At 40.8% G+C, this 72,089-nt stretch overlaps 2 protein-coding genes across 3 annotated transcripts in view; one reads left to right on the top strand and one right to left on the bottom strand.

The window, feature by feature from the left end:
- The window catches only part of PARK7 (Parkinsonism associated deglycase), a 17,074-nt gene extending 9,085 nt beyond the window's left edge, over positions 1–7,989 (bottom strand). Inside the window, exons 1-5 of one of the 2 annotated variants that reach the window (XM_020906048.2) lie at positions 7,854–7,989; positions 6,788–6,950; positions 5,098–5,199; positions 3,223–3,282; positions 2,270–2,339 (exon numbers count right to left, since the gene is read on the bottom strand). In XM_020906048.2, the coding sequence (XP_020761707.2) occupies positions 2,270–2,339; positions 3,223–3,282; positions 5,098–5,199; positions 6,788–6,877 (322 nt within the window). In that variant the 5' untranslated portion in view covers positions 6,878–6,950; positions 7,854–7,989. Of the gene's footprint in view, positions 1–2,269; positions 2,340–3,222; positions 3,283–5,097; positions 5,200–6,787; positions 6,959–7,853 lie in introns of both variants that reach the window. The other variant, XM_020905353.2, reaches the window with a different exon arrangement.
- Positions 7,990–34,996: 27,007 nt separating this feature from the next.
- TNFRSF9 (TNF receptor superfamily member 9) lies at positions 34,997–54,621 on the top strand. The gene is made up of 8 exons (XM_020901493.2): positions 34,997–35,105; positions 35,835–36,009; positions 37,533–37,640; positions 38,250–38,387; positions 38,908–38,974; positions 40,821–40,951; positions 42,121–42,255; positions 53,034–54,621. The coding sequence occupies exons 2-8, from the start codon at positions 35,898–35,900 to the stop codon at positions 53,120–53,122; spliced, it is 780 nt and encodes a 259-aa protein (XP_020757152.1). The 5' UTR covers positions 34,997–35,105; positions 35,835–35,897; the 3' UTR covers positions 53,123–54,621.
- Positions 54,622–72,089: the final 17,468 nt, after the last annotated feature.

Here is a 72,089-nt window from a genome sequence, read left to right as displayed (position 1 = left end):
CATTGCTCATTCGAATCTCTCCTCAACACACGATCATGCTTCTCCGGTCTTCTGTAGCACCCAGCAGAGCAGTGCAGGACATTTAACCAGATGACATGTTACCAGCGCTGTTTACAGCGTGGACGTGAATGATGACAAGGGCTGCACATCTTAACAGCCTGGGAGTCAATCCTGCCTCAGCACAACACTGGGAACTGGAAGCAGCTCATGATTCTGCTACCTCAGTGACACAAATGACAAACTGACATGCGATTTTTTGCTTTCAGCAATCCTAAGGGGGGAAACCCAATACAAACGCTTCCTCTCTTCCTTTGGTCAAAGCACTAAGCACTAAGAATGCGCAGAGGTGAGGGGTCAGCGGGTGGGGTGGGGTGAGGGTGGACTGGACTAAGTCCTTACACAACTAATAGCACCTATGTCCTCCTCCTTCTTAGTATCTTCTGCTTCTGTTAGGTCCATACCATTTTTGTCCTTTATTATGGCCATCTTTGCATGAAATGTTCCCTTGGTATCTCTAATTTTCTTGAAGAGATCTCTAGAAGAAAAGCTATGACCAACCTAGACAGCATATTAAAAAGCACAGACATTACTTTGCTGACAAAGGTCCATCTAGTCAAAGCTATGGTTTTTCCAGTAGTCATATATGGATGTGAGAGTTGGACCATAAAGAAAGCTGAGTGCTGAAGAACTGATGCTTTTGAACTATGATGTTGGAGAAGACTCTTGAGAGTCCCTTGGACAGCAAACCAGTCAATCCTAAAGGAAATCAGTCCTGAATATTCACTGGAATGACTGATGCTGAAGCTGAAGCTTCAATACTTTGTCACCTGATGCAAAGAAGTAACTCACTGGAAAAGACACCGATGCTGGGAAAGATTGAAGGCAGGAGAAGGGAACAACAGAGGATGAGATGGTTGGATGGCATCATCAACTCAATGGACATGTGTGAGTTGGAGCAAGCTCTGGGAGCTGGTGATGACCAGGGAAGACTGGCGTGCTAGAGTCCACGGGTTCGCAAAGAATTGGACACGACTGAGTGACTGAACTAACTGATGTCTTCCTCCTTAAGAAGCAGTGCAGCTACGTGGGCTGCAGTGTCCTCTAGCAGAGAAATCCTTAAGCTGCAAATGCAGGTCAGAGGTCGGTGCTGACTGGAGCCCAAAGACGAGGACTGCCAGGTGGGTGCCCCTCAGTCCTTCCTGGTCTCTTACTCGGGGGTTCTCAAACACTCAAGTCTTAGGGTCCCTTCAGCTATTAGTGTGAGTTACATTTATCAGTAACTGCCATGCCAGAAATTAAAACTTGAAAGGTTTTTGAGCTAAGAACACTTAGCTCGCAAGCCATGCCTGAATGATGTCATTATCATTCTCTGATGTAATTCCTGTGAGAATTAAAGGCAAAAAGGCAAATAATGTGTGAGCAGTATCTGCTCTGCCCTTGCAAACCCTCTGGAAAGACTGTGAGAACTACTGCTCTAAGGCACAGTCCCCAGATCCCCAGCCTATGACTATGATCTCTTTTAAAAAGTCTACCATATTGAACAAAATAGCGTGTCATTTTGTCTAACCATCCATTCATTGACTTATCTGCTCTCTTGATAAAACATTTAATGAAGACCCATGAATAAGGAAGGCACCTGCCAATATTACACTATGAAAAAAATGGAAGATGGTGAAATATCATCTCATATTAAGAGCAAAAAGAATGGACTTTAAAATGGTATCAAAAACCAAAGCACTGATATTACTAGGTTTCAAAGATGTGAGGGCCCCTGCAAAGCACCACCACCTTTCCTCTAAATCATGTGGCAGAGAATATACAGTACCTCAGACATGGAGCTCAACACTGAGGACCAGGTGGGAAGCCCCCGGGGCAAGCTCAGGGCAGATCTGTGATTGTTAACGCTGGCCTGATTCTTGCTAACCTTGTGCTGGCAGAAGTCCTCTCTGGCAATGGGACTGGCTATAACAACTGTTTACTCAATTCCAGAGGGGCCTTGCTTTCCTCCAGGTCCATCAAACACAGAAAACAACAGCTTCCACAGAAGGTACACCAAAGGCAGGGAGAGGCAGAAAACGGAGGAACTGCAGTCACTTCTGACATGATACCAACCTCACACCCCCAGCTAAACACACCGACAGAGAAGCCCTTCATGCTTTAGGAAGTGAAGAAGTACTGGGAACACAATCTCGTACTCAAAGACAACCCTGTCCTGTGTTTTTTGAAGCAAGCTGAAGACACACTTGGACAGGGGCCGGCCTGAGGTTACCTGCACAGATGGCAGCGATGAGGCCCTTCCTCTTCTCTTGTTCCTTCAGTATCTCCTTCACAGCAGCGGACTAGTCAAAGAACCAAAGTACATCAAATTGTCATTAAGCCGCAGTCAATCTCGGCTAGAAACTTCAGTAGAATCTGGTTTTAGCTTAACCACAAGATCTTCCATCTGACTGTTTTTCAACAATATTGCTAAATCATCAATATGAAAACTACCAAATTCAGTGTTTCTACAGGCTTAAACCCAACTACAACATTTATATAGAAAAGGGTACCCTCTCCTTAAAGATGTTTAAAGATAAGATGAGAAAAGCTATTTCCCTTGGGCATGCTAACCTTTGCTATCTTATACTCTGGGGATCCAGAAAAGAGGAAAGGTGCTGTTTGGGTTTCTTTTTTTCAGACAGCAAAGTGAGGAGAGCGCCCCAAGGTCCCAAATGTCTGACTTGACCTGGTTGGTTCATGAGTTTCTGTCTCATGAAGTCCCTGCCCCTCTCACCTCCTTCTCTCTTCCCTCCTGCAGGCTGATGCTTCACGTAACAGAATGAAGAAGCAGTGGCTTCCTTTATACCATTTTTCATTCAAGCTGGCAGCTCTAGGCTCCTGCAATCTCCCTTACTCCAATGGCTGAGTAGAGAGCCAACCTCTTACCTTTCAATACTTAACCCTTCACAAGCACAAAATAATCATTCTATTGCTGTTTGGGGGGGGGCTGGGGGGAGTAATCTTACATTTGGACTCTATTCACAGAATCTATTCACAACTGTTCTACCAATTCTGCTTACTTCTACAGTAAATGTTATTAGAAATGACTTTTTTTTTTAAATTACGCTAGAACACCGTTTTGTTCATCTTTTCTTATTCTAGTCACAGCCTTCTTCCTGAAATATTTTAATAACAAAAACAATAGAATACAAGAGGTTGAAATACTCTCTTTACACACTTTACCTCAGATAAATTCTGTGCACCCAGATTACCTCCTGGCAGAACCACCACATCGTAAGGTCCCTGTAACAGTTTAAAAAATAAGAAAGTGAAAATGTTTTATTTGAAATGTGCATTAAACAGTAACACATTTATATGTTAAATATGGTCACAGCAAAAATATTGTTCATAAAGTTAAATAAATCAAGGTGTTTCTCTATAATGGAATACTGTAACTAGCCAACAATGCAGAAAACCTCCATATACTAGTAACACAAAATGATGTCTGTGCTGCAGAATTGCAGGTGTAGCATGATCTCATTCTTGTAAAAAGAATAAATGCATGTGAATGCATATGTGTGTGTCTACATACACACACACACCCACACCCACATGTACAGTATAGATACTCATGGACAAAGGAAACTGCCAACTGATGAAGGGAGCATGGAAGGGAAGAATGAGAAAGGGACATTAATAATAACACGTGACTTTGTGTTTGTCTACACTGTATGGGATATTTTTCAACAAGAATGTACACAGTAATTAAAAAAAAACTTTAAAAGACACAAAAGAATGTTTTAACCTTAAGTAAAATGGAACTTTGGGTATTAAAAAAATGACACAATATTTTATTATCTCAGATACCAAAACACCCTAGAAATCTAATGATTTCAAACTTGCCTAAATTATGAAATAGAAATTGATTTAATACAGGATCTTCAAATGTTAAAAAAGCTTTAAAAAAATTTAGTCATTAAGCAAATAATAAAATGAAAATCTAGTACATTTTTACTCCAACATATACTAATTACTTTTAAAGACTATGAAATGTCCTATGTTGTTTCAAAGCCAAGCAAAACTTAAAATCTATCAAGTATGAAAATTTCTTTCCCTCCATTTAGAAACTGAACAATAAACAGACACAAAATGTAACCACTATTCTAGAACATTCAGACAGACCCTACAGGACAAAAAAAGAACAGGCAAGAAACACATATTGCTACTCTCTCATTTTTAATCTGCTATTTAGAGATTCAACAACTTCTACAAAATATCAACATTCTTATACTTCACAATCTAGCACTGAGATATGTGAATTTATCAGAGAGGAATACATTTTTCTACGCTTTTGAGGAGAGCCAGGTATGGGGAATTCTACTCCCAGGCTCCTCATAGCACAGAAAAGCTGTCATGGGTGGTGATTTGCCCCATCGCTGCTCTAAGAGGGTGTGCCCCACACTTCTGTCACACTGGCCCCTGAAGCCTGAGCCCTGTGAAAGTGCAGGCTCATGTCTGGTACGTGTGGGCAGGCATGCTTCTGAGGAAAGGGACCACAGCTCTTGACTGATTCCCAAAAGTGTTGGTCCCCCACAAAAGGAAGAACCTCAATTCTGAAGATACTGAAAAAGTGACACAATTTAAGGAGAACTCACTCCTCCTTTAATCCAACCACGATCAAGTATGAGTTGTTCCGTGTAAAATGAATCACACAACCCCACGTCTGTGTCACTGATAAAGAAAAGATAAGAAGCAGCTTTCGAATAAAGGGTAAGAAATGAATGGGAAATGTGCAGGTGACTCTCACACTAAGTTATGTAGTTACAGAAGGAGGCAAAGCTGCCCGTATGAGCCAGAACACTAGTGATAGTGTCCTGCCCATCCACCCACACCAAGCACATGAGCTATCAGGGACCTGCCAGGTTCTGAGGATACAGAGTGAAAAAAGGCAAAGTTCTCCACTCCCCAGGGCTTAATTTAGTGCTGAAGACCTCTAAGCAAAGTAACTTTCTTAAAATAAGTCTGTGCTAATGACAGTTTTAGATGTAGCTAAGAGAGAGCTCAAGAAACTGATAAAGAAGCGGTAGGAAGGAACGATTCCAAGTCTAGAGAACAAACCTCTTTTTTTGCATCTTCCAGACTGGCATCAGGACAAATGACAACATCTCGGCTACACTGTACCGGGTCTTTTCCAGCCAGACCTGCAACGGTGACCTTAATCTAAGAGGAAGACGTCATCATGATATTTAAGAACACTGACACATAAATTTAGAGTAACATTTTCACAGCTGGCCTGTGTTTTAAAATAACCTGGCAGGAAATATTGCAACAAAACCATGCTGACTTTAGGCTATTAAGTTGGCTAAATATACTTAACCACTAGGTCTGTCCCAGTTTGCTTGACAGTATGAATTAGAGATGCTGTCCCAGTACCCCATCTGCTTAGCCTCCTTTCTTCCACAAGTGTTCTTGTCTGTGAGATAAATCATATGATCATCCTATCTATAAAACACCTTGCAAAGCTGCTGTTGCCCTGTAACCCTCCTGGTATTTTCATAAGGTAGAAATGCAAGTTAAGACGATGAAATACTACTCCACTGCCCTGCAAAAATTCACAAAGTTGACAATACTGAGAACAACAGGAATTTTCCTCACTGCTGGTGGGCCCACATATTAGTACTTTGGAGAGTCATTTGGCAAAATCTAGTAACGTCATATATGCAAGCAGCAATTCCTTTTAGGCTCAGAGCCTAGAAAAACTTTCATATCTTTAAACAAGAAAAACCTGCACAAGAATATTACAAATGCTCAACTATAAGATAAATAAGCATTAGAAATTAATGTACAACAGGATAGGAACAATTAATACTGTTGTATGTAATATGCCAAAGTTTTTAAAAATAATTCCTAAGAGTTCTCATCATAGGAAAAAAAATTTTTTTTCTACATCTTTATTTTGTATTGATACGAGATGACAGATATTCACTAACCTTACTGTGGTCATCATTTCATGATATATTTAAGTATGCTGTACACCTTAAACTTACACAATGCTGTTTGTTAATTATATCTCAATAAAACCAGGACCAAAAAAAAAAGAGTATTACAGCACTATAATGCTGTAAAACAATGCAATAGAGGAATGGAGACTGGGCATATTCCCATAGTGCAATACTAAGCAGCAATTTTAAATAAACTGCATCTACATTCTTTACTACAATGTGATTACTTCACTTATTTAAATATCTGATTCACAGGTTGATTGCTTCTCCGCCTGTTTCTTCAACTGTAACATGAGGATGGCAATAACTCTTAAGGTGATTTTAACGTTTTAAAAACTAGTGAAAGTGCTTAGAATGGTATCCACCACTCAGTAAAGGATACTTAAGCATTCATTATGGTTATGTGGGTGTATAAAGGTTTACAATGCAGACATGCAGAGTGAGAACCACAGTCTAATGTTACTTTACACATGCATGGGCTGAATTCACATCACTGTGAGGAGAGCAGCTATTTCTGGGGCCAAAAAGGGAACTGAATTAGGTAAATAAACAAAGAGAGGTTTGCAGTGTTTATTCCTTTTAAGCATTTGTCTTCAAGAAACAGGTCTGAAAGAAATATAGTAAAATGTTAACAATATTAAATGTGGACAGCAGATAAACAGGTAATTATTACATAGCCTCTGTACCACTGCGTATGTTTGAAATATTTCAGAAAGTGCATTCAACACTACTTTATCCAAAATCACTTATAAGAATCCAAAAATGCTTTCAAATGGAGGAGGGCTAAAAAACTTTGAGGGACTTACTCCAGCTCTTCTCATGACATCTACAGGGATCACCGTCTCCATTTCCTCTGCTCCTTTAGCCAGGATGACCAGAGCTCTTTTTGAAGCCATTTTTATGTTGTATTTATTATAGACTCAATCAAAACAAGATTTTCAAGAAACTTTCACTGCAACCGTAGAAGACCTAAAAACCTAAAGATTAAGGAACACTTTTAAGCAGAGTAACCAAGTGCTTCCCAGGGAAAAGATTTTGATAGGCAAAACACAATAAAACAGCATTTTTGGTTAATATTGACTTAAACAGAATTCCAGTTCCTGTTTTTTGAGATGACATCACAGCAAGATTGCCAACATACTGGTTACTGTTCAGATTTCATCACGTTTATAAAAATCTAATTTCTAATATATTGTAAATGAAGCTTTCTAAGACATAAGCACATAGGCCTTTCATTTCACACAATTCCGGGAGAGGGGAATACAAAGCCGCCTTTTTTCAAGTACTATTTCACAGAAAAACGACTAAACTTAATGGATAGAAGAAGAAATACTGTCTTTAGCAATTACCCCCTGAGATTTTTGGAGGGGATTTTATTTTTTAGTTCCAGTAACTGCACTAAATTTTCGGGGGCGGTTAACATTGTTACATATTTGAACACGCTTTACAAAAAAAATAACAGAGAAAAATGGTAATTCCCCCACGCTACACTCAACCCTGATAAGATTCTTTGCACTTAGGCTCTCTCGTTGTAAACGACGGCCGCTATGCCGGGGGTCTGAATCGCTTTTAACCTATTTTTCTGCACTTTGTTTCCCATGCAACACAGATTTTAGTAAACGATGTCAACAAACACAAGATTAACTAGCTCCATGCTGGTGCGATGTTATGCACGCAAATTCTAGAAGCTTCAGCGTTGCTACTACGCTGGCGAGCAAACGGCGCCCTCTGCGAACCCTGGGAGACCGCCCCCTCCTCAGACGCGGCTAAACGCCGGCCGGATGCGCCCCGGTTCGGGGACCCTCTAGGGGTACAGTGGGCGGCCCGCGCCCCCACGACCTAAGCTTGAGCCGCGCTCCCCATGGCCCAGACCTGAACCTCGCCTCTCTTCCCACAGACGGCCAGACTCGGCTCGTTCCGTCAGCACTTCTGCGCCGGTGATCACCGGGCCTGTACCGCACTAAACCCGGACGCACGCAAGTGCGCACGCCAGCACGCACGCGCGCCGTCAGGCTTGGCCTTCAGCCCCGCACTGCGCAGGCGCGCGCCGCCCTGCCTGGCTCCTCAGCCCCGCATTGCGCAGACCCACGTAGCTCGCCTCACGTGATGTCATATCCGCCCGAACTCACCTAGGGGAACCTGCGGTACCTCGTGCCTTTCTGCGTCTAGATTGTACACCTCGGCTTGATTCCACTTGGAACAATAAGCGAAAGCGGAATCCTGTAAACTCACGCAATCTCCCGAAATCTCCTGCATCCGAGGGACGGCCCGGCGTGCCCCCAGCGCGCGCTGAATTTAACCCGTTTTTCATGCTGCAAGCCAGGTGTTTTTCGCTGTGCTCGTCTGGAGAGCCGCTTAGGCTTGCTTTAAACCCGCATTTTCACAAAATAGTTCCTTCATACTTCCTTTGTGCCCTCAGGGCTCTCTTTGCATTGTTCTGTGTTTTGGCGCGCGTTGTCTAGTCACCTCTGCTCTGTTATGGCTCTTTAAGGTCCCCCCAGTTCCTCTGTGACAGATTTGACTAGTGGCTATGTTTTAGCCACGCGGTCTGGGAAACAAACTCACTCAGAAGGACAATGCAGATGGTGGAGTGCAGTGTATTACACCGGTGGGCCCAAGGAAGAGTCTCCTCTTAGCCAAGGACCCTGAGCAGTTTTTTCTGAAAACCTTATATACCCTAAGTTTATGTGCCCAAACCCACCTCCCCAAATTCCCTGAAACTAGTCTGAGCAAAGGAAAAGAAAGATACAAAGTTAACCTGTGATTGATATACCTTAAGCCTAGGTAGTTAACAATGGACAGTTATCAATAAGCCTGTGGTCATACCCCAATAAGCATAATAGAATTTGTGATTCTATTCTGTTACACAGATAATTAGGGTATTCATTTAGGCAACAGAGAGTCTAGGTACGAGCCTTGGGGCTCTTGCATCCAAGGGGCCTGGTTTTCCAGTTGGTTTGTTGTTTCCATAGATACTGGGCATAGAGCTCAAAGTCCACAGTCCGGCCCAAGATGGAGTCCTGCTTTCAAGATGGGGCCTGTCTGTCTCTTTTCCTCCTTTATTCCCCACTCCTGATGCTCTTAACTCATAGTATGAGCATCAGTCATAGGGATATATTGCACCCTGACTCTCCAACCTTCAATTTGGGAGAACGACATCAACCTTTGGGTTACAAAGTTCATAATACTGTAAAATATAGGGTCCACAAAGCAGAACTATTAAGGCAATTATAACAATGGTAAATATAGTTTTCCACCAATCACCCTTCACCCAAGATAGGACCAAAGTCCAAACAGGAAGATTATCATCAGATGTAACTTTTACCAGACCTTTCATATCATCTAGGGTGGCTGATATATAGCCAGATAAATCAGGAATATATACGCACATGCAACTTTGATTATAGCACAGGTCCCTGTTTATACTGAAACTATGGTTAGTCTCAAGATGATACCAGCAAGTCCTTGTAGCAGCAGTTGATTGTAGAGCTTCATCTCTTTTTCTTCTTTAAGATGATCTTGGTTTCACGGGGATCAGTGGGGTCCTTTTGTGTAGTCCACTCGGCGTCCTCCAGGTCTGCATGGTATGCTCTCTTCACCCTCATGTGTGGATCCTGGGAGTGACACCTGCAGCTTTAACTGCAGTTGGGCTGGTTAGAACAACAGTCTATGGACCCTTCCAGACTGGGGCCAAGGAGTCGTGTTTCCAGTCCTTGACCACATCTGATCCCCGGGCACAAATTCGTGGATCTGTTCCCCAAGGGGGAATGGCACCCTTTCTTGTACAAACTTAGTTACCTGATTTAGTACCTCACCCAATTGTTCTATCTGCTGTGAAATCTCATCTCCCCTTACCTGAGGCAAATTTGTTGACACCTGTTTTATTATGGGCGGGGGCCTCCCATACACAATTTTATACGGAGAAGAGTCATGGGACCGTGGGGTCATCCTGGGTCTGAGCAGAGCCGTCGGAAACAAGTCCCCCCAGGAGCAGTCAGTCTCTAGGATCCACTTGGAGAGTGTCTCTTTAAGTGGCGTGTTGGTTCCTTCCACCATCCCAGAACTCTGGGGCCTATATGCTGTATGTAATTTCCACTTGATGTTTAAAGTTTTGCTTACTTGTTATACTAAATCAGCTATGAAAGCCGGGCCATTGTCCGATCCAATGCTGGTAGGAAATCCAAATCTGGGAACTATCTCCCTAAGCAGGCACCAGGCTACTTTTGATGCTCTTTCAGTCCAGGTAGGAAAAGCTTCTACCCATCCTGAGAACATACATACTATGACTAGCAGGTAATAGTAGTGTCGGTGAGGTTTCATTTCTGTGAAGTCCACTTCCAGGTGTTCAAAGGGCAGCGTGCCTTTTACCTGAATCCCTGGAAGTTTCTGTCCGTGCCGAGAGGCAGCATTAACCTGTGAGCAGGCAGTGCAGTTCTGAGATTTTGTCCTGCATAGGGAAAAGAGGTGGGGAACCAAGAAATATTTTCTAATTAGCTCTTCCAGTTTATCATGGCCTAGATGGGTCGCTTGGTGTGTTTGGCTTACCAGAGTGGGTGCCAGCTCCTCCAGTACCAATAATTTGCCACTTGGTGATTCCCACCATCCCTTTTCAGTCTTGATGGCCCCTTTCACTTTGGCTAGTTGGTTTTGGGCTTCAGGGTATTTTGGAGAGTCCAGCGTTAGCTCAGGTAGCTCCGCCAATATGAGAGCTTTAATACAGGCTTCACTTGTCACCCCTAAGCCCTCGGCTGCTTGTTTAGCAGTCTTATCTGCTAGTCTATTCCCTGAGCCTGGGGGTATATCCTCTTTTTGACATCCTCAGCAGTGTATGACTGCAACACTTTCTGGTTTCCAGGCAGCATCTAATAGGGTCTTAATTTCTTCCTTATTTTTATTATCTTTTTCACTAGTTGTCAAAAGGCCTCTCTCCTTATACAGAGCCCTGTAGTGTGGCAGAAGCATACCTGGAGTCTGTGTAAATGTTTGTCTTCTTACCTTTGACAGCTGGAGGGCCTGGATTAGAGCATAGAGTTTGGCCTGTTGAGCGGACCAGTGTGAGGGCAGACAGCAGGCCTCAACGATGGTTTCTCCCATGACTACTGCGTATCCTGACATTCATTGTCCTTGTTTCACCAGGCTGGTGCCACTGGTATACAGGACCAAATCTGGGTCCGGGATTGGCTGGTTTCTCAAGTCAGGTCTGCTGGCATATTTCTTTGCAATCATGTGAGGGCCCACCTCTCCCACAAGAAAGAGAGTGGCCAGATTCAGGGCCTGACAAGGCTCAGTAGTAACATGGAGGTTCCCACATAACAGTCCCTGTTATTGAGTAATCCAGGATGTTGACAGCCATTTATGGGGGCCCCCTCGCAGGAGAGTGTTGACCTCATGTGGGACTTTAACGAACAAATCTTGGCTCAAAGTCAGCTTGGTTGCCTCCTGGACCAGTAAGGCAACTACAGCAACTGCCCGTAAGCATCCCAGCCACCCAGTGGCAACGTTGTCCAGCTGATTAGAGATAAGTCGCCGATCTGTCCCATGTCCCCGGAATCTGGGACAACACTCCCGTAGCCACCTTGTCCTTTTCAGTCATGTAAAGAGTAAACGGCTTAGCAAGTTCTGGCAGGCCCAAGGCGGGTGCCGACATAATTGTACCGGGTTTGAGTTCTATTAACAGTGGGACTTGTTTTGCAAGCCTGGGGGGAGGGGGGTGGTCTTCCGACCAGACCTCAGGAAATTGTTGAGTTAACTCTCTCTCGACTGTTTAGCCCGTCCAGTTTCCTTGCCGGGAGATTGTGCAACCTCCATTCATCTTGAGGGGTTCCTGAGAGGAAGAGTAAATAGGTGGTTAAGCCCACTTGAACAGTGGGTCTTTCATGGGGGGAAAGGTCAATTTAGACAGCAAGTGCCTCCAATTTAGACAGCAAGTCTCTTCCTAACAAAGGTACTGGGCCATTCAGGGATGTATAAAAATTCGTAAGTCACTTGGTGTCCCCCCATCTGACATTTTCAGGGTAGGTTAGAGACAGAAAGGCTGCATTTATCACCATCTGAGACCCAGCAGCCTCTGGCTGGGTCTGTTGCCGTATAAAGTCTATAGGCCTCGCACAGTCTTTTGCAGAACTCAGAGGGTGATTTGCTTTCCCTTTGAATCACTTCAGAGGGTTTTGCGATACTCATAGCTTTTCGGGCCCCCCTCTTGAGACCTTGTAAAATAGTCACCCGATATAACCTTGTCCAAGTAGGAGGGTCTTGAGCTAACCCTAGCCATGAGTCGTTTATGTATATTGACCCAGGTGTCCTGGTTCTCCTGTGACTACTGTATAGACTGCTTCCACTATTTTTAAGTTCATGCTGTTCTCTGGTGGCCATCCTACTCCCACGGGGGGCCATTTGACCTCACAGAGTATGTGGAGGCGGTTAGGCTTCATCTTCAACCCATAGTCTCCTCCAAATCCCTTCTTTAAATTTTTAATCATGCAATCCAATACAGTTGCCTTAGATTCACTTCCCCCCATCTTGCTTACCTTCTCGGACCTTCTTCTACTTTTCCTTTTTGTTCTGTTTATGAAGTTCTCAGTACCCTATGTACTTCTGATATTTCCACTCATTGACACTTAAATTGCCATTCTGCCTCCTTCCTAATTGGGGTGAGAAGAGCCTTACCTGCCAGATCCCAGATGGAGAAGGGGGATTAGCGTGTCTTCACCTGTTGGTCAGCACAACCAAACCAGAACACCACGTGATCCAAGACTGTTTCTCCCTTAACTTTTAAAGTCCATTTTGCCTTGGTGGGCTTGATCAGGTGCGGATGAAAAAACAGATGGGTTAAATATCCCATGTCCAAGGCCGTCTCCGGAAAAGCCAATTTGTACTCACTTATGTATCCCCCTCCTTCTAGCCTGACAATTCCAAGGGGGTCAAGAATTTCATAGCAGATGGGACACCTCCTTGGGGAGGGCAGAATATGAGCACACAAAAACCAAGTTTCTTCTCCTAAAAATCCCCTGGCAATTAATTGCTTGGTAATAATTTTCCCCAAGACGACGTGGACACCACCTCCTAAATGAGCTTCATAAAGTTCCTTCCTAAGCCCTAACATGCTCGTCAACCTGTGTATCAAGCAATCATTGCCACCTGCCCATTCCAGGCTCCTGTGGGTCTGTGCCCCTTCTAATCCCTCCCAGGGGGGTGGTCAGGCCCCCTCTTCCACCCTACCAGGTGGGTTCCTCCTCACCTGAGCGCTCAGTTCCCCTGCTGCCATTCACTACCTGAAAACATGAAAGGTCCGGACATTGAGAAGCAGAATCCTTCCAGAAGGGCGAGGTGCTTTCCCCCCTCTAGAAGATTCGAGCCGCAAGGCCTCAGAGTAGCCCCAAATATGACTTGTCTCCTCAAAGTGAGGAGTTTCCCAGCCAATGCACCAAATGTTGTAGCCACACGTTCTGGGAAACAAACTCACTCAGAAGGACAATGTAGATAGTAGAGTGCAGTTTATAACACTGGTGGGCCCAAGGAAGAGTCTCCTCTTAGCCAAGGACCCTGACCAGTTTTTCTGAAAATCTTATATACCCTGAGTGTATGTGCTGAAACCCACCTCCCCAAATTCCCTGAAACTAGTCTGAACAAAGGAAAAGAAAGATACAATCAAAGTTTACCCGTGATTCATATGCCTTAAGCCTAGGTAGCTAATAGTGGACAATTATCAATAGGTCTGTGGTCATACCCCACTAAGCATAATAGAATTTGTGATTCTATTCGGTTACACGGATAATTAGGGTATTCTTTTAGGCAACAGAGAGTCTAGGTACCAGCCCTGGGGCTCTTCCATCCAAGGGGCCTGGTTTTCTAGTTGGTATGTAGTTTCCGTAGATACTGGGCATATAGCTCAAAGTCCACAGTCCGGCCCAAGATGCAGTCCGCTTTCAAGATGGAGCTTGTTCTGTCTGTTTCCTCCTTCAGCTAATTTCATGTGTATTTTGTTCTCAAAATAGTATTTTTAATAGAGTTTAATGCTTCACCCACAGGATTAGAATAGGGGCTGAACACAGAAATCAGGGACACTAGATTGGCTTTCAGACCACAGGTTTTTTTTGTTTTTGTTTTTCTAGTGCATAATGACGGAGAAGGCAATGGCACCCCACTCCAGTACTCTTACCTGGAAAATCCCATGGACAAGAGGAGCCTGGTAGGCTGCAGTCCACGGGGCTGCGAAGAGTTGGGCGCGACTGAGCGACTTCACTTTCACTTTTCACTTTCATGCATTGGAGAAGGAAATGGCAACCCACTCCAGTCAGTGTTCTTGCCTGGAGAATCCCAGGGACGGGGGAGACTGGTGGGCTGCCCTCTATGGGGTCACACAGAGTCGGACACGACTGAAGTGACTTAGCAGCAGCAGCAGTGCATAATGAAAGTTATATGTAGCCTATTAAGTATGCGATAGGATTGTGTCTTAATAACAGTATATGCTTTATTTAAAAAATATTCCTAAAAAATGCTAGCCGTCAACTGAACTAGTGAGTCCTATCTTTTTCCTGATGAAAAGGTATTGCTGGTGGAACCTGGGATATTGATGACTGCTGACAGTATAGGGCAATGCTTGCTGAACGTTGGGGGTGGCTGTAGCAATTTCTTAATAAAATTCGCTGGGTCAATTGGCTCTTTCCTGAAGTGATAAGGCCCACATTACGGGGGTGGGGGGGGGCAGTGGGGGGAGCCTCATTGTTACCACGGCTCATTATGTAGACCTTTCAAACAAAGAAGAAAATCACAGTGATCCTTGAGACTGACCAAATTGCCCAAATGACATTCTGTTTTCTCACTGGCACCTCTCTTCTCAAAGCTGCAAGACCACCAAATTCCAGACCTCCAGCTATGATCACAGGACTCAACTACAGGCTAAAATTAACCATCCCTTCAGAAAATTTTTCATTGGTGGGGTATAAGAAAGACCCCATCAGAAAGGGAGGGCACTGGTTCTCCTCAAGGGCCAGTCAACCTCTCATTTCCCTGTAATAAATTTCTCTTTTCTTGCCTGAATGCCCGGCTCGCTCTCTTTTTCTCTGCACTCGCCTTACAGAAAGGAGACATTCTGTCACGCAATACTATTTGGTAAAATTTTGCCCACAGCAAAGCTTTTTTTAAATGGGAATTCTCTCAAACCCCGCTACTGCTTTGTCTGCTAAGTTTATGTCATATTATAAATCCTTTGTCTTCATTTCAATTTCACAGTATCTTCACCAGGAGTAGATTCCCACTCAAGAAACCACTTACTTTGTTCATCAGTAAAAAGTTACATCTCATCTCCTGAAGATAAAGTTTTATCATGAGACTGCAGCAACTGAGTCATCTTCAGGCTCCACTTCCAGTTCTGGGAGAATTACCAAAGTGTACCCCAGAGACACAAGGGGAGCAAATGTCGTTGGGAAAATGGCACTGGTAGGCTTGCTTGATGCAGGTTTGCCACAAACGTTCCATTTGTAAAAAATGAAATGTCTGTGAGGCACAATTAAATGCAATAAATTGATGTATGTCCATGCTTGATTAATTAAGTTATTGAAATTCTAATCTTGTGAAAATGCACAAAAGAAACCTAAATCAGAGTGGAGTGCAGAAACCATGAAGGGAGGGTCTAATACACTTATCACTCACTGCACCTCACAGGCTCGGGGAAAGAAAGAAAATTTCCTTTTGACACAGCAACAAGCTGCTCACAATTGCAGCCAATGAAAAAAACCACCACAGCCCTCCCCAATTTCATTCTAAAATCTAATAAATGTTGATTTTCCCTTGAATGTCTTATTTTTTTAAGGTCAACAATCTCAAATTATGTTTTTAGAAGTCTTTGATTAGTGATACGTCTACTAGTTTCAAAATCCAAAATGATAATGATTTCATAGAACTAGCTGGGTCCCCATCCAATTCCATTCCCACCTTCTGGGTAACAACGTTCTTAGTTTCTTGGGCATACGTCCAGTATTTCTTTATGCATGCACAAGCAAATACAAATACTATTGTTTTCCTTTCTCATAGAAATGTAGCAGACTATTTTGTTATATACTTCCCTTCCTGCTGCCACTACCATAGTAAGAATACCTTGAAGATTTTCCATATCAAAAAGAAGTTCCTCATTTTATTTTTCTCCTGAATAAAATAGTATGCCACAGTGGGTGGGCATGTTCCATATCTTACTTACTGCCACGTGCATGCTCATTTGTGGCTGACTCTTTATGACCCCACGGACTGTAGCCTCCCAGGCTGCTGTATCCATTGGATTTCCCAGGCAAGAATATGGGAGTGAGTTGCCATTTCCTTCTCCAGGGGATATTCCCGACCCAGGGATTGAATCCATACCTCTTTAGTCTACTGCATTGGCAGGTGGATTCTTTACCTCTGAGCCACATGGGAAGCCCTTATTTATTGGTGTCCTACTGTCAACACTTAGGTTATTTCCAATTGTTTTCTGTCAAAAGCACTGCATTGAATGATCATATTCTTAGGTGCTACTCGTGCAAGTATAACTGGAGGGTAAATTTCCAGAAGTGGGAAGTACATTTGATTGACTCCATACAAGTTGAATCACTTAGCATTCTCACCAGTAATATGAGGTCAAAAAGGATTTTTAAACATCAGTGTTTTTAGTTTCAATATAAATGGAATATTAGTATTAAAAATTAAATTAATATTAAAAATATGTATCTTCTCAAGAAGCAAGAGGTTGTTTTTCTTTGTTTACAAAACACTTCCATACATTTCATGTGACCCTTACAGTGGTGGTGAGAGTGGTTTCTAGTTTCTTAAAAAATGTGAATAGATTAATGCAATGCTATTAATGCAACACTATTTTTTGCATGCATGAAAAAATTTAAGTGTCTTCAATCATGTTGCATTTTAAGAAGAAAAGATTTGGGGAGTTCTTGAATGACATCACCTTTGGCTATTTGCAAAGGAGGCAGGCAAATATTGCCCCCTTTTAATTTTGAAGTAGTGTGGGAAATAGGAGAGACAGAGAGGGAGAAAAGGCAAGTGATCAGGACATGCTTCAAAAACAAAGGAGGGATTTAGGTAGATGGAAGGAAAATCAAGATAAAACAAGCTGTTTTGTCCCAGTGTCCGTAGCAAACATGTAAGGCGACAACCGTGCTGGTGGCCTGCTGCAGCATGAGACAGCCGTGACAGAATAAAAATGGCAAGATAATGCTTAGTAAAAGAGAGAGAATCTGAGTTACCACTCCTAGCTACATCACCATTAGGATCTGAAATGGACCTTAGTGTGAATTTTCACCAAATGAATACACTGCATACAATTTTCAAAACTCAAGTGTTTCTTAGGGTAGATTGGATTATTTTTCAGAAATATTTTCTCTTTCCTCTTCACCTACAGCCCCTTGACTTTGGGCTTGTCCTTGCTTTGGCCAAAGGAATGGTAACAGACGTGACCTGATCAAAGCCTTGTAAAGCAGTGATGTGATTATGAGGCTTGCTTGCTTGTACTTTTGCCTTGTCATAAGGAAGACCTTTTCCCCAGGGAACAGAATGTAGTACCCAGGTTTTGTTACACAGCACTAATACTGCCTGCAAAGACTCATCATGAAAAAACAGCTTCCTGAATCCATTCTTCATACCCCTCAGCCCTGCTCTCCAGCCCTCCTCTCTTCATTCAACTCTTTAAATGATTTCTTCTGGTGATTATTTTAAAACAATATACTAATACTGTTATTTCTCACATGTTGGTTTTAGACATTGTATATTGACTTCCTGGTGGGTATGAGCATAATTTTCATTTCACAGATGCTGAGGTTGAGGTCCAGAGGGATGAAATGACTGTATAAAGTCCTGCAGAGTCTTGGTCAAATTCAGATTTCTGATGTCAGATTTCACACTCTACTCACCATAGAATCTATCAATATTACTTATTAATAAGTCAGCAACTTGACACCTTTCAACCTTATAGTACATACTTATTTCTCATTACACATTTACAAAACAAAGCCAAAAAATTAAACCATTTCCCCTAAAAACCTTGCTCTAGTATGAGAAATGAAGACGTCCCCTAGTTCAGTCCCTTGTTTCCAGGTAAAACAATGCCATCCTACCCACTACATTTTTTGACATTTGACAAGTCTTTAGGCCTTGGGGCAAGTAGAAACTAAAACACTCTCCCTGTTTTCAAGGAGCTTAAAATTGTCAGCTTCTTGCAGCTGTTGCAACATGTATTTAAGAGATACTGATCTGCTTTGTGGAGCTCACAACCCAACAATTGAGAAATGATGTTGATAATGTGAGTGAAGGACTCTAGGATGTGCCACTTCCAAATATGCCCTTTTAAAATATCAATTATTTTGAGTTAAAGGGACATAAAAACAATAGGTACAGGAAAGCCACACTCTCATTTTTCTTTTTTCCCAAGGCAGATGCTACTCTTCTGTAGTAAGTGCCCCCTCTGCACCAAAAAGAAACATTCTTAATACCAGAGAGGAAGTCGAGTCTACGAATTTGCATAGAGAGACTCTTAAAATAATTGCTGTCTTCCTCTGATTTTTTTTTACTTTCCCACAGTTCCCACTTTCAGCTCAATCCAGTGTATACACACTTAAAGGTTTTCTGCCTCTTCTCAGAGTCTTCAATTCCTTAGGCAGTCTCCCAGGTCATAGTAAAGCTTATAACTAATTTGTATGTTTTTTCTCCTAAGTCTTATGCCAATTTAATTCTCAGGTCCAGTCAGAGATCTTAAGAAGGTAAGGTCCCCTACATCTCAGCAGCCAGCCATGGTCTTTCTGATCCTGGTTCTAAAAAGCAACTTCGTAGAATTAGTCTGATCACAATATATAGAAAAGAAACTGTTGCCAGGTTTATTTTTTTTCATGGGCCACTTATATGTTCATCTCATCTTAATAAAACTAATTTTGTATGAATATATCCTTCTATTTCATTGATAGCACTTATTCCTGCATTTTCTGTCTTTTGTTTACTTATTTATTATCTGTCTCCCCTTAACCCTGTGAATTCCATGATAGGACCTTCCTGTCTTGATCATCACTGAAACCCTAGCATCTCTTGCAGCCCTGGCACATAGCAGTTGTTCAATAAACACCTGCAAATACCATCCTAATTTCACCCTATAAGACACTCTTTCCTTTCTTTGACGATAGCTACAGATTTAAATAATTTCAATTCAGTTCAGTTCAATTGCTCAGTCATGTCAGACTCTTCCCAACCCTATGGACTGCAGCACGCCAGCCTGCCCTGTCCCAAACTCCCGGACTTGCTCAAAAAATGTGATGCCATCCAACCATCTCATCCTCTGTCGTCCCCTCCTCCTGCTTTCAATCTTTCCCAGCATCAGGGTCTTTCCCAGTGAGTCAGTTCTTCGCACCTGGTGGCCAAAGTATTGAAGCTTCAGCTTCAGTATCAGTCCTTGCAATGAATATTCAGGACTGATATACTTTACATGTGTACAATACTGCAGTTTACGATGTGATTTCAACCAATTTCTTACTCCTATTCTAACCTCATTTCCTACGTCAAATTCATTTCACCAGAGGGTGAAAATGGGTAATACTACCCTATACTAACCTAACCTGTTTCCTCTTCACCGAAAGGTGGTGGAGCTTTAGGGACAGGGATGGGGGTGCTAACTGCAGTTACTGGGCATAAAGAGGCCATTTGGGGCACTAAATAATTGTATTTTTCAACATCCAGTAAAGGTTGGGGTCAGGGCACTCCCTAGACAGGTCCAGCAGAAATGGCGAATTTCCCCTGAGAGCCCCCAAAAGGTTAGGCTGGCGAGATCGGAGAAGAGTGGGCGAGCCCTGACATTTGAGGCAGCGCTGGCGAAAGGGGGGAAATTCTGACACCGAGCTCTGCGAGGGGCCCGAGAATGGCTTCGCCTCTACTCCCACCCCGTGTGAAAAGCCCCCCCAAGCGTGGGCCACCTAGCACAACTCCCACGTCCCGCCGGGCGCCGGAAACCGGCCAGCCGACCCGCAGTGACGTCAGACCCACTTCCGTCGACCCGGACGCGCGGCGCTTGGATTGGTCGAACCGCGCCGCCGTGGGTGGGGCGTGAGGGGGCGGGGCGGCGTGCCTTCTCAGCTCGGGCGGGGGTCTCTGTCCCTGTTTCCGGCAGCGTGGAGCGGCTGCAATAGCTGCGCCCTCAGGGCCACTTCCTTGTGGGCGGCGAGAAGTGTCTGAGCGACACGACCGGTCACAACGGGGTTACCGCACCCGTGGGATCGCTGCCCCTTAGCGACCCTGCGGACTTCCGGGGAAAGTTGCGGCCTGCGAGGGGGAGGCAGGAAATCGACGCTCCCCACCTCATGGTCTCAGATGGGCTGTGGTGACCGATTGGTGGCCGAGGCCAGGGAGGTCTCTGAGTGACCCTGTCCCCGGTCTCTGAGTCGTGGTGTTTTGAAGAATCAAAACCCGGGCTTTGCAGTAGCCAGTGAATTCACCTCATTGATAGCTTATAGGAAAACCTGCAGAGCCTTGTGAAAAAGCAACAGTGTACGTTTTTTCTCATTTTCCCTTGCAAAACAGTTGGCTACCGTGCTCTCCTCTCTTGGCATCTTATTTCTGGAAGTAGAGTAAGATCTGTTAATGGTTTCAATATGGGTTATCTTAAGTTTAAAAAACCCTTTTCATTTGTAAAATGTGAAGAGTAACGTTTGTCCATTGGGCTTCTCAGTTGGCACTAGTGGTAAAGAACATGCCTGTCAATGCAGGCGATGTAAAAGACTGGGCTTCCACCCTTGGGTCTGGAAGATCCCCAGAAGGAGGGCATGGCAATCCATTCCAGTATTCATGCCCAGAGATCCGACTGAAGCAACTTAGGACTGCACAGCACCTGTCCATAACTTGGCGACGCCCTAGGTCTCTCTAAGCTCAAAGGAATTGAAATGTTGAATCCCTTCTTGTTATTCCCTATGGTAGTCCTTTAATTCTGCTTCAGTAATGTCTTCAGATAATCTAGGAGCCATGCCAGTGTTTCTCTCAATAAGCAAGGTAGTCAGCTTTCACCCAGCAACACGTTTGAAACTAGCAGAACCTTCCTGACTTCTTACGGGTTGACTACATCTTGTGTCCATTTCTTTTCTTGAGGCCCACTTACTCTGAAGATTGTTAAACTATGACTGCACCAGGGTGAGAACAAAATATTTTGGAGACTTTGCATGTCTGTATGGGTCTGTGGATGTGCTGACTTAGGCAGTGTGCTGCTATATAGGGGATTAAAATCCATAGAAGAGTTGCGGAGGACATTGGGATCCCTCCACACTGCTTCAAACCTTATTTCTGCCTGATCTTCCGTATTCTGACCTCTTACTCTCCCTCACTCATTTTTTTGTTCCTTCAATACACACTGTACTTGGCTTCTTCGCGCTTCCACATAGCAGTTCCCTGTAATGGAAATGCCCTTCTGAAAGTACGTACCATACTTTCAATGCAAAACCCAATTGCATTGTCAATCCCTCCAGGAAACTATATTCGCATATTATTTTGTCCTCCTAAAATAGAATTTAGAAGGCTGTGAGGCCTTAAAAAAATTACATGTATAAGCTTCTTCCTTCCTCTCTGCATTGTGGCCCCTTTGGGATGGCACCTTTTCTATCTATGCCTCACAGAACAGACCTGAATCAAACCCCTTACAATTATAAGCTGGAAGTGACAAATAGATTCAAGGGATTAGATCTGATAGAATGCCTGAAGAACTATGGACGGAGATTCATATGGACATTGTACAGGAGGCAGTGATCAAGACCATCCCCAAGAAAAAAAAATGCAAAAAGGCAAAATAGTTGTCTGAGGAGGCCTTACAAATAGCTGAGAAAAGAAGAGAAGTTAAAGGCAAAGGAGAAAAGGAAAAATATACACATCTGAATGCAGAGTTCCAAAGAATAGCAAGGAGAGATAAGAAAGCCTTCCTCAGTGATCAAAGCAAAGAAATAGAGGAAAATAATAGAATGGGAAAGACTAGAGATGTCTTCAAGAAAATTGGAGATACCAAGGGAACATTTCATGCAAAGATGGGCACAATAAAGGACAGAAACGTTATGGACCTAACAGAAGCAGAAGATACTAAGAGGTGGCAAGAATACACAGAAGAACTATACAAAAAGGACCTTAATGACTCAGATAACCATGATGGTGTGATCATTAACCTAGAGCCAGACATTCTTGAATCTGAAGTCAAGCGGGCCTTAGGAAGCATCACTACAAACAAAGCTAGTGGAGGTGGTGGAATTCTAGCTGAGCTATTTCAAGTCCTAAAAGATGATGCTGTGAAACTGCTGCACTCAATATGCCAGCAAATTTTGAAAACTCAGCAGTGGCCACAGGACTGGAAAAGTTTTTATTCCAGTTTTTATTCCAATCCGAAAGAAAGGCAATGCCAAAGAATGTTCAAACTACCACACAATTGCAGTCATCTCACACACTAGCAAAGTAATATTCAAAATTCTCCAAGTCAGGCTTCAGTAGTACATGAACTGAGAACCTCCAGATGTTCAGGCTGGATTTAGAAAAGGCGGAGGAACCAGAGATCAAATTGCCAACATCCATTGGATCATAGAAAAAGCAAGAGAATTCCAGAAAAAAACATCTATTTCTGCTTTCTTGACTATGCCAAAGCCTTTGACTATGTGGATCACAATGATCTGTGGAAAATTCTTGAAGAGATGGGAATACCAGACCACCTTACCTGCCTCCTGAGAAATCTGTATGCAGATCAAGAAGCAACAGTTAGAACTGGACATGGAACAATGGTCTGGTTCCAAATTGGGAATGGAGTACGTCAAGGCTGTATATTGTCACCCTGCTTATTGAACTTAAATGCAGAGTACATCATGTGAAATGCCAGCCTAGGTGAAGCACAAGCTGGAATCAAGATTGCTGGGAGAAATATCAATCACCTCAACACAGATGACACCACGCTATGGCAGAAAGCAAAGAGGAACTGAAGAGCCTCTGGATGAAAGTGAAAGAAGAGAATGAAAAAGCTGGCTTAAAACTCAACATTAAAAAAAATGAAGATATGGCATTTGGCCCCATCACTTCATAGAAAATAAATGGGGAAACAATGGAAACAGTGACAGACTAAGAAGCAGAGACATTACTTTGCTGACAAATGTCCATCTAGTCAAAGTTATGGTTTTTCCAGTAGTAATGTATGGATGTGAGAGTTGGACTATAAAGAAAGCTGAGTGCCAAAGAATTAATGTTTTTGAACTGTGGTGCTGGAGAAGACTCTTGAGAGTCCATTGGACGGCAAGGAGATCAAACCAGTCAATCCTAAAGGAAATCAGTCATTGGAAGGACTGATGCTGAAACTGAAGCTCCAATATTTTGGCCACCTGATGTGAAGAACTGACTTATTGGAAAAGACCCTGATGCTGGGAAAGATTGAAGGCAGGAGCAGAAGGGGACGACAGAGGATGAGATGGTTGGATGTCATCACCGACTCGATGGACATGAGTTTGAGCAAGCTCCAGGAGATTGTGATGGAGAGTGCAGCCTGGCGTGCTGCAGTCCATGGGGTCACAAAGAGTTGGACACGACTGAGCGATTGAACTGAACTGAACTCATAACAGCAGAACCCATTCAAGAAACACTTACTGAGTGCCTGTCATGTGCCCACCTGTACTCTAGGTGCAAAGGAGATGGAGAGAGAGTGATCAGGGAAAGGCTTTTTATTTCTGAGGAGGAAAGCTGGGGAAACCTACAAAAGAGGGAAGAAGAGATTTTTAGATGAGAGAGCAGCAAAGTCAAGGCCCTGAGGCAGAGATGTGTTTAGTATGTTAAAGAACAGCAAAGGAGTCAGGCCAAAGGGGAGTGGTGGGATGCAAAGCAGGAGAAGATTGCGGGTCAGATCATGACACAGTTGCATTAGGCATTCAAGAAATGCTTGTTGGATTGAATTTATTGAATCAATAAGGGATGGAGAATAATGACACTAACAAGGAAACGTGGAGATTGCTTGGTTGTGATAGAACCAATACATATGTATAGAGTATTCACAACCTGCACACAAATACGCTGGAACTCTTACTCAGTGTGGTGACATTTCACTGAAAAAAAAATCTTAATGAAAACCAGTGCTTTTTGCAGTGATTTTTCATTAGAGTGGAAATGCAGAAGATGAGGAGGCAGATTTCCTGGAGGAAGAAATGGGTTGATACCACTCCATTGCATGGAATTATTAGGATAGATAATACTGATCATTTTTTGAAAGTTCAGAGGGAATGCACTTTTGCTTTTATTTATTTTATTGGCTGAGCTGCAAGGCATGTAGGATCTTAGTTCCCTGACCAGGGATTGACTTGCCCTTGGCAGTGAAAGCATAGAGTCCTAACCACTGGACCACCAGGAAATGTTACTCAGTCATAAAAAAGAATGAAATAATGTCATCTACAGCAACATGGATGGACCTAGAAATTGACATAATGCGTGAAGTACATCAGAAAAAGACAAATAGTGAATGATACTGCTTATATGTGGAATCTAAAAGAAAGGGTAGAAATGAACATATTTACAAAAAAAGCAATAGAGTCACAAATGTAGAAAACAATTTTATGATTGCTGGGGGGGAAAAGAGGGGAGGGATACATTGGGAGACTGGGATTGGCATACACCCAGTACTATATGTAAAATAGCTAAGCAGTGGCCTACTGTACAGCACAGGGAACTCTCCTCATTACTCTGTAATGACTTATATAGGAAAGCAATTTAAAAAAAATGGATAGGGAACTTCCCTGGTGGTCCAGGGGTTAAAACTCCATGCTTCCAATTCTAGACATTGGATCCCTGGTCTGGGAAATAAGCATTTTGACCTCTGATCTGGGGACTACGATCCCACATGGTATGTGGCCCAGCCAAAAAATAAATCAAAGATAAAAAGAGTGAATATATGAATGTATAACTGATTCACCTTGCTGTGCAGCAAAATCTAACACAACATGTTAAATCAACTATAGTCCAATAAAAATTATTTTTAAAAAAAAGTTCGAAAGGAAACAAAACCATCTCTTAATGTTGTCCTGCTTTTCATTTGCAGGAATAATACTTGAATATTTGTTGAAAAAAGTTGAGTTTATGAAGTAATCAGATACATTTAAAAACCTCTACCTTCCCAAGGGCTAAAGTGAATGCTAGGGGCAGGGAGCCAATACCCTGTAAGCAGAAATTGGCCTTTGGCTTTGAAGTCATAAACTTCAAGGATATATTGCTTGTTGGAGTGATATAGCTGTGGCAACAGCCTTCATTTGCAGCCCAAACCCTCGTGGTTCATGACAACTCTCTCTCCAGCAAAATTAAAAGATACAGAGCCCTTGTTTACTTAATAGTTTTTGGTGATAAGCTCTTAAATTAAAAAAAAATTTTAGTGTTATTTTGGTTATTTACAAAAAGTGGCTACTACAGGCTATTGATGCAGCTCTTTTTCTCAAAGTCAGTTTCTTGGCGATCATTCACATAGATGAGATCAAGTGTGGTTTTCGACTGAGCTCGCAAACCACTGAGTTGACAGTCTCAGTCAACTCTGAGTTAACTCAGTGCTGAGTCAACACATCTTTTTATTCATTCACAGAAATGAGTAGCTCCATTACATGTAGCTCAGAGTTAGTCACAACAGGTTGTCAGATGTTAAGGTAGCATTAGAATGAGACTGTGTTCTAACCCTGACTTCTCTGTTCCTTAAATGTGACAATGTGTGTGTGTGTGATGCAAAAATATTGGCTCTGCATGTGGCCTGTCTGGGTTCGAGCTCAGTTCTGCCCCGTGCTAGCTAAGTGATCCTGAACAATTACTTATCCTTCATGCTTTGGGGTCCTCATCTGCAAAACAGGGATAACTTCAAAGGTTCTTGTGGATTAAAGGAGTAAATAGAGAAAAAGCTAGACCACTGGCCTAGAGTAATACTGCCATTAATACTTGGCTGGTAACTGAACTTCTCTCAGCTTCTGTTTCTTTACCGCTAGGACAGTAACAATAATTCCTACTTCCTACGGTTGGTAAGAGGCTACATAAAGTGTTTAATGTGCTGAAACACAACCATCTCCAATGCAGGAAGCAACCTGTATTTGCCATTATTAAGACTGTGCGTGTGTGCTCAGTCATGTCCAACTCTTTGCCACACCAAGGACTGCAGTCCACCAGGCTCCTCTGACCGTGAAACTTTCCAGGCAAGAATACTGGAGTGGGTTGCCATTTCCTTCTCCAGGGGATCATCCCAACCCAGAGACTAAACCTAGGTCTCCTATGTCTCCAGCATTGGCAGGTGGATTCTTCACCACTGTACACTTGGAAATTGCAAAACATTTATTTATCAATAGTTGAAATCTGTTTAAATTCAATGCTGATAGGCCCACAAGAGAGGAACAGAGAAAATGATATGCCATGAAGATGTACCATCTTAGTGAAGGTAAGGGATAGAATGTATGGAAGAGTTTTTGCCTTAAGATTCAGTGATAGGATTTCATGTAAGAATTTGAAAAAAATAAAGTGAAGATAGCTCTTCTTGGAGAACAAGCAAATTCCCAGAGCTAAAGATTGAGGGCAAGAGGAGAAGGGGACGACAGAGGATGAGATGGTTGGATGGCATCACTGACTCAATGGACATGGGTTTGGGTGAACTCTGGGAGTTGGTGATGGACAGGGAGGCCTGATGCTGCAGTTCATGGGGTCGCAAAGAGTCGAACACAACTGAGCGACTGAACTGAAACCTATTTAAGCTTTGAGTACCTGCCTCGAAACAAGACATTTATCTTAGCATGCATGAAAGGTAGCAAAGAGATTTGATACGGGAGTTGTGATGCTTGGTTGTGGGTCCTCAGTTGCCCAAGGGGCACAGATAAAGTTCAGGGGTCTGTGGCTTTGGATGAGGAAAATCACAACTTTCATTTTCACTAATTTCTAATGGAAACTTAACCTTCAATTTTGAATTTAAAATTTCACAAAGCATAGCCAAAGAAACAGTCCTGTGGTATTGCACTGAAAGAAATTAGTTATTTCCATATCACATTAAGGTTCTTACTGATATCCCCAAATACCATTTATGCTCATGGTGAATCTGAAATTATGACAGTAATGTGATCATGAAGAAGCCCATGTATTATATCACAAATCGGTTTTAAATATTTGGTAAGTATATTTTGATATGATTGGTCTCCTTTGAAATCCTTTGTATTATATTTACAAACTCAAGAGCATTATTCTGTGGAGTCCCTCAAGCACTGGGGCTACAAGATGAAAGGTTAAGTCTTTGGTGAGAGCATGGGCTCTGGAGTCAGACAGTTGAGTCTGACCCTTTTCTCAGCTGCTTTCCAGCAAGGGGACAGTGGGCGGTCTACCTAGCCTTCTTGGTGCCCTTAGGATGAAGGCTATTGTGAGGAATAACTGAAGGAACTATGTAAATATAAAACTGCCTTGCAGGTAGTAAACCCTCAGGAAATATGAGCCATTTGCAGAAAAGCAATTGTGGGAAAGGAAAACTGTACAGCTTCAGTTGGAGTTTATACACAAGCACAATTTTCCGAGGAAGAGAGAGGAAAGTAAAATTTTAGGTCATGAAGAAGTAGGCAGGCTCTGAGACTGTAGTAATTCATTCATTCACTCATTCCCTCACTCATTCACTCATTCCCTCATTAATTCCCTCACTCATTCATTCAATAAAGGTTTCTTGACTGCCCACTACATGCCTCTCAACACTTTCACTAACACTTGTGGGCCTTAAGCAAGTGTAGAAATAGAGCTCACACACCCTACATCATTTAAAGGTGGCAGATCCAGCCAGTGTTAAATGTGTTCTGTTTTCCTACTTCAACAGAGAAATCTTCAGACTTAACAAAATAAAAAAGTTATTGCTTTTATGTGACAAAGGTGGGGAAAATATCACAGATGACTGGATTTCATTACTATGGATATCAGTGTTCTTTGATGGCCTGGAAATGTTTGAATGGGCCATAAAGACATATAATTCAAAAATTAGTATACACTTGGCCCATAAAATTTATTTTTCTTGCCTTCATTTTCATTTGCTGTAGTTGAGATTTTGTGTTTTGATGACAGCTTGTTGACTTAAAGGATTAAAAAATGCAATATAATTGTACTTGAAGTATAATGTATGTGTGTAATGTAAAATATAAATGCGAGTATGAAGAATTTTTAAGTTAAAATTTTTTTCACGTTTGTTTTAAAGTTCTTTTTCAGACTTGCCTGGTGGCACAGTGGATGGGAGTCTGCCTGCCAATGCAGGGGATCTGGGTTTGATCCCTGGTCCGGTAAGATCTCACACGTAGTGGAGCAATTAAGCCCGTGCTCCATAGCTACTAAACCCTCGCTCTAGAGCCCAGGAGCCAAAACTACTGAAGCCTGTGCACCCGAGAGCCTGTGCTCTGCGACAAGAAAAGCCACCACAAAGATAAGCCTGAACACTGCAATGAAGAATAGCCACTGATGGTGGGCGTTAGATAAAGCCCAAGCAGAGCAATGAAGACCCAGCACAGCCAACAGTAAATACAGAAGTAAAATTTTTTTAAAAGTCATTTTTCTTCTAAAAGTTTCAAAATTATCTATTGAAATAGGATACTTGTTAAAAGTCAAATATCTAAAATTGTTTAAATATATCTAACCTTTTTATTTTGTGAAATTCAATTAAATTTTATTAAATACTTTTATAAAAAGTAAAAATGTCTGGCATTCTGGGATTCAGTGTCCTAGTATATTCCTGTAAGGAACCAATATTAAAGTTCTCATGCTACTTCTACATAATTGGAGATTTGAGTGATGTGAACCACTTAATATTGCAAAGCTTTCTTCAGATTTCTTGTGCAATTACTTTTCAAAATACATTTCTTTCTTTTAAACATATTTTCAAATTAATTAATTAATTTGGCTGCCCAGGTCTTAATTGCAGCATGCTGGATCTAGTTCCCTGACCAGGGATTGAACCCAGGCCCCCTGCATTGTGGCCGAGGATGAGATGGTTAGGTAGCATCACTGACTCAGTGAACATGAGTTTGAGCAAACTACAGGAGACAGTGAAGGACAGGGAAGCCTGGCATGCTGCAGTTCATGGGGTTTCAAAGAGTCAGACATGACAGTGACTGAACGATGAACAACAGCCACAACCCCTGCATTTGGAGCATGGAGTCTTAGCCACTGGACCACCAGGGAAGTCCCTTGTGCAATTATTTTGAATTCCATGGTAATTCACAAGGACTTTGAGAACCACAAATCAGAACATAAGTCACGTCAAGATCATAGACACTTGGGACTTCTGGGAAGTTATTTGTTGTTGTTGTTCAGTCACTAAGTCATGTCTGACTCGTAGTGACTGCATGGACTGCAGCACGCCAGGCTTCTCTGTCCTTCACCATCTCCTGGAGTTTGCTCAAACTCATGTCCATAGAATTGGTGATGCCATCCAACCATCTCATCCTCTGTTGTCCCCTTCTCCTGCCTTCAATCTCTTCCAGCATCAGGGTCTTTTCCAATGAGTCAGCTCTTTGTATCAGGTGGACAACGTATTGGAGTTTCAGCTTCAGCATCAGTCTTTCCAATGAATATTGAGAGTTGATTTCCTTTCAGATCAACTGGTTTGACCTTCTTGCTGTCCAAGGAACTCTCAAAAGTCTTCTCCAGCACCACAGTTTGAAACCATCAATTCTTCGGCACTCAGCCTTCTTTATAGTCCAGCTCTCACAAACGTACATAACTACTGGAAAAACCATAGCTTTGACTAGATGGACCTCTGTCAACAAAGTGATTGATGTCTCTGCTTTTTATTTCACATAATATTCTCGCATAATCTGTTATTATTCAAGAATGTGTTGCAGCATGGGTCTCTGAGAAGGATTTGACCAATCGATTGCCTTTCCCAGTCCTTGTACCTCAGTGGCTCACACTCCCCGAGGTGGGACACAGAGACTGTGTCCCCTTGGGTTTTGGGATGGAGAGAAGAGCTGTGGGGAGCTGCTTACCTGGGGCCAGACAGCGTTATCTCCGAGGGCAAGAGAGCCATTGGTACCGTTATGTGTTCGCGGTGCCGGCATGAAGCACCGTGTGTTCATTGTGTGTGTTGGATCTGCGGGGCCCTGCCCTGGACAGAATGGATTTTATGCAACAGTGTGTTTAGCTGGATGTGTTTCTTCTGAGTATCCGGACATATGCAATGCGGGCCTTCCTTTGCCCTCTTCTCCTGGGTGCTGCATCGTTGGAGGTGGTCTGAGGTTGGAGTCACAGATCTATGGGTCACTCACAGAGACCTGGCTATCACACAGAGAAAGCGTGAAGAGGGAGGAAAAGCCAGCATATCTGAGGGCTGCTGACGTCCCGCTTTTCTTTACAATATGTGCCTCCTTCTTTGCTCCACTCTGCTTTCTTCCTCTGATTTCCCAATCACTTTCTCTTTTCTATTTCCTTTTTAGTTGACCCCTTCCCACGTGTCAGAACTCCTATTGGCATCACGAGCCTCGACTATCCCTAACAGAGACTGTTCCCTGTGCTGGATGGATAGATGCTTGGGGAAGGGGTGGGGACACTGAACCTTTAAAAAATTCACCTTTGGGTAAATAGGGGCTTCTCTGGTAGCTCAGCTAGTAAAGAATCTGACTGCAATTTAGGAGATCCCAGTTCGATCCCTGGGTTGGGAAGATCCCCTGGAGAAGGGAACGGCTACCCACTCCAGTATTCTGGACTGGAGAATTTCATGGACTGTATAGTCTATGGGGTCATAAAGGGTTGGACATGACTGAACCACTTTCACTTTCACTTTGGAGAAATAACAAGTGCAGATAGTGAATAATCTATGGTTGAGATTACTTCTAATATGTGTGCTGGCAGGACAGGAGCATATTTTATAGGAAGCTTATTTTGAGGGTCTATTTCTCTTTCTCTAAGTATTGTCTTTTATCTTATTTAGAGTAGTTGAACCTTCATGCTGTTTAGCCTCAAACTATGCTCACTTGAGATATTCAATCTTAGATCCACAACCAATCAAATTAAAATCTCTGCTCTGGCTTAGAATGAGATGTTTACAATATGGTGAAACAAATATTTTTGCTGATGTTGTTAGTGTTGATACTTTGTTGGGGTTATCTCTGATTTAGTTTGGGAAGGCTTTTCAGAAGAGATGATTTTTTTGTTGTTCCCTTGGACAGTTTAGAAGGCTAGAATAAATAAAGCAATGTGATATATATTTTAAGGCAAATGAAAATTGTACTAAAAAAGTATTATATTTTTGGCTAGCTTAAACATTATGAGCATCTAGCTAGCAATAGAATTGCTTTAGCCTCCTATTATGATTTTATCAAACAAGAATGCAGTAATGTGAACGTTATAAACCTCTTGACACATCTGAATGAAGCCATCTGTGCACAGTCTTTGGTTGAATAATTCTGAAGTGGTTGATTTCGTTTAACTGTAAGCTGGTAAAACTAATCTTGAGAATCTTTTGAGCTCAGTAAAAACTCTTATGTCATTGGCCAAGATTCAAAAAGTGAGCTAATTCCTGTGCTAGGAAACGAAACATAATCACTTTCAGGGGAGGTAATACCTCTGCCCACAGAATATCCAAAATGTAAATTAGCAAGTAGCATTGAGTTAAATAAAAATATAAGTCCAGTTAAATGTCAGACTTACATGTTAAACCCAGAACCCCACATGTAAATGAGGTTAGGCTGTGACGTTGAAAGTGTTAGGAAATTATCAGCAGTGCAATTTCTACATTGTGATGCTCTTACATTTGGCCAACTCTGCTGAAGTTGGTGGAGGGGCTCCCACAGTTATCACAGGGAGAATGACTCTCAGATGATGCTCAGAATCTAGGAATAAATTCGTAGATAGCCCAGGCATTTTTCTTCTTCTCTCTTGCCACATGCCCTGGTTGCTTTACTGATCATTGCTATGGGATACTAGGGAGGGAAAATTTTGTAACAATAAGGCTTATAATCACAGTTACTCCTTTCTTGAGAACTATGTGCCAGGCATTGAACTAAGCACTTCATATTCACTGTTTCATTTAATCCTCTCTAAATGAAGATGAGGTACAATATTCCTGTATCTGTAAGGTATGGTTGGAAAAGCTGAGATTTAGGGAGGTTCTCGGTCTTTTGGCTAAGGTTAAGTGTAGTGTGGGAGCTTCCTGGGTGGCACAGTGGTAAAGAATCTACCTGCCAACGCAGGAGACACAGAAGACGTGGGCTCGATCCATGAGTCAGGAATATCTCTTGGAGGAGGAAGTGGCAACCCAGTCCAGTATTCTTGCCTGAGAAGTCCCATGGACAGAAGAGCCTTTTAGGCTACAGTCCATGGGGTTGCAAAGAATCGGACACGACTGAGTGAACCCAAGAAACTTGCCCAAATTTGCATGACCATCAAGATGGCAAAACCTAGATTTGATTCAGATCACCCTGACAAGAAAGCTTGGACTCTTAACCACGTGCTATACTCTACTCTTCCCCTTTCATGGGGTGTGGGTGAGGTTGATAAAATTGGGGCATGAGAAACAAATCGAAACCACAATGAGATATTTGACACCTACTTGGATGGCTATAATAAAAAAGTTTGTTGTTGTTGAAAAAGAAAAACCCACAGAAAACCAAGAAGTGGTAGCAAGGATATGGAGAATTTGAAACCCTTATTCATTGCTGGTGGGAATGTAAAAGGCTGCAGCTGCTGTGGGAAACAGCCTGGTAATCCCTCAAAAAGTGAAACAGGATGACCACAGAATGGAGCAATTCCACACTCAAGAGACCTGAAAACATGTTCATACAAAGCTTTGTACAATGATCTTCATAGCAGCGTTATTTGTAACAGTCAAAAAGTGGAAATGACTCAAATGTCCATCAACTGATGAATGGATCAACAAAATGTGGTAAACCTACAGAATGGAATAGTATTAAGCCCTGAAAAAGGAAGGGAATACTGATACATGCTGCATAATGGAAGAACCTTGAAAATACTATACTAAGTAAAAGCAGTCCAACACCAAAGACCAGTTTGCATATGATTTTATGTATAAATATATGTAATGTCCAGAACTGGCAAATTCACTGCAGCAGAAAGTAGATTAGTGGCAACTAAGGGCTGGGGGAAGGAGGATTGAGGAGTGATGCTAATGGATATACAGATTTTCCTTTTGGACTAACAAAAATGTTCTGAAATGATATACTGGTGATGGCTGCACAATATAGTGAATATTCTAAACTCCACTGAAATGTACACATTTAAACAGGTGTAATTTATGTACAGTAATTTATGTACAAAGGGTGACTATATATATATATATATTTTTTTTTTAAAACAACTTCAGATCAGATCTGGAAAGTCCTTAAATACTGGTCTACAGAGTCCAGGTTTTCTTTTGTACACAACAGGGAGCCATGAACATTTCTAAGGAGGTTGATGGCATAATAGGAGTTGTGGAAACATGTAAGGGGCTTCCCTGGTGGCTCAGATGGTAAAGAATCCACTTGCAATGTGGGAGACCTGGATTTGATGCCTGATGTTTGTAAGATCCCCTGAAAGAGGACATGTATTAAGCACACATGCATGCATGCTAAGTCACTTCAGTCAGGTATGACTCTTTGTGACCTTATGGACCCCATAGCGCACCAGGCTCCTCTGTTCATGGAATTCTCCAGGCAAAAATACTGGCGTGGGCTGCCATTTCCTTTTCCAGGGGATTTTCCTGACCCAGGGATGGAAACTGTTTGGGTCTGATAGAAAAACATTTGTCTTACTGGAAATCACTCTTCCTCTTAGTTGCTTTACTTGCCTTCCTGAGGGCCCCTACCTGGACTCAGTGTTTTAGCATTTTGAAAGCACCTTCCTCCTCTTCCTGCTCCTCCTCCTCTCCTGATCCTCTTATTCTTTTTTTTTTTTTTTGAAATAATGATTTTCTAAAATTCTTCATGGGCTTCCCAGGTGACTCAGTGGTAAAGAATCCGCCTGTCAGGGCAGGAGAAGTGGGTTTGATCCCGGGTCATGAAGATCCCCTGGAGAAGGGAATGGTAACCCACTCCAGTATTCTTGCCTGGAAAATTCCATGGACAAAGGAGCCTGGCAGGCTACAGTCCGTGGGGGCACAAAGAGTCAGATACAACTTATTGACCAAACAACAATAACAACAAAAACCTTCATAGATCACAGCGTCACCCAATGAAGTTACCGGCCACATAAATTCTGTTTCCTTTGTCTCCAGTTCCCCTCCATTTCGTTCTCCTTCTTCCATCTCACCCACGCAGCAAGGTGCACAGTCAAAAGAGTTGAGTTTTCCTTGGTTCAACCTGCTGATAATCTGGCCAGACTCATAGCTCCAACGTTCTTATTTGCATAATGCCCTCCTCCTCCTCATCATCATATCAACTCTTAGGGATCATTTGCAGCTTAGTTACTTCTCTGGTACCTGGATCATCAGCTGCAGTAAATAAATTATAGCTATAGCATCACTAGTACTATAATGATTAACCCTGTTATTATAGGGTTAAGAGGTAGTAATTGACAGGAATGCTGATCTTTCTTTAGAAGTGGGTTTCTTCCCTCTAATCTCAAATACATTGGTGGTGGTTTACTTGCTAAGTCGTGTCCGACTCTTGCAACCCCACGGACTATAGCCGGCCAGGTTCCTCTGTCCATGGGATTCTCCAGGCAAGAATACTGGAGTGGGTTGCCATTTCCTTCTCCAGGGGATCTTCGAACCTGGGTCTCCTACATTGGCAGGTTCTTTACCAACTGAGCTACAAGGGAAGCCAGTTGAGGGCTTCAAATACATTGAGGGTGCCTTAAAAGCTTTGGCATGGAGAACTACTTTCAAGTGACAAAAATCCGTTTGCCAAAGTCATCTGAAACAAACAAACAAAAATACCCTAACAGTAGGGGGCCGCTTTTAGTTTGAATTGCGTTATCAAGTGGGGACAGACGCTCTAGAGGACTTTAAGGTCAGCAAATACCAAGTGAGCTATTATACCTCACAGAGCCATCTCTGGGGATTTCCCACGAGGCCCCGCCCCCGGCTGAGTCACCAAACTCCCCTCTGAGAGTCTTTGACCTGCAGCTCTTCTCAGCTGCAGAATCTCAGTGCTCTGAAGATCAAGGAGAAGCAAAGTTCTTCAGCAGCCCTGCCATCTCCAGGTTTGTCCATTTGGGGCAGATGGTGGGGGGAGGAGGGGAGGGATGGAGTAGGGATGAGGATGGGGTCTTTGTTCCCTTTGTACATTTCTAGACTTTCTTCCCTTCTAATTTCTAATGACTTTCACTCCACAGCCCATTAAATAAAGACCAGGAACCTGGTCTCTAGAGATTGTTGGACTCTAGTTTTATGACTTCAAATCTCAAATTGAACAAATGCATAACTATTAAGAAAAGTGTGATAGTGAGTTCAGCAGGGCAATCTTTCAACATTTTAGCAGTTAGGTGTAATTCCACATATTGTTTGGACAAAGGAATTTTAATAATGAGGTGTCCTCTCGTGGAGCTGAACTGTCGGATTCTCTTTTTAAGGACTGTTATTTCAGGGACAGTACACCGCTGCCATTGTTGAAATCTAGATGCTAATGCTAAATAACTATGAAAGTCCCCAAAAGTTCTTGCTATTGTTATTTCTGCATTTTGGCAAAGCATGTTGGAAAGTGCACTCATAGACTTTGGCAAATCTGCACAAAGCTGTGCATTTAGTCATGCAGGTCTTATCATAGAAGTTTCTATGAATTCACTACATTTTCTATGGTATTCCATCATTAATTGCTCTTGAAAACCCCTGAGTTGTGATCTTGTAGAAATGCACAGGTAATAAATAGGTGAACTGTTGATAATTACGAAAAGAGAAACCACCTCATCCTTGAAAATTTTTACCTTCTGCAGAGTGGGTATTTGTGAAACCAGATACTTTGATTAAAATTCTGTTGGACTCTGCTTGGCTAATCCATGCAAGATTTCATCATGGGAAATGGCTATTACAACATAGTGGCTACTGTGCTATTGGTCATGAATTTTGAGAGGACACGATCATTGCAGGATTTCTGTAACTGTTCAGCAGGTAAGAACCAAATTATCACGTGTGCTTGATCTGTTGAAAACATGGTCCGGTTAGTCTGGTAGTCAGAGCTAATGAGCTCTGTTTTAATGATCCTTTAAAAAAATTAAACTATAGTTGATTTATAACATTGCATTAGTTTCAGTGTGTTAGCTGCTCAGTCATGTCTGATTCTTTTCGACCTCATAGACTGTAGTCGGCCAGGCTCCTCTGTCCATGAAATTCTCTAGGCAAGAATATGGAGTGGGTAGCTATTCCCTTCTCCAGGGGAGCTTCTATGATTCACACACACACATATATGTATATCTGTGCTTGTTTATGCTAAGTTGCTTCAGTCATGTCCAACTCTTTGTGACCCCATGGACTGTAGCCCACCAGGCTCCTCTGTCCGTGGGATTCTCTAGGCAAGAATACTGGAGTGGGTTGACATGCCCTCCTCCAGGGGATCTTTACATGTATATATATATATATATATATATATATATATACACACACAAACACACACACACACACATATACATATTGCAGTGTATCTATTAATCCCATACTTCTAATTTATCCCTCCCCTCCATTAATATCTTTTATTCATTCATTTACAAATATTTCTTGGATGCTGCATCTTAGCTGTGTGAACATAGCCTTGTGACTTAATCTCTTGTGCCTCAGCTTTGTCATGTGGGGGTGATATGAGGACCTATCATAGGATTGATTCCTGGAAGGACTGTATGATGTGCTTAGATCAGTGCACAGTACAGGAAAAGACCTCAACAAATAGCTTGGTGTATGAGGTTGGTGGTGCAGCAAGGAATAAGCAAGTGGCTTAACAGAGTGGGAAAAGGCAGACACATTTAAATGTTAGTGTGCCAATAAAGGACATTGATCTCCCCCTTAATCCAGTCATACTGGTCTCCCAGATCAATCAAGAGAAATTCTGTTTTACTCAATAGATAAAGAAAACTATTTTTTTCTGTTGATTTGTTTGTTGCTATATCTATACTTTGCTATTTTTAATTCTATGATTACACTTAGGGCAACCTTGCAAATGGATTTTTTTTTTTTGGTTGTACTGTGTCTTCGTTGCTGTGTGGGCTTTTCTCTAGTTGTAATAAGCGGGGTCTCCTCTCTAGTTGCGGTGCACAGTCTTCTCATTGTAGTGGCTTCTCTTTTTGCAGAGCATGAGCTCTAGCGTGCTTGGGCTGGAGTAGTTGTGGCTTGTGGGCTCTAGAGCACAGGCTCAATAGTTGTGGCACATGAGCTTAGTTGCTCCCAGGCATGCGGGATCTTCCCAGATCAGGGATCAAACCCATATCTCCTGCACTGGAAGGTGGATTCTTTACCACTGAGCCACCAGGGAAGCCCCAAATGGATAATTTAAAACAGTCGGTCAACAAATAAAGTCTGTTGCTATGTTACAACATAGAAATCTAATCTTTATTTCGTATTCTGATTTTCTTGTGAACCTTATAATACTTCAGGTGATGACTGTCCATTGAAAAACATGAACAGCTCTTATCTTCCCTTTTTAGGTACTTTCTGTGGGAAAAACAGTCAGGAGTCTTGCATTTCTTGTCCTTTAAATAGTTTCTCCAGCACAAGTGGACAGAAGTCCTGTGACATATGCAGAAAGTGTGAAGGTATGATTTAAAAAATGTAGTCTTTATGCCGATATGTGTTGGGAAGACAACTTTTTATTCCCTAGTGTACTGATCTTGTTTGAAAGTCTGAAGTGTCAGGTCAATTGATTCCTCTGTCAATAGGCAGGGTCCAGTAAAATAATTTACTGTAACAGCCAACAGTGGTGGATTGAGCTTTTTAAATATTAGAGGAAACTTTCATTGGACAAGAGAGAATTTTTTTAATAGCAGAATGTAAAATGTCTTCTTTAGTTATTTAAAAGTGAGCTTTGTACTCTGAGGTCATTGTTTATTCAGTTGCTAAGTCGAGACCAACTCTTATATGACCCGTAGACCATAGCCCACCAGGCTCCTCTGTCCATGAGATTTCCCAGACAAGAATACTGGAGTGGGTCGCAATTTCCTTTTCCAAGGGATCTTCCCAATCCAGGGACTGAACCCGAGTCTCCTGCATTGCAGGATGATTCTTTACCACTGAGCCACCAGGAAAGCCCCTGAGGTCGTTAAGGAACGTTATAAGTAGAACGAGCATAGTTTTTATTGTAGAACATGAATTTGCTTCCTGTATTTGAAGGTCAAGGGTCAGTGTAACCCTGACGGACTTTGTAGGTATTTTCAGGATCAAGAAGCCGTGTTCCCCCACCAGCAATGCAGAGTGTGAATGCATTTCGGGATTCCACTGCCAAGGGGTAGGATGTACCATGTGTGAAAAGGACTGTAAACAAGGCCAAGAGTTAACAAATGAGGGTAAGTTTCCTCTTGTAGGGTGCATATTTATTATCGAGACTTACATCATTAGCTTAGTTCATGGTCCTTTGATTATAAAACAGATTTGTAGAACCTTTAAGTAATAAATAATGAACCATGGAGTCACATATCTGATATTTGCAAAATTACTTTTCAGCCAATGGAAATAACTTGAGATGACAACATTTTTCACCAGAAACATGCTTTTTCCTGCATATACAATACTCTACATATAATTAGAATAAAACCTTTAGTCCTATTAGGGTTTCATTTCAAGAAAAGCTATTCAACAATCTGTGTAGATTGTATTAAGCTAATAACTTTCTTACGGGCTTATATTTATCATATACTGTTTGAGAAGAATTGTTTATCACTAATGAAATTCAGGGAGAATTGTTGGATAATCAGCACAGATCATATTAAACTAGTGACTTTATTGTTATGAGATCATGTTCATCTCAGGGAAAGTTTAAAATGATAAAAATGCTTCCTTTTATTATTCCTTTAATTTTTATAAAAGGTTGTAAAGACTGCTCTTTTGGGACATTTAATGATCGGGAACATGGCATCTGTCGACCTTGGACAGAGTATGTATCATTTCTTTTTTGCTTACAAAGTAAAATGTCTGGGTTAACTTTTCTAACTGATGCTTTTAAATTTTTTAATTAATTAATTATTTTAATTGGAGGATAATTGCTTTACAACATTGTGTTGTTTCCTGCCATGCATCAACATGAATCAGCCATAGGTATGCATATGTTCCCTCCCTCTTGAACTTCTCTCCCACTCACTGATGCTGTTTTAAATCTGTCAAGTGTAAATATAGAGTAACTGTGCAAATAGGCAGCATGGGAATGGTATGAGGTCATTGTGACTGGTTTGCCAAAATGGGCATTTTCTCCAGGAGTAATGCCCAGAACAGCTAAGTCAGATTTGCCAGTGGAACTTAGTTACTGTCTGCCCCAAGGGTTCTTCTGTCTCCCTCCAATCTCTTTGCTGCCTCTAATCTTTCCTTATTGATCAGTCCATCTTCAAGTGCTCGTGCCAGCACTGATAATGATATAGAAGAGGGTAAAGTATGTTTCCTTTTCTCAGAATCATTAACATAGACCTGGGCAAATAAGACCATCCCAGGCAGTCAAACAGCCAACAGTGTATTTTGTATGCCTTTGTTCTTTTTCCATTTTATTTTCTTACAAGATCATTTTTATTATTATTTTACATTTACATTCTTATTGTGTTTTACATAAGTATTGATTGATAGAACATTAGGAAGTTTTGTTTTTTTATTTTTGTTTTTTGTCTTTTGACACAAATAGTTCTGAGCAGTGAAGTGAGTTTGTGTGGAAAGTGGGATTGAACTGGCTTTGGGGAATGAGTGGGTTCATGTTAGGTAAAGGACAGGGGAGAGACATAGAACAATGATGATGATATTGATGATGACCACAAACAGCTTAGTTGCTCAGTCTTGTCTGACTCTTTGCAATCCTATAGGCTTTAGCCCACCAGGCTCATCTATTCATGGGGATTCTCCAGGCAAGAATACTGGAGTGGGTTGCCATGCCCTCCTCCAGGGATCTTCCCAACCTAGGGATTGGACCCAGGTCTCCTGCATTGCAGGCAGATTCTTTACCATTTGAGCTACCAGGGAAGCCCCAACAATGATTATGGGCACCATTAATAGGGAGTGAACCAGGCACATAGGGTCATTTACTCTTCACAACAGCCCTGGGACATGGATATCTTATTTTCAGATGAGCTGCAGAGAAATTTCCTAACTTGCTCAAGATCATTCTGCAAAAAGACCAACTCAGGACTCAAACTCTGATCTGTCATATGCCAACACATCATGGGGTTAGGAGATCCTAACCTTATGAAGGAGACCCAGGGATCAATCCCTGGGTTGGGAAGATCTCTTCAAGAAAGGAATGGCTACCCACTCCAGTATTCTTGCCTGGGAAATCCCATGGACAGAGGAGCCTGGCTGGCTACAGTCCATGGGGTCACAAAGAATCGGACATGACTGAGCAACTATCACACACACCACTACTACAACCCTGTGCTAAGTTGTTGGTCCTGTCTGTGCCAGAGATGCTCAAATGCACTTAAGAAGGTGGAGGTGACAGACTAACCAGGCAACAGCCTGATGTAGGCTATCCTGGGCCAGGACCCTCCAGACTAGGAAGGTAGAAGAAGCCAGTTAGGCAGGTAGAGTGAGATGGATTGTGAAGGGCCATGAAAGCCAAGTGAACACTGGAGGAAGCCCAATGTTCAGTGAAGTTTTTCAAAATATCCTTGCTTTGCCTATAAACCCAGATCCACATACCTTTGTCACTAGAACAGCTTAATCAAGTAGAAAATGTCAGTCTTTTAAAATTATAGTGATCTGTACTTGAATTAATTATTTGAACTCTTTTCATTGGACCCTCTAAGCTGTTCTTTGAATGGAAAGGCTGTCCTTGTAAACGGGACGAAGGAAAGTGACGTAGTATGTGGACCACCATCACCTGACTTCTCTCCAGATGCATCGTCCACCATCGTGCCTGCCCCTGGGAGAGAGCCAGGTAGCTGGTTTGTTGCTGTTAAATAAGTGAATGTATCATGGCCATTCTGGTTGGCCTCTGAATCACCCCAATGTCCTGATGTCTTGCATGTCAATCTATAGCAGGCACCTCTGACACGCCTTCTTTCTCTTACCCTGGCTTCAAGGGACCCATTCCTTTCATCAGTGTTTATTATTCAGTCTGGGCTACATATTAGTGAACAGAGCAAGGTGAGATTGGATCCAAACAGACACTAACCCCTTTGATCTTACCAAATAACAATGGTGATAGAGTCCCATGTTTCCTATATCTTAGAAGGCCAAACCACTTAATTTTGTGGGTTTCTAGGAAAATTATTGGGCTTCCCTAGTGGCTCAGTGATAAAGAATCTGCCTGCCAATGCAGGAAATGTGGGTTCAATCCCTGGGTCAGAAAGATCCCCGGAAATGGCAACCCACTCTAGTATTCTTGGCTGGAGAATTCCATGGACAGAGGAGCCTGGTAGACTACAGTCCATGAGGTTGAAAAAGAGTCAGACAGTGTTTTTTAGTCACTAAAAAACAACAAAGGAACAGCATTATTAAGGGGTTTGTGTGTGTGTGTGTGTGTGTGTGTCTGTGTGTGTTTTAAGTTTTCTTAACAAGCAAGCAGGCAAGTTTACTAAGAGAGCTGGTGGGAGATGCCTGAAGCACCTCTTCTCATGGTGAAGAGTTTACAAATGCAAGTTTACATCAGCATATTTGGAAAATTATATTTTTGCCTCAGTTTTCCTTTTGCTCTTTTTTGTTTTTCAAACTTTAAACTTTTCATTTTGTATTGAGGGTATAGCCAAGTAACAATGTTGTGGTAGTTTCAGGTGAACATCTAAGGGACTTAGCCGTACATATATACATGTATCCATTCTCCTCCACACCCCCCTTCCATCCAGGCTGCCACATAACATTGAGTAGACTTCCATGTGCTATGTAGTAGGACCTTGTTGGTTGTCCATTTTGAACATAGCAGTACGTACATGACCATCCCAAATTCCCTAACTATCCCTTCCCCCATTCTTCTCCCAGCAACCATAAGTTCATTATCTAAGTCTGTGAGTCTCTTTCTGTTTTGTAAGTCCATTTGTATCATTACTTTTAAGATTCCACATATGAGGGGTGTCAGATGATATTTCTCCTTTTGGTCTTTTTCTACAGGTCTCACTTCCAAGATCATCATCTTCTTCCTTGCCCTGTTATCAGCTGCCATGCTGTGCCTGGCGTCCTTCGTGATTCTCCGTTTCTCTGTGGTTAAACAGGGCAGAAAGAAGCTCCTGTATATATTCAAACAACGTAAGATGAATATAAAAGTGTGAGATATGACCTTTCTGAGGCTAGACGTTTTGCAGTAGAAAGAGAAAGATGATTTTTTTTTTAATTACAGAAGTTAGGTTAGTATAGCACAGTGGGTATCAAGTGGGACAATTTGGTCCCAAGGGGACACTCAGCAATGTCAGGAGACAGGTTTGATGGTCACAGTCTAAGAGGTGGTGGAAGGGGTGCTGCGCTCTGGTATCTAGTGAGTGGAGGTCAGCAATGCTGCTAAAATCCTATATGCACAAGACAGCCCCACAACAAAGAGTGACCCAGCCCCAAAGGTCCATGGCTGAGTTGGAGAAAGTTTAGTGATGGCAGAACATAGACCAAAGATTCTGGGAAAATTACCACTTTAAGTATGCTGCAGCCTTGGACAACTCTGTGTGTGTGTGTGTGTGTGTGTGTGTGTGTGTGTGCACTCAATTGTGAATACAGGATACTGACAAAGAGCAATGAAAAACAACATTGCCCCATTAGCACGACTCCTCTGGCTGATGAACGACCTTGGCCTGAGCTAGACCCACAGTTAGAAGTAGGCCTAGAGAACTAGAAGAGAGTTTGAAGTGGTTTTAATGGGATGTTATTAGGACACTGATCTGGATTAAATGAGAAATTTCAATGATGGATTCCACTCACTACACAAGATTCTATTTCTATAAGGAACTCAGCAAGTGTCTAGCAGAGTCAATATTCACTAAACAAAAGCTATTAATATTTATTCCAAAGGGCATATAGATGGAGGCAATCTGCATTTTTTACTTGTGGAGGACAGAACCTTAGATAACAGGAAAGACTTACTAAGAGGAATTCATATACAAGAGGGTCGCTACAAGAACTCTGTAATGTAGCCCAGACCATGATAATATGATTAGAGAGTGTCTACTTGTAAGTTGCTAAAAATATAGGAGGATAATTGCTTTACACTCTTGTGTCGGCTTCTGCTACACAAAAACATGGATCAGCCATAGGTATAGCGTGTCTCCTCCCTCTTGAACCTCCTCCCACTCCCCACTCCCTCCTTCCCCTCTCAGGTTTCCTGTGTTACACAGCAGCTTTCCACTAGCTATCTGTTTTACATATGATAATGTATATGTTTGGAGTAGGAAATGACAACCCACTTCAGTATTCTTGCCTGGAAAATTCCATGGACAGAGGAGCCTGGTGGGTTACAGTCCAGGATCGCAAAGAGTTGGACAGACTGAACAGCTAAGCATGGATGCACGCAATGTATATGTTTCAGTGTTATTCTCTCAATTCGTCCCAGCCTCTCCTTCCCCTGCTGTGTCCACGAGTCTGTTCTCTTTGTCTGCGTCTCTATTCCCGTCCTGCAAATAGGTTCCTTAGTACCATTTTTCTAGGTGCCACATACATGGCTTCCCAGGTGATGCTAGTGGTAAAGAACCCATCTGCCAATGCAGGAGACTTAAGAGACACTGGTTCGATCCTGGTCAGGATCCCCTGAAGGAGGAAATGGCAACTTACTCCAGTATCCTTGCTTGGAAAATTCCATGGACAGAGGAGCCTGACAGGTAGAATCCAGGGTCGCAAAGAGTTGGATAGACTGAGCAACTAAGCGCTCACGTAACACAATGTATATGTGTTAGTGTATAGTATTTGTTTTTCTCTTTCTGACTTACTTCACTCTGTATAACAGGCTCTAGGTTCATCCAGTTAACTAGAACAGACTCAAATAAAGCAATTATCCTCCAATTAATAATAAATTTTTTTCTTAAAAAAGGCAAAGACCCTGGAGACAAAATATCAGTAATAATGACATAAAGTCCTACATTGTTTCAAGAAAATGTCAAATATATATATAAAATTTTTTTTTAAATATAGGAGGGAAAGTACTAATAAAGTCTTATCTAAAGATGCAGTACACTGATTTGTATAAAGTTTCTTTTTGGAAACAATATAAAATCTTTTCAACATTTTGAAATATACAGAAAAAAATGTATGCACGTAAAGTTTGCGTGTATGTGAGCTAAGTTGCTTCAGTTGTGTCGGACTTTGTGCAATCCTATGGACTGCAACCTGCCAGGCTCCTCTGTTTAACAAACTGTAAAATGAACACCTGCGGAACCCTACTCATGTCAAGAAATAGAACACACTCTGCTCCCCGGAAGCCCTTCTTGTGTTCCTTCCAGATTAAAAACCCTCCCTCTGCTAGTGCTAACCACATCTAGATTCTTACGGTGTTCACTTCCTTGCTCTTATTTATAGTTTTGCTACCCAAGAACATGGTTTAATTTGGCTGCTTGTGAACTTCAGACCACTGGAATCACACTATATCAGTTCTATATTTTCCTTCCCCCATTCACTCAACATTGTATCTTTATGATTCATCCATGTGTGGCATTTATCTTGAGTTGATTTCCATTGTTAAATGTTCTTCTATTGAAGGACTGTATCACAGTTTGTTTATCCATTCTAATATTCCTGGACAATTGGGTTACTTCCAATTTGGGGCTCTTAGATAGAATAATATTTGGATATTTTTGTCTATGTATCTCAGTGTACATAAGCACATTTCTTTCTTTACTTTCTTTAAACCTAGGAATAAAGGTGCTGAAGTATGTATCTTGGTCCTTCAGTTCAGATGCTCAGTCATGTCCGACTCTTTGTGACCCCATGGACTGCAGCACACCAGGCTTCCCTGTCTATCACCAACTCCCGGAGCTTCTTCGAACTCATATCCATCTTGGTCCATAGTACTAGATTTATAAAACTTTTTGAGAGTGATAGGAGTCCAATTAGCAGCATATGAGAACTCTTTTTGCACCAATCCCTGCTAACACTTAGCATTATCAGACTTCATAATTTTTATCTGTCTGGTGGGTGTGTAGTAGTATCTCGTGGTTTTAATTTGCATTTCCCTGATTACTGGTGAGATTGAAGATCTTTTCATGTTATGTTTGGTCACTTGGATTTCCTCTCCTGCAAATCATCTGATCTTTTGAGGCTTTTCCCATTGGGTTGTTTGTCCTTTTCTTACTAACCTATAGGAATTTTTTAGTCTACAGTTCATGGGCTGCAAATATATTTTCCGACCCTGTGGTTTGTTCTTTGATTCTCTTTTTGAGGTCTTAACCTATGATTTAAACCTCTAAATTCTCACCGAAACTTCTGATTTAAACAACTGTCTGTCCCAGCTTTACCCCAAACTGCAATAAAGGTCTTTATAAAATGGTTTTCAAAAGTATTTATGAGTAATTAGGGAGTTTCAATGGAACTGTCATCCATTTAAAAAAATTTTAGGTTATTTTTTAAAACTTTCTATTTTGAAATAAAGATTCACAGGAAGTTGTAAAGACAGTCCAGACAAGCCGTATATGCCATTCATGGGGTTGCATCATATTTAACTATCTGGTAGCTCAGCCGGTAAAGAATCCTCCTGCAATGCAGGAGACCCTAGAGATCCCCTAGAGAAGGAATAGGATACCCACTCCCGTATTCTTGGGCTTCCCTGCTGGCTCAGATGGTAAAGAATCCGCCTGCAATGTGGCAGGCCTGAGTTCAATCCCTTAGTTGGGAAGATCCCCTGGAAGAGGACATAGCAACCCACTCCAGTATTCTTGCCTGGAGAAGCCCCATGGACAGAGGAGCCTGGCAGGTTAGAGTCCTTAGTGTCGCAGAGAGTCGGACCTGACTGAGTGACCAAGCACAGCACAGCACACAGCGCATAATATCAAAACCAGGCAGTTGACTTGGACACTGTGTGTGTTTAGTTTGTGTGCACGTGTATGCTCAGTTGCTCAGCTGTGTCTGACTCTTTGTGACCCCCAGGGACTGTAGCTCACTGGGCTCCTCTGTCCACGGAATTCTCTCGGCAAGAATACTGGAGTGGGTTGCCATTTATTCCTCCAGGGGATCTTCCTGACCCAGGGATCAAACCCACATCCCCTGCATCTCCTGCATAGGCAGGTGAATTCTTTACCATGAGCCACCTGTGTTTAGTGTATGTCATTTTATCACACAAGTAGATTGGTGAAACCAGCAGCACAATCAAAATGCAGAACTGTTCCATGACTATTACATTAGCGCTGCTATGAATAATATGTACAGGACTTGTGTGCACATAAGCTTACATATCTTGAAGATAAATGCCCAGGAGTGCAATTACTGGGTCATATGATATGTGTTCATTTTTTAAAGAAACTGCTAAACACTTTTCCACAGGAGTTGTGCCATTTAACATTCCACCAGCAAGGTGTGAGAGATCCAGTTTTTCCTCATCTTTGTCAGCATTTTGTATTGTTGCAATTTTTAATTTCAGTTGTTCGAATGGATATGCACTAATATCTTAATGTGGGCTTAATTTGCCTTTCCCTAAAGGCTGAACATTTTTCATGTACTTATTTTCCATCTGTCAGTCTTCTTCAGTGAAATGTTCCTTCACGTCTTTTACCCATTTTCTAATTAGATTGCTTGTCTTACTTTTGACATTTGAGTTATTTTTTAAAGTTCCAAGATATGAGTCTTTTATCAGATATGAGGTTTGTAAGCATTTTCTCCAGTCTGTCACTTGTCTTTTCATCCTCTTCACATGATCTTCTGCAGAGAAAAGTTTTTAATTTTGATGAAGTCTTAACTAGTCAATTTTTTTAATTTATGGGATTACATCTAAGAACTCTTTATTAAGTCCTAGATCTCAAAGATTTAGACTTTCTCTTATGTCATATGCTAAATGTTTTACATTTAAATATATGTTTCATTTTTGGTTAAGTTCTATATAAGGTGTGAGAGTTTCAGGTCAATATTTTAAAATTATTATTATTTTTGCCTATGGGTGGCCAGTGGCTTCAGCATCATTTATTGAAAAGATTATTCTGTTTCCATTGAATTAATGTTGCATTTTTGTAAAAACTCAGTTGGCTGTACTTGTGTGGGGACTACTTCTGGTTTCTCTCTTCTCTTCCATTGATCTCTGTGATTTCCCTTCTGCCAATACCACACAGTATTGGTTACTGTAGCTGTAAAAAAGTCTTGAAATTAGGTATAGGGTAGCATGAGTCCTCCCACATTATTTTTCTCTTTCAAGATTGTTTTGACTATTCTAATTCATTTGACTATTCTAGTTCATGAAGATAATTTTAGGATAATTTTATCTACAAAAAGTCAGCTGGGATTCTGATAGCAGTTGTGTTAAATCTGTACATCAGTTCGGAAAGAATTGAGATCTTTCCTATGTTAACTATTCCAATCCATGAATATAGTGTGTCTCTCCATTTATGTATATTTTCTTTGATTACTTTCATCAGTGCTTTGTAGTTTTCAGCATACAAGTCCTGCACATGTTTTTTTTTTAAATTTAGGCCTTAATATTTAAAATTTACAATTGCAAATGATATTGTATCTTAAATTTTGTTTTTTGACATGTTCATTGCTAGTATATAGAAATACAGTTGGTTTTTTTTGTACTTTGAGTTTTGTCCTGTGATTTTGCTGAACTTGCTTACTAGTTCTAGGGTATTTTGTAGATTTCTTGGGATTTTTTTATGTAGCTCATAGGGTCATCTGCAAAAAAAAAAAGTTTTGTGCTTCTTCATTTCCAATCTATATGCCTTTTATTTATTTTCTTGCCTTTTTGTGCTGATTAGAATGTCCAGGACCATGTTGAGTCATAGTGGTGAAAGTGGATATCATTGCCTGCAAAAAAAACCTCAGGGCCAAAGTATTTAGTCTTTCATAAAGTATGATGTGAGTTACAGATTTTTAGTAGATATTCTTTATTAAGTTGAGAAAGTGCTCTGAAGATCTTTTTAAAATCATGAATTAGTGCTAAATTTTGGGAGGTGCTTTTTTGCTATCAATTGATTTGATTATGTGGTTTTTCTTCTTTAGCCTGTTGAGACGGTGAATTCTATAGGTTGATTTTTGAATTTCAAACTAACCTTACGTCCCTGGATTAAAGTCCACTTAGTTATAATATATAATTATTTATATATATATTCTATATATATATTTATATTCTCTTCATTAATATTTTGTTAAGAAGTTTTACAGCTATATTCATGAAGAATATTGACCTGTGGTTTTCTTTTCTTATACTGTCTTTGTCTGGTTTTGGTATCAAGGTAATACTGACTTCCTCAAATAAGTTGGGATTTATTCCCTCTGTTTTCTGGAAGAGATTGTGTAGAACTAGTGTTGGTTCTTTAAATAGTTTTGTCTAGTGAAGCTATCTGAACATGGAGCTTTCTTTTTGAGACTCATTAATTACAAATTCAATTTCCTTAATAAGCCATTGAAGTTGTTTAATTCATATTGAGTGAATTATGATAGTTTATGTTTTTTGAGGACTTGGTCCATTTCTTCAAAGTTGTCAAATTTATGTGCTTAAGTTACTTACACTACTCCCTTATTATCCTTTTGTTGTATACAGGTCGGTAGTGATGTCACCTACTGATACTAGTAATGTGTGTCACTCTCCTTTTTTCTGAATAAGTTTTGGTAGAGATTTGTCAATTTTATTGATCTTTTCAAAGAACCATCTCTTTTTTTATTCATTTTCTTCATTGTTCTATTTTCAGTTTCACCAATTTCTACTTTTACCTTTATTATCTCCTTTCTTCTGCTTGCCTTGGATTTATTTTGTTCTTTTTCTATTTAGGTGGAAGTTATGTTATTGGTTTGAGAGTTTTCCTCTTTCTAATATAAGAACTTCATATTATAAGTATCCTCAGTACTAAATTAGCTGTGTCCACACATTTTGATATGTTGTTTTCCATTTTCCTTCAGTTCAATGTATTTTTTGTGTTTCTCTTGATTATTTAATACTGTGGGTTTTCGTTTCCTAGTATTTGGTGATTTTTTGCTTTTTCTTTCTGTTGTTGATGTCTATTTTGATTCCATTATAGTAAGAGGATGACTTCTGTGTGATTTCTTTTAAATTTGCTACAGTTTGATTCATGGTCCAGGTCATGGTCTGCCTTGGTCTTTATTCTATTGTTGTTGCTCAGTCCCTCAGTCATGTTCGACTCTTTGTGACCCCATGGACTGCAGCACTCCAAGTTCCCTGTCCTTCACCATCTCCTGGAGCTTGCTCAAACTCATGTCCATTGCTTTGGTGATGCCATCCAACCATCTCATCCTCTGTTGTCCCCTTCTCCTCCTGCCTTCAATATTTCCCAGCATCAGGGTCTTTTCTATTGAGTCTGCTCTTGGCATCAGGTAGCCAAAATATTAGAGTTTCAGCTTCAGCATCAGTCCTTCCAATGAACATTCAGGATTGATTTCCTTTAGGATTGACTGGTTTGATCTTCTTGCAGCCCAAGGGACTCTCAAGAGTCTTCTCCAACATCACAGTTCAAAAGCATCAATTCTTCGGTGCTCAGCCTTCTTTATAGTCCAACTCTCACATCCATAATAACTACTGGAAGAACCATAGCTTTGATTATACAGACTTATGTCAGCAAAGTAATATCTCTGCTTTTTAATGTGTCGTCTAGATTTGTCAGCTTTTCTCCCAGGGAGCAAGCATCTTTTTAATTTCATGGGTGCAGTCACCATCTGCAGTGATTTTGGAGCCCAAGAAAATAAAGTCTGTCACTGTTTCCATTGTTTCCCCATCTATTTGCCATGAAGTGGTGGGACCAGATGCCATGATCTTTGTTTTTTGAATGTTGAGTTTTGAGTCAACTTTTCCACTCTCCTCTTTCACCTTTTTCAAGAGGCTCTTTAGTTCCTTTTTGCTTTCTGCCTTAAGGGTGGTGTCATCTGCATATCTGAGGTTATTGATATTTCTCCTGGCAATCTTGATTCTGGCTTGTGCTTCATCAAGCCTGGCATTTCTCATGATGTAGTCTGCATATAAGTTAAATAAACAGAGTGACAATGTACAGCCTTGATGTCCTCCTTTAGACTCTTGAAAAGGTGGATAGACTGTCCTATAAATATCAATTCAATCCTGTTGATTGATGATGTTGCTGAATTCTTCTACATCATTTCTGATTTCCTGTCAAGTTGTTCTATCAGCTCTTGGAAAAAGGCCATTTAATTCTTCAAATATAATTGTGAATTTGTATATTTCTATTTTCAGTTTTATCAGTTTTGCTTCACCTATTTTGTAGCTCTGTTGCTTGTTGTATACATATTTAGTACTGCCATGCTTTCTTGGTGAATTGACTCTTAATTATGTAAGCTCCCTCTCTGTGTCTGCTGGTTTTCTTTGTCCTTGAAGTCTACTTTATCTGATAGTAATATAGCCACTCTTGCTTTTTAAAAATTTATGTGTATATCTTTTTGCATTCCCTTACTTTCAACCTTCCTACATTTTTATATCTGAAGTAAATTTCTTATAGACAACATACAATCATCACACTACTAATTTCTGTCTTTTGATTGGTATATTTTTAAAATGTACATTTAATATAATTACTTATATGTTAGGACTTAAGATGTTATTTTATTTTTGTTTTCTGTTTCTTTCTCTGGTTTTCATTAGAAATTCACTGTCATTTAATTTGCCCTTCCCCTCTAAGTGATGTGTTACTTCTCTCTGGCTGCTTTCAAGATTTCTTTTTGTTTTCAAAACTTAAACTGAAATGTGTGGATTTCCTTGGATAGTCCTGTTCAGGATTCACTTAGCTTCCTGAATCTGTAGATTTAAGCCTTTTTCTAGATTTGGCAAATTTTCAGCCATTATTTTGTCAAATACTTTTTCAGCCCTACTCCCTTTCTCTTCTTCTTCAAGGACTCCAATGACATCAATATTAGTCTTTTTTTTTTTTTTTCTCTATAGTCCCACGTGTCCCTGAAGCTCTGTTCACTTTTTCCCCAGTCTTTTCTCTCTGTTCAGATGGGGTAATGATTCTTTCCTTTCCTTCTTCTCCATTCTTGTGCTGAGCCCATTCACTGATATTTTAAATTTTGGTTATTGTAATTTTTCAGTTCTAAAATTGCCACCTGATTCTTTGCTAAGATCTTGTGTTTATTTTTCATTTGTTTCCAGTGTGTTCCCAATTGTTTGTTGAAGCATCCATCTTTTTGATGGCTACTTTAAAGTCCTTGCCCGATAACTCTAACATCTGCATCACCTAGACTTCCTCAGGATGGGATCCTTGTTATTGCTAGACATGTGTGGGGGCTTGGGCTCCCCACTGAGCCTCCACTGATTAGACTAGGTTGAGGTACTTTGTTCATGCTCCCCACATGGTTTCCACTGATAATAAATGGAAGGGATTTGGGTTGACCTTGATACTGTGAGTGGTGATAAAGTCCTAACTCTCCACTAGGACTCCTCTGATGCCTCCCTAATGAGGATGGTCCAGTGAGCCTTGATAGCACTTGGCAAGGGCATAAGTCTAAATGTTCTACTGGGTCTTAGTGGTGGGTTTGGGTGTGGGACCACTTTTATTAGTCCACTTTTACAGTTCCCAGTCCAGGGCATATGAAGCAGAAAGAATACTCAGGGAACTCAAGGCCATAGTTCCTTGGGTTCCAAGATCCTTAACTGGTCTACTTTCTTGCCACCTTTCAGATTCTTCTTATGTTTGTTATATAAAAGGTCCAGCGTTTTCAGCAATACTTAGCAGGAAGAATAGAAGAAAGTATAATTACTCTGTCTTTCCAGAATCAAATTTTCATTTAAAAATTAATCTTTGATGTTATTTCAAAAAGGAAAAGAACATCTTATTGGGAATTCTGAGTATCTTGCCAATTTTTTTAAGATCTTGGAGATGGTGTGCTTGTTGAGCTTTGGTTATTTTTTTACAGTTAAGAAGCATGTAAAGTTGGGGTAGGGCCTTTTGCTTTGTCAGGGTATAAAAATATACCTACATATATATTTATATATATATTTTTTAACTAATATTATATTATATATGGTATTTATACGTATATATATATATATATATATATATTTAAACTGATATACCTATGTATATGGGCTTCCCCTGTGGCTCAGTGGTAAAGACTCTGCCTGCCAATTCAGGAGATACAGGTTCAATCCTTGGGTTGGGAAGTTCTCATGGAGAAGGAAATGACAACCCACTCCAGTATTCATGCCTGGATGAATCTCATGGACAGATTCATGGACAGAGGAAAATCTCATGGACAGAGGAGCCTGGCAGGCTACAGACCATGGGGTTGCAAAGAGTCAGACATGACATATATAATTTTATATATGTATATATATATATATATTTAATTGATGGACTTGGGTGTGAGGCACAGCTATATGTGTGTGTATGTTAGCTATATATAAAGTTTAATATATATTTTAGAATTGCAAGTTACTCAACAATAGCATAAATACTTTAACACATAAATGAAAATCTGGAAGCTAGTGCATAAATCAGTTCTTTACTTACTAATCGATGGAAGCAGTGGGAGTGTATTTAACATCTCAGAGCCGTAAGCATTTCATTCAAAAGAAACTGTCTAATGTGTAATCTAAGTAACCCTCAAGACTAAAACTTGTGCTGCTGAATTGGAACTGCCATTATGTTTGGCACATGACTAATTTTATGCTATAATGACTCATGCTCAAGACTGTTTTTAGCTTTTGTGGACACTAAAGAAACTAGTTTGTTCAGGACCAATAAAACGGTATTAGGTAAAAAGAAAAAAAATCTTAAATAGTCTTGAAAAAAGTTTATATTTGCTATTACCTCTCTCGCTGGCGAGTTTGTTCAAACTAAAGTTGAGAGTGTTTGCTGTTTAGAGATGTTCTGCAAATGGGGTTTATGGAAAATGGATGTTAAATGATTAAAACAGACAATGAAAGATAACTCTTTTAAATTACCTTTTAGCATTTATGAGACCAGTACAAACAGCCCAAGAGGAAGATGCCTGCAGCTGCCGATTTCCAGAAGAAGAGGAAGGAGAGTGTGAACTGTGAAGATGTGTTGGGACTCTCTTGAGAAGAATCAAAGGAGAAATATGAGGGATCCCACTATTGTACCTTTCTAAAACATCATTCCAGTTCACACCCAAGATTACCCCAACAAACTTTTCCTAAATGCTAATGAATTGGCCTTTGAAGATGTACCACTTTTAACAGAACAAAAAAATGGGACACAACTGGTGGTAAAGGGGGCATTTTGTAGATATTGCTTAAGAGGTTCAGGCTAGTTTTCTTGAAATCCAGAGAAATATATTTTAAATTTAATCATGGAATCCAATGGTGCAGCAAATATGATAATCAAAATCAGTTCTATTTTTTTTTTCTTCTGGTGCTCATATGACATGTGGCAATAAGCCGTTAAATTCAGACAATATCCCTGACCAGATTTTCCATTGGTTCAAGCATCCTCCACAAGGGCCTCCTCCACTGTTGGGGGAGAAAATGATGACAATCATCGTCATGGCCCAGGTTTGGGGTCAAGAGCAAAAAAATGAAAAAAAAAAACAAAAAAAGACAGACCTTGGGACTTCCTTGGTGGTGTAGCAGTCAAGACTCCACACTCCCAATGCAGAGGGCACAGGTTTGATCACTGGTTGGGGAGCTAAGATTTCCTCATGCTGTGTGATGCGGTCAAAAACAAACATAAAGGGAAAAAAGAAAGAAGAAAAAGAGCAGACCTTGATGAAGAGTTTTGAAAAGAGTCCATGGGTATCCTGTGGTCATCTCCATCTTCACATCTTCTACCTTTGTCCTACTACCCTCTGAGTCACAACTTTTTTATATTCTTAAAAAATTTTAACCATAATATTTGATACACATGAACTAGGAGACCCATGAACACATCACCCAACCAAATAAGAGTTGCCAAACTTCCATGGGCCAAATCTGAGATGCTGTGTGCCTTCGTATGGTTTATGAGCTAAGAATGGTTTTGCATGTATAAATAGTTAAAAGCAAATCAAAATAAGAATATTATCTCATGACACATAAAATTAGCTGAAACTCAAATTTTGGAGTCTGTAAGTAGGTTTTTTTGGAAAACACAAGCCACCCTCAGGTGCCCTTTGCATTACAACAACAGAGTTGAGTAGTTGTGACAGAAATGGTGTGGCTCACAAAGCCTAGAATATTTGATAACTGACATATAGGGTCAAAGTCAGGATCAGAGCATCCATCCTTGTGCTCCTTCCTTCCCTCATCTCCAATCCACTTCCCCACCCCAAACCCAGAAACTTCTCACAGGAATGTTGTCTATCATTTTCCTGCTTTTAAAAAACCCATTTATCATATAACTATGTACCCCACAATTAGTTTACTTACTTTTGTTTGTTATTGACCTTTATGAAAATGGTTTGTGCTGTATGGAGACTTATTATGCTTTAATCACTGGAAAGTATATTTATAAGATTCACTCATGTTATTTTGTATAGCTAGAATGCTTTCATTTTGACTGCTGTATAGTCTTGCAAATATACTATTATTTATCAAATCCACTCTGAACTACAGGACATTTGGGTTGTTTCCAGGTTTTTTTTTTATAATTATGGAAAATATTGCTATGAATGTTCTTTTGTGTGTTTCCAATTGATGAATGTCTCTAGGGAAACTTCCTTATAGTAAGAATTTCTAGATCTTAAGGTATTTGAATGTTCAACCTTATGAGCTAGTACCCATATCAGTAAGGATATGCTAAATTATGCAGAAATAACAAGTGTACCCACCTACAAAATCTTAATGGGTCACAACCACACAAAAGAGGTGCACTTCTGGCTGTCATGATATGCCCACTGCAGGCTGGTTGTGGTTCTGTCACATGTTATTTCACTCTGGGATTTAGGTGTATAAATCCCAGAGCAGCTTCTCCTTGGAACATTGACCATCTTGTGGCAAAGGAATACAGGTCACTTTGCTCATATATAGTTAACTAGATTCTAACTTTAAGAAAAAGTCATGCAGCCAACTATGGGCGACTATAGGGCGGAAAGTATAATCTTCACACAGGGAGGGGCAGCAAATATTTCTGAGCAATAAAGAGTCTTCTGCAGGGCTGAACCGCTTTTCACTGCAGTTGTTCTAATTTGTGCTCCTGTCAGCAGTGTACAAGCACCCCATTATGTTTCATCCTTGCCACCCTCAGGTATTTTCAGAGTCTTAATTTTGCCAACCCAGGGAGTTTAGGATGGCATCTCACCATGCTCTTATTTTGCATTTCCTTCATTACTAATGGGTATCTTGTCACATTTTTATACCAGTTTTTTTTTCTTTTTTGAGAAATGCTAGGTCGTGGTTTTTAACCATTTAAAAAAACTTGGTTATTTGTCATTTTCTTATCGATTCATAGAGGTTCTTTATGTAGTCTTGATAATAATCTTCCATTTCTTATATATGTGATAAATATCTGCTCTACTTGCAATTTTTTCTCTTTTTGTAGTGTCTCTCTTTGTCTTGACAGTAATAAGAGGTAACATTCTTAATTTAATATGGTTAAATTTACAACTTTTTTACTATATGGATAACATTTCTTTGGTGTCCTGGTTAAAGAAATCTTTTGCTCCGACAATATCATAAAGATCTTTCCCCACATTTTATTCTAAAAGTTTTAAGTTTTGTTTCTTGCATTTAATTCTAATCCATCAGGAAAATTTTTTGTCTATGTGATGAGTAATGATCCAATTTTGAGTTTTTTATATGGATAACCATTAGTTCCAGTATCTTTTAATCAATAGGCCATTTTTCTCCTTATGGATCTGTAGTACACTTCTGTCATTTCCCAAGTTTCCCTCTATCTATGAGTGTTTTCTGGGATCTCTATTCTATTCCATTGGCCAATTTGTCTGTCCTGTACCAATACACACTGTCTTTGTTACATTAGTTTAATAACAGCTCTTGATACTTGGCAGGACAAGTTTTTGATGTCCTTCAATAAAGTTTCATAAAATTTCTCTATAAATTGTACAGCTTTAGTTAGATTTATCTCTAGATTCATTTTTGTTGCTTTTTAAATGATTTTGTTATTGGAGTAGAGAGATGTCATTGATTTTCTTATATTACTTTATAACCAGTCTCTTTCCTAAACTTTCCTATTATTTTTAAGAATACATATGTGGATTCTTTAATGTTTTCTATATAGACAATCATGTTATTTGTGATAATAATAATTTCTTCTTTTTCTAGTCTTTTATATTTTATTTCATTTGCTTGATGTACTGCTTGGCTTCATGCCAGGACCTCCAGAACAGTGTGATAGTCTTTTTAAAGTCTTATTTATAGAGGATACTTTCATGGTATTATTATTATTTCTTTGGTAAATATACTCGATCAGTAAAAGGAAGTTCCCTTCTATTCCTGGTTTGCGAAGAGGGCTAGTTTCCATTTTGTAATCCGGAATGGGTGTTGAATTACATCAAATGATTTTTCTGGGGGAAAAAGAGCATTTGATTGTAGATAACTCAGCCAATGGCTTCATCATGTTGATTTCAATCTAAACTTCAGTCACATTCCAAGAAAATTTCTGCCTGAAAGAAATTTAATGCAGCAACAGGTATAACACTAGGTATTCCTTCTTCCCCCTTGAAATATGCTTTGGTGTATGCTGTAATAAAGGTGGCACTTGTGATAAAGAATCCACCGGACAATACAGGAGACACAAGAGATGCAGGTTTGACTCCTGGTTGGGAAGATCCCCTGGAAAAGGAAATGGCACCCCACTGCAGTATTCTTGCCTGGAGAATCCCACAGACAAAGGAGCTTGGCGGCCACAGTCCACAGGGTCGCAAAGAGTCAGATACGACTGAACCCAGCACACAGCACAGAATATGTGTTCAGAAAACATTCGCTATTTTAATTTAAGTCAAGGAAGTAACTTCCATTAGCTTTTTCTTTACTATTTTGGTAAGAGTTTGTTGTTTATAGTAAAAGACTGTAATGTTTGTGGAGGATTTTCTGAAACTTTCTAGGAAATCTCATCAAACACATGAAAAAGTAACAATGGGCATGATTAGTCTTCCAGAATGAGAACATTTGAGATTTGATTTGGACACTTTGACCAACTCTGAATGGCTCATAGGCAGTCTCTGGCTGTTAATTTTGGGAACCTGACGAGGATGCTTCAGGTAAGAGCCCTGTTAACCCAGTATTCTGGCAAGAGTAAGAGAATAGTCATTGGTAGTACAGTCCTTTGAAAATAAGAGGCAGAGACACCCTGGAAGTCCAGTGGTTAAGTCTCCATGCTTCCACAGCAGGGAACATGGGTTTGATCCCTGGTCAGGGAACTAAGATCCCACATGTTGTGCAGTGTGGCCAAAAGATATAAATGAACAAAGTGGTATAAAATAAGAGGCAAAGCAAAGCTGAGGGATTTTACCAGTGCTGCTTCAGAACAGAGTTAGGTATAATTTTTTTCTCTCTCTTCCAAACTACAACATTAAATTCCAACATGGCTTTCACTCTCAACTTTGGCGCCTTTGTGTTTAATTCTCTGTTGCCCATTATCCATAAACACAAAGGAACTGATCATGCCCCACAGGCTTGGGTCACCCAAGATAGCTCATCTGTCCTAGATTATAAACACAGAAAATCCACAATTCATTCTACTTATCTGACCTGGCCGTATTTATTACACAGACTGTACCACACTTTTATCATAGTATATTTTGGCATAAAGTCTAAATGGTATAAATGAAAACACAGGAACCTAGGGGTATGAGTCATCTTTCCCCCTAAATAACAGTTAATGAAGAATGAAAATCAAGACAGAACTCAATGATCCCCTTTGGGGATTAATTTAGGAAATCCACTAGTTAAGTTGGATAGAAGTTGCTCTGGTCAAAAGAAAAAACCTATTTAGCGATGGACAAGTTGGAAACAGTCTTCCAAGTGCTTCAAAACAAGCCTTGGTGACTTCAGAAGCAAATTGTGATTTTCTCCTCTGGTGGAAGGTGTTGGTCTGATGGAAACTTTTGATATGAGGGGCACTGGGTGGCTCGAATGCGTGTCGCCCTCCTCTGCGGAGCAGAGCTTTCCACTGTGGGTGGGTGTGCACTCAGATGACAGAGCGTGTGAGTTATGTGCGGTCTGTGTGTGGTGGGGCCAGCAGCACAGTCATTGCTTATGTTTTTCTTTTAAGGGCTCTTTAAAAAGCATAAAATAAAAAGGCCTCTATAATAAAACATACACTGATTGCTTTCACAGGAAAAAGGAATACCTAAGAAAATTCCTACTTTAAAAAAGTTCTATACCCCTTGCAATGTCAAATCATAAAGGCTAATAGTGAATTGATGTGATATTCTTTTTTTTAATTAAAATTAAAAAAATCAGTCGTGGCAAGCAGGGGCTACTCTTCACTGTGGTACACGGGCTTCATGTACTTGCGTGGCTTCTCTCGTTGCAGAGCACAGGCTTTAGTGCACGTGGGCTTCAGCAGTTGCAGCTCACAGGCTCTAGAGCAGACACGGGGTCAGTAATTGTGGCACACGGGCTTACCGCTCTGAGGCACGTGGGATCTGCCCAGAGCAGGACTCAAATCTGTGTCCTCTACCTTGGCAGGCAGATTCCTAACCACTGGACCACCAGGAAAGTCCCTGATGTGCTATTCTTTGTAAACACTGGAAACAGACTTTAGTGCCAAGCTATGTGAAAGATTTTGAGTCTGGGATTTCTTTGGCTCCAACAACTTACTTTTTATTCACATATAAAAATGAATGTTGTTTTCTTTATATCATTATTCATTCAGATAGCTGTGTTTCAAATTAAGTTGCTGAACCTTTCAAACAACACACCTTTTACAAATTCATGGAAGTGGCTGATTCTGACAAACCCATGGAAGGAATGACTTTGAAATACAAGGGCCTCTTCATTGGACCTGCATCCTCCATGTGCCCTGATCAGCCCCATGCTAGGACACCAGGACAACAGACCCACCTCCCTCTTGTCAGCTTTGAGTCCAGGGGACTGACTAATGCAATGTTACCAGGACCTATTAAGTGCTAGGAACAGAACAGGAACAAGGAGGTGAGAGTGCAGCCTTCCTGGAGCCTCCAGGCTGGTAAAGAGACAGCTGTGTGCTAGGTAGCCTGAATGCTTGGTGGGGAAGCATAAACATAACAAGGGTGGAGGGAGGGCTTCCTTGGGGGAGGGTGAGGACAATTGGGAAGAATAGGTGATATCTACTCAGGTTGTGAGTTTTCCGGAAGGAGCAAGATGCCCAGGTAAACAGGAGGGGGGGTCAGGGTCAGGGGATGGGCAGAGCAGATGAAGGAAGCTGCAGGTTGTTGTCCAGTCACCAAGTTGTGTCAGACACTTTGAGATCCCACGCCAGGCTTCCCTGTCCCTCACCATCTCCTGGAGTTTGCCCAAGTTCATGTTCATTGAATTAGTGATGCCATTCAACCATTTCATCCTCTGTTGCCTTCTTCCCCTTCTGCCTTCAATCTTTCCAGCATCAGGGCCTTTTCCAATGAGTCGGCTCTTCACATCAGATAGCCAAAGTACTGGAGTTTCAGCATCAGTCCTTCCAGTGAGGATTTAGGGTTAATCTCCTTTAGGATTGACTGAGTCCAGGGGACTCTCAAGAGTTTTCTCCAGCACCACAGTTTGAAAGTATCAATTCTTTGGTGCTCTGCCTTCTTTAAAGTCCAACTCTCACATCCATACATGACTGCTGGAAAGACAATAGCCTTGACTATATGGACCTTTGTCAGAAAAGTGGTATCTTTGCTTTTTAATATGAGGTCTAGGTTTATCATAACTTTCCTTCCAAGAAACAGTCGTCTTCTAATTTCATGGCTGCAGTCACCATCTGCAGTGATTTTAGAGCCCAAGAAGAGGAAATCTGTCACTGCTTTAACATTTTCCCCTTCTATTTGCCATGAAGTGATGGGACCAGATGCCATGATCTTTGTTTTTTTTTTAATATTGAGTTTTAATCCAGCTTTTTCACTCTCCTATTTTACCCTCATCAAGAGGCTCTTTAGTTCTTCTTCACTTTCTGCCATTAGAGTGGTATCATCTGCATATTTGAGATTGTTGATATTTCTCCCAGCAATCTTGATTCCAGCTTGTAACTCATTCAGACTGGCATTTCATGTGATGTGCTCTGCATGTAAGTTTAATAAGCAGGGTGACAATAAACAGCCTTGTTGTACTCCTTTCTCAATCCTAAACCAGACCATTTTTTCACATCTGGTTCTGTTTTTTCTTAACCCACATACAGGTTTCTCAGGAGACAGATAAGATGGTCTAGCATTCCCATCTCGTTAAGAGTTTTCCACCATTTGTTATGATCCACACAGTTAAAGGCTTTAGTGTAGTCAATGAAACAAAAGTAGATGCTTTTCTGGAATTCCCTTGCTTTCTCTATGATCCAGCGAATGTTGGCAATTTGATCTCTGATTCCTCTGCCTTTTCTAAACCCACCTTTACATCTGGAGCTTCTCAATTCAAGTACTTCTGAAGTCCAGCTTGAAGGATTTTGAGCATAGCCTTATTAGCATGGGAAGTGAGGGCAACCATCTGGTAGTTTGAACATTCTTTAGCACTGCTCTTCTTGGGAACTGGGATGAAGACTGACCTTTTCCAGGTCTGTGGCCACTGCTGAGTTTTCCAAATTTGCTGACATATTGGGTGCAGCAGTTTAATAGCATCATCTTTTAGGATTTTAAATAGCTCACCTGGAATTCTATCACCTCCACTAGCTTTGTTTGTAGTGATGCTTCCTAAGGCCCACTTGCCTTCACACTCCAGGATGTCTGGCTCTAGATGAGTGACCACACTGTCTTGATTACACAGGTCATCGAGATCTTTTTGTATAGTTCTTCTCTGTATTCTTTCCATCTCTTCTTGATCCCTTCTACTTCTATTAGGTCTTTACCATTCTAAGCTGCAGGCTAGCAGGGACCACATACTCAGATCTTAGAACCTAAGTTAAGAAGCTCAGATTTTCAACTTTGGACACTGACAAGGGAGTCAGGGAAAGGACCTGATGTGCTTTGCATTTTAGAAAAATCTCCTGGACTACAGTAGGGAAAATGGTTTAAAGAGATCAGGAACTCTTCCAGGAGGGAGACTCATCTGGTTGGGGTGGCGGGGAATGAGGCCCTGATTCCTGGCTTGGGCAGTTAGGAGGACAGTGGTACCATCAGCAGAAGCAAGAAACCCTGGAAGAGGAAGAGGAAAGTCAGCCCTGTACCCTTGAGGATACGTCAGTGGAGAAGCCAAAGGATGGGTGGAGGTGGGTGAGGAGATGGAGGACAGGGAAAACGACCTGGCAGAGGCTCAGGGCAGGGTCTCCAGCATCCAGAAGATGATGGCAGACTCAGGATGATCCAAGGTCACCAAGATGCCATGACAATTGACAATGAAACATACACTGGGTTTAGCTACAAGGTTTTAAACTTAATGAGAGGCTTTCAGGGGAAAGGCTTTAATGGGAAACAGAATTCATGGTAAGTGACAGCAGGTGAACTCAAACCTGTCAAAAGTTAGTGAAAAAAAAGTGTTGGGGTGAGAAATGGGGAGCCACATGGAGTTGTGGGGTCTTGGGATAAAACAGCGATGCCCAGTTAAATTTGAACTTTAGAGAAGCAATGAATAATTTCTCGTTATAATAGGTCCCACTATCTGGGACATGCTTTTAGCAAAAATTTTCTGTGGTTTATGTGAAATTCAGATTTACCTAGGTGCCCTTTTTCTCCCTTCCTGTTTTGGCCACACCGAGGGGCTTGTGGGATTTTAGTTCCCTGACCAGGGATTGAAAGTGAGACCTTGCAGTGAGAGCTCAGATGGACCACCAGGGACTGCCCATGGGTGTTCTGTATTTTTACTGCTAAATTTGGCAAGCCTCATTAAAGTGGAGTATTTGGATCTCCTTCAGTGAGAGAGGCTTGAGCAAGGTGATGTGCAGATGTTAGGAGAGAGTCTAGAACGGGAATCAGGTGGGGGCACCCTGATGGGTGGACAAGGTGTGGCTGGAGCACAGGTAATGAGGGTGGAGGTATCCAGCGGGGCCAGGCAAATGCAGATGCTGGTAGATTTCTGGGTTCCATGAAGGGAGAGGGGGTTGCCTGCCACCAGGTTCTCTGGGATCCTCTGCCAGCATTGGGGTGGTGGGGCATGTATGGAAGGCTGGAAGATGGGAGATAAAGAATCCATTTGATTGGAGGCTTGGAGAGCTCATTTCAGGTAACAGCTTCACCCTGCAGGGGCCGCAGTCCAGCTCCACTAGGGCTGAAGTTCCTCTAAAGGCTCAGAATAGGGGGAGTGCACTTCCTCCCACCCTCACACCCATCCTGCCCTCCACCCCGGGGTTTTCCAGGAGAAACAGAGGTCAGCGGGAGAAGGAAATTGATGTTGGCAAGAGTTTCAAGAAGATTCCAAGTTCCAGTTGTACACATTAACTATGTACTTACTATTATATAAAGGCCATTCCAATCCATCATTCAATCTTTCTGAAGACAGGTTACCAGAAGCAGTCAAACTCATGGGTGATGTTAGGGCACCAGTAGCAGCAGTATCCTGCAAAACAAGCTCTTCTGGTGCATGGGAATTTCGAAAACGAAATGAACTTGTAAGGAAGGAAATGGATGTCAGCAAAGGAAAGATGTCAGCTGAAGAAGTGCTTTCTTCCTCCCTCCCCACTTTCACCTCCCACCCCACCCCACACCCCAGCTCTACGGGCTAAGAGGAACTCAGAATCTTAATACCAGAAAATGGCTTTGATCATGACAGAGACTGGGCTATACAGACTGTTGTATAAATTGTAACCTGGAGAGAACTCACTATCACCAGTCATCCTCACCGCTTAACATCACCTTGTGTATGTCTTTCTTTATTGTCTGCCTACCACTGACTCTCTGCTGTGATCCTTGGAAAGTGCCTGTGACTGTGGGTTGAATGAATGAGTGAATGAATGACATCAAGGAGGCACACTGGGAGCCAGCCATTTATCGAATGAGTGGCAAGAAAATATTCTTGCAACATCAACTCTCTTCTCTTATTGTAAGAAATCCTTCCAAAATTCCTACCTTTTACCCAGTGAAGCCAGGTTGGGTGAGCTGCTCACTATGGTTCCTGAGAACTCTAAGATTGATGGTGATGTATTTTCTTTGAGTTTTGATCATGATTGCTGCTCATACCATCAGGGAGAGGGATTTGCATGACAGCTGTTGTTTAGTTACTAAGTCGTGTCTGACTCTTGTGACCCCATGGACTCTAGCCTGCCAGGTTCCTTGGTGCATGGGATTTCCCAGGCAAGAATACTGGGGTGGGTTGCCATTTCCTTCTTCAGGGGATCTTCACCCAGGGATTGAACCCGCACATCTCCTGTGTTGGCAGATGAATTCTTTTCCATTGGCTGAGCACCATCTAAGTGTTCTTTTACACTTTGAGCTAATTGGGGGGAAACTTAAAAGATTTTACCTTCCATTTGAGAGGCATATCATTCCCTTTGCATTCTGACTTTGCTTCCTTCAGAGGATCTGAGACTTGGAGGGGATTTCAGTTTCTGCTCTTGGTGTTGGCAGGATACTGGGAAAGAAACAATTTACCCCAGTGTGGAAGAGACAACTTAACCTGTCAAACACAGAGAGCTGAGATGAGGTGGCATTAGATGAACACAGGCTGGCATACTTGTTCAGTCGCTCAGTCATATCTAGCTGTTTGCGACCCCGTGGATTACAGCACACCAGGCTTCTCTGTCCTTCACTATCTCCCAGATATTGCTCAAATTCGTGTCCATTGAGCCAGCAATGCTCTCTAACCATCTCTATGCATTCATACATGCTAAGTCGCTTCGGTCGTGTCTGACTCTTTGTGACTCTATGGAGTGTAGCCTGCCAGACTCCTCTGTCCATGGGGATTCTCTAGGCAAGAATACTGGAGTGGGTTGTCATGCCCTCCTCCAGGGGATCTTCCCCACCCAGGGATTGAACCTGAGTCTCTTGTGTCTCCTGTATTGGCAGATGGGTTCTTTACCATTACCGCGGAAGCCTAACCGTCTCTAAGAAATCCCAAATTGTGCTCTTTCAAGATTTCTTTTCACTATTATTAAAGATATATAGCAAGCCAGAATCTTTAGTGAACTCTCCCATCTGATACACCTAATAGATAACTTGAGGCCATACAGTATCTGGGTTCAGTTCATGGGCATTGGACTCAGCCAGTTTGAGGTTTGATCCCTGTTGCCATCCCTTTTGGCTGAGTCAACATAATTCTTTAATGAGGATAATGGTTTCCTCCTGCCTAAAATGTCATGGGACAGTTGCATAGATGACATAAATACAACATTTAGCACCATCCCCTTTGTAAATCAAGCACTCAAGGAACGATCTTACATTCTTCTTAAATAAGCATGAACAACACGTTTAGCTGTGCTCAATGCAATAGCACTTGTCTTGAGCAGTTTTACATTCCTGATTGCAGTCAATGCCAATAACCCAGTGTAATTATAATCAATCATCCTGCAGTCATGGTGTTTCCAAATATAGACACCGACTGGTCTGGTCCTAAGAGGTCCCAGGAAATCAGTCCCAGCAAAACTGTCCAAAGTGGGGCTCCCTGCTCAACTCCTGTGCCACTTGGCAGTCTGATAACCACTGCGGTTTTTCAATTCTTCCTCCTTCACTGAAACACATACAGGAGTATTTGCATGCACTTCCCTCTGCTGTAAAACATTCCATTTATTAAACTTTACAAGTGAGTTCTGAGTATATGTTTGACAGTGAAACAGTGTTTCCTTATTTTAAAAGACAAAATCCTGCCTGGCTTGTGTGCTGTGTCACTCAGTCATGTCCAACTGCTTGTGACCCCATGGACTGTAGTCCACCAGGCTTCCCTGTCCATGGGGATTCTCCAGGCAAGAATACTGGATTGGGTTGCCATGTCCTCCTGCAGGGGATCTTTCCAACCCAGGGGATCTTTGAACCTGGGCCTCCCTCGTTGCAGGCAGGTTCTTTACCATATGAGCCTCCAGGGAAGCCAACATGGCTTGTGTAATGGTAACAAATACATGTTCGGTGCTTGAAATTACCCCACGTTCGCTTATTCCTGTGTTGCTAGAACACTGTTTGAAGAACATGTTTTTAAAAGTGGAATTCTTCTTCTGGCATATAGATCTCAAATATAAGGCATTCCTGAAGTAAATTTAAATGTTCATAGAGAATACTATGGAAAAATCATTCTCTATTAAAATGTTTGCATATCAATGATTAAGTTTAATAATTTTAAATATACAAGTTTTTTTTTTTTTTTAAGTTTTTTCTTAATGTGGATCATTTTTAAAGTTTTCATTGAATTTGTTACAATATTGCTTCGGTTTCATGTTTTGGTTTTTTGGCCTCGAAGTATGCGAAATCTTAGGTCCCCAAACAAGGATCGAACCTGTCTTGCTTCATTGGAAGGTGACGTCTTAGCCACTGGACCACCAGGAAAGTCCCTGAGATACAAAATTATAAATAAAGCTATAGAATAAGAGTGTTAAAACAATCTCAAATGATAAATGCTTAAGTTGTCACAGATAATGAGTAAAAACAAATTTGTTTTCAATAACACATTTTCAATGATATTTTTTAATTAGGCCATTCCACTCAACTATATATACTTCTTAACTATTAAATTGAATATTAATACAGCAATGAATTTCTTCTCTCATTCTCATGAATAGTTTTATAGAGCCCTGGAGGTGAAACTGCTAGATGACAGGCCATGTAAATTTAAAATGTTTATAGGTACTATATAGCACAGGGAACTCTATTCAATACTCTATAATGACCTATATGGGCAAAGAATCTAAAGAAGAGTGCATATATGTTTATGTGTAACAGATTCACTTTGCTATACACCTGAAACTAATACAACATTGTAAATCAACTATACTCCAATAAAAACAAGCAAACAAAAAACATAAAAGGTACATAAGTGACACATCTTGGTAGGAAAAATAGTCATATTTTCTGATATGAAAAAAAGTAATATTTTAAACTATTGACCTGTAGATTCAGTGATGCTCCATTAAAATTTTTACCATTTTGTGTTCTTCATGGAATTTAACATTTTCTGAAAGGTATTTCAAATACCAAATAACCTGGCTTATCTATGTCATTACTTTCAAAGAGTCCATCTTTCATGTGCTATCCAGATTTATTATTATATAAATACAGATTGAGAGGAAACAGTTAACATTTATTTTCAATTTCAATACATGTTCTAAACTGATTAAAACAATGAATTAAAATATTTTGCATTTTAAAATAAAATAAAAATGTTTATAGGTGTTGCAAAATTGTCCTTTAACAGGGGCTGGCAGGCAGAATGATGAAAAAGTTCTGGAAATAGTGGCAATAGTTACACAACACTGTGAATGTTCATTTTTCCCTCTAAAGTTTTCTAATGACATGTTTATAATACAATATTCTATAATTCAATCATTTCTTTTTTTACTGAAACATAGTTGACAGTATTATGTTAGTTTCAGGTGTCCTCCATAATGGTCTGACAATTTCATATATTATAAAATGATCAGTACAGGAATTCTAGTAACCATCTCTCCTCTTACAAAGTTATTACAATATTATTGACCGTACTTTTTAAAAAAATTATTTATTTATTTATTTTGGCTGTGATGGGTCTTCATTGCTCCGTGGGCATTTCTCTAGTTGCAGAGTTGCAGAGAGTGGCGGTTACTCTCTAGTTGTGGTGCATCTCATTACCATGGCTTTTCTTGTTGCCGAGCAGGGCTACTAGAGCTCAGGCTCAGTAGCTGTGGCTCTGGGGCTCAGCTGCTCCACCACATGTGGCATTTTCCTGGACCAGAGATCAAACCTGAGTCTCCTGTGTTGGCAGGCAGATTCTTTACCACTGAGCCACCAGGGAAGCCTCCATTTCTTTTTTTATTGAACTATACTTGACTGCAGTGTTATGTTAGTTTCAGGTGTAGTCTGTAATGATCTGACATTTGCATACATTGTAAAATGTTCGGCACAATCATTCTAGTAATCACCTCTCCCATGTAAAGTTATAACAATATTGTTGGCCATAGTCTTTAAGCTGTATCTATTACATACCTGTTGCTTATTTGTCATATAATTGGAGGTTTGTACCTCTTAATCTTCTTCATCTATTTTGCAACCCCACAAGTGCCCTCCCTTCTGGCAACCAAATATTTGTTCTCTGTATCTGTATGTTTTCATTTTGCCTTTTAGATTCTATGTATAAGTGAGATCATATAGTATTTGTCTTTCTGTCTGACATTTCACATAGCATAATGCTCTCTAGATTCATCCATGTTGCTGTAAATGGAGAGATGTTCTCTCTCTCTCTCTTTTTTTTTTTTTTTGCTGAGTAATATTCCATTCCAGTAATATTCCATTGGAATACTCCATTCCATTCCCAAGTGACTCAGTGGTGAAGAATCCGCTTGTCAAGCAGGAAATGCAGGTTTGACCCCTGAGCAGGCAGATCCCCTGGGTAAGAAAATGGCAACCCACTCCAGTATTCTTGCCTGGGGAATTCCTTGCATAGAGAAGCCTGGCGGCCTATAGTCCACAGGGTCACAAACAGTTGGACGTGATCTAGCAACTGAACAACAACAATATTCCACTGTACATATGCTACATCTTCATTAGCCATTTATCTATTGATGGATGCTTGGGTTGCTTTCCTATCTTGGCAATTGTGAATAAAGCTGCAGTGAACATTGGGGTGCATATATCTTTTCAAATTTGCGTTTTTGTTTTCTCCAGGTAAATACCAAGAAATGAAATTGCTGGATCATATGGCAGTTCTATTTTCAATTTCTTGAGGAACCTCTGTGCTGTTTTCCACAGCGGCTGCACCAATTTACATTCCCACCAGCTGTGGTGGAGGGTTCCCTCCTTCCTACAGCCTAGCCAGTACTTGGTATTTGTTCTTTTTAATGATGGTCATTCTGACAGGTGTGCAGTGATACCTTATTGTGGTTTTTACTTGTGTTTCCTGATAATGAGTGATTTGAACATATTTTCATGTGTCTACTGGATATCTCTATGTCTTCTTTGGAAAAATATCTATTCAGGTCCTTTGCCTGAATTTTTTGAGTTTTTTTGATGTTAAGTTGAATGAGTTCTTGGTATATTTTGGATATTAACCCTTAATGGATATATTGTTTGCAAATTGGTCCTCCCATTCAACAGGCTGCCTTTTCCTTTTGTGGATAGTTTCCTTTCCTGTACAAAAGTTTTTTAGTTTGATGTAGTCTTACTTACTTTTATTAGGTTTGTTTCCCTCTGCCTGAGAGATATAATAAAAAAATTTTGCGAAGACTGATGTCAAGGAGTGTTCTCCCTATGTTTTCTGCTAGGAATTGTGTGGTTTCAGGTTTTGCATTTAAGTTTTTAATTCATTTTGAGTTTATTTTTGTGTATGATGTGAAAAAGTAGTCCAGTTTCATTCCTTTGCATATAACTATCCAGTTCTCCCAAAATCATTTATGAAAGAGCTTGTCTTTTCCCCATTATATATTCTTGCCTCTTTTGTTGCAGATTAATTGCCGACATATGTATGAGTTTATTTCAGGGCTCTTTATTCTGTTACAATGATCTATGTGTCTGTTTTAGTGCCAGTAACATATGGTTTTGATTACATTCACCTTGTAATATAGTTTGAAATCAGGGAGGATGATACCTCCAACTTTTTTCTTCTTTCTCAACATTGCTTTGGCTATTTGGTCTTTGCATTTCCATACAAATTTTGCATTAAATTTATAGATTGCTTTGGGTGGTACAGACATTTTAACAATATTAATTCTTCCAATCAGTGAGAAAGGTAAAACTTTCCATTTGTTTGTATTGTCTTCAGTTTATTTCATCAGTGTCTGATAATTTTCTGAGTACAAGTCTTTTCAGTTCAGTTCAGTCCCTTAGTCATGTCCGACTCTTCGTGACCCCATGGACTGCAGCACACCAGGCTTCCCTCCCTGTCCATCACTGATTCCCAGAGCTTGCTCAAACTCATGTCCATAAAGTTGGTGATTCCATCCAACCATCTCATCCTCTGTTTTTCCCTTCTTCTCCTGCCTTCAATCTTTCCCAGCATCAGGGTCTTTTCTAAGGAGTCAGTTCTTCTCATCAGGTGGTCAAAGTATTGGAACTTCAGCTTCATCATCAGTCCTTCCAATGAATATTCAGGACTGATTTCCTTTAGGATTGCCTGGTTTGATCTCTTTGCAGTTCAAGGGACCCTCAAGAGCCTTTTCCAACACCACAGTTCAAAAGCATCAATTCTTTGGCACTCAGCTTTCTTTACAGTCCAACTCTCACACAGGAAAAACCATAGCTTTGACTAGATGGACCTTTGTCAGCAAAGTAATGCCTCTGCTTTTTAATATGCTGCTAGGTTGCTCATAGCTTTTCTTCCAAGAAACAAGTCTTTTAATTTCATGGCCACAGTCACCATCAGCAGTGATTTTGGAGCCCGAGAAAATAAAGTCTGTCACTGTTTCCATTGTTTCCCCCATCTATTTGCCATGAAGTAATGGGACCGGATGCCATGATCTTAGTTTTCTGAATGTTGAGTTTTAAGCCAGCTTTTTCACTCTCCTCTTTCACCTTCATCAAGAGGCTTTTTAGTTCTTCTTCACTTTCTGCCATAAGGGTGGTGTCATCTGTATATTGAGGTTATTGATATTTCTCCTTGCAATCTTGATTCCAGCTTGTACTTCATCTAGCCTGGCATTTCTCATGAGGTACTCTGCGTATAAGTTACATAAGCAGGGTGACAATATTCAGCCTTGACGTACTCCTTTCTCAATTTTGAACCAGTCCATTGTTCCATGTCCAGTTCTAACAACTCTTTTACTTCCTTGGCTAAATCCATTCCCAGATAGTTTATTCTTTTTGATGCATTTGTAAATAAGACAGTTTTCTTAATTTCTCTTTCTGTTATTTTTGGTATACAGAAATGCAACAGATTTCTGTAAATTAACTCATATTCTGAAACTTCAGTAAATTTATTTATTCTAATAGTTTTTGATGCTCTCTTTAGTATTTTCTATCTATAGTACCATGTCATCTGCAAACAGTGACAGTTTTGCTTCTTCCTTTTCAATTTAATTTCTTTTATTTCTTTTTCTTGTCTGATTTCTATGGGTTAGACTTCCAATATTTTGTTGCTGTTGTTTTTTATTATTTTATTTATTTTTGGCTGCTCTGGGTCTTCACTGCTTTTTGTGCAGGCTTTCTCTAGTTGAGGTGAGTAGGCGCTACCCTTCATTGCGGTATGTGAGCCTCTCGCTGCACTGACTTCTCTTGCTGGTGAGCACAGGCTCTAAGTTTGCAGGCTTCAGTAGTTTGCGGAACACAGGTTCAGTAGTTGTGGCTCACGGGCTTATTTCCCCAAGGCACGTGGGATCTTCCAAGACCAGAGATCGAAACTGTGTCCTCTGAATTGATAGGTGGATTCTTAACCACTAAGCCAGCAGGGAACCCCAAGACTTCCAATACTTTGTTGAACAAAAGTAGCCGGAGTGGATATCCTTGCTTGTTCCTGATCTCAAAAGAAATGCTTTCAGTTTTTCACATTTGAGTATGATGTTGGCTGTAGGTTTATCATATGTATGTATGCTTAGTCACTTTAGTCGTGTCCAACTGTTTGTGACCCACTGGACTGTAGCCTGCCAGGCTCCTCTGTCCATGGGACTTTCCAGGCACGAATGCTGGAGTGAGTTGCCATGCCCTCCTCCAGGGGATCTTCCCAACCCAGGAACTGAACCCACATCTCCTGCATTGCAGGTGGTATTTTTTAACACTGAGCCACTGGGGAAGCCAGGTTTATCACATATAGCCTTTATTATGTTGAGGTTTTTATCCTCTATATCCACTTGTCAAGAGTTTTTATCATAAGTGGATGTTTAATTTTGTTGAAAACTTCTTCTGCCTCTATTGAGATGATCATATGATTTTCGTTCTTCAATTTGTTAATGTGATATATCACACTGATTGATTGGCAGATACTGAGTCATTCTTGCATCTCTAAGATAAATCCCACTAGATCGTGGAGTATGATCCTTTTAATGCGTTGTTGAATTTGGTTTGTTAATATTTTCTTAAGATTTGTGTTATTAAATTTATTGAGAATTGTTTTGTGGCCCAGCATGTAATTTATCCTGGAGAATGTTCCATGTGCACCTGAAAAAAATGTGTATTCTTCTGCTTTTGGATGGAATATTCTGTATATTAGATCTATTAAGTCTACCTGATCTAACATGTCATTTAAGGCCACTGTTTCCTTATTGATTTTCTGTCTGGATGATCTGTCCATTGATGTAGGTGGGGTGTTAAAGTTCCCTACTTTTATTGTGTTATTGTCAATATCTCCCTTTATGTCTGTTAATATTTGCTGTATGTATTTAGATGCTTCTATACTGGGTGTATATACATCTAAAATTGTTATATCTTCTTGTTGGATTGATCCTTTGACCATTATGTAATTTCCTCTTTGTCTTTTGTTTGTTTGAAATTCTGTTTTTTTTTTCTTTTCATTTGCCTGGAATGCATTTTTCCATTCTCTCATTTTCAATCTGGGTGTGTATTTAGATTTGAAATGAGTCTCTTGAGGCAGCATATATATGGGTCTGAGGTAGGAGATAGACTGGGCTCCCAGTTGGATATTTACAATCAGCCAGCCTCCTTTTGCATTTCCTGAGACAGATAGATGGGTTCCAGTTAAAGAATTTACAATCAGCCTCCTGTTTGCTCTTAGCGAAAGTGAAAGTGAGTCGCTCAGCTGTGTCTGACTCTCTGTGACCCCATGGACTATACAGTCCACAGAATTCTGCAGGCCACAGTACTGGAGTGGGTAACCTTTCCCTTCTTTAGGGGATCTTCCCAACCCGGGGATGGAGCTCAGGTCTCCTGGAGTGCAGGTGGATTCTTTACCAACTGAGCCACAAGGAAGTCCTTAGTGGAAGTAACACTACAAACAAGGTAAATAGCTA

The sequence above is a fragment of the Odocoileus virginianus genome, chromosome 11 (assembly GCF_023699985.2).
Source record: "Odocoileus virginianus isolate 20LAN1187 ecotype Illinois chromosome 11, Ovbor_1.2, whole genome shotgun sequence".
NCBI lineage: Eukaryota > Metazoa > Chordata > Mammalia > Artiodactyla > Cervidae > Odocoileus > Odocoileus virginianus.
Note: the sequence above shows the minus strand (reverse complement) of the source record. Positions and strands in the feature narration are given on the sequence as shown.

What these genes read in the sequence shown, in the direction of transcription:
- TNFRSF9 (XM_020901493.2), top strand. Translation starts at nt 35,898, where the DNA reads ATGCAAGATTTCATCATGGGAAATGGCTATTACAACATAGTGGCTACT. An exon ending in CATATGCAGAAAGTGTGAAG is followed by an intron (nt 37,641 to 38,249) that starts GTATGATTTAAA and finishes CGGACTTTGTAG; the next exon opens with GTATTTTCAGGATCAAGAAG. An exon ending in TGCCCCTGGGAGAGAGCCAG is followed by an intron (nt 40,952 to 42,120) that starts GTAGCTGGTTTG and finishes CTTTTTCTACAG; the next exon opens with GTCTCACTTCCAAGATCATC.